Raw genomic sequence first — 72,089 nt, 5'->3', positions numbered from 1 at the left:
TTTCTACCTCAGCACAAATGTAAAACGAGGTGATACCCCCTCCTGATTCCATATATGATGACCAAAAGGAGCACCCTTTGCATTAGGAGAAGTTCTCTGCTTGGCTGGCTTATGGAATTTGAGGGGACACAGGGTGAGATGCATTTGGAAAAGAATAATTTTTTTGCAGTAATGGAACTGTCAAACATTGTATTTAGCTGTCAGCAAACTGTTAAAGTTTGCTTGGATTCCAGGAAATATTCACTACAGCTTTTGCACTGATGCCTGCAGTTTGCTCTTCTGATAATCACAGCTTCCTTTGTGTATTCTTTTGCATTTATGCAATTTACCAGAAAAATGGAAAGATTGTCTTTCACTCCAGTAACTGTAATTTAGTGCAGCCAACACTGAGAATGAAAAATGGAGGGGTAAACCTCAGGCATTGTTTTCTCTGCCAGAATCTGAATGAAATCCTTACAGTTTGTAAAGAAATATGCCTATGGCAACCCAGTTCTGTCTATAAAATGTCCAAGGAGAAGAACTAAGAGATGCAAAAAATTAAGACTGGGGAAAAGGAGAGTGAAACGTCGGGCCTGAATTCTGCAATAGTATCATATGGGTGGACCCAAGCATCCACGTGGGATCCCAATGAAGTCAAAGGCTTCATATGTCAGCAAGTAGAAGATCATAGACTCATAGAATATCAGGGTTGGAAGGGACCTCAGGAGGTCATCTAGTCCAACCCCCTGCTCAAAGCAGGACCAATCCCCAACTAAATCATCCCAGCCAGGGCTTTGTCTAGCCTGACCTTAAAAATATCTAAGGAAGGAGATTCCACCACCTCCCCAGGTAACGCATTCCAGCGTTTTGCCACCCTCCTAGTGATGTTGGATAAGACATGGGTCTGACAACTAAATGAATGCTTTAGTGGAGAGACATCTGGTTAGTTGTTAAGCAGAGAAGTCAGAGAGGCACGGTGTGAATACAGAGCTGGACATAAGCAGCATTGTTCAAAATTTTCAGTTTTGATTTTTAATTTAATTTTTTCATCAATATATTGACCCCTTTTTTTTTTACAAAATATTCACCAACATTTAATGTAATTTTTGATTTTTGTAAAAACGTGAGGGAAAAATCCCTTTTTTGTGTGTGTTTCTGTTTTTGTTTGTTTCGTTTTAAACCAGCTCTAGGCACAAAATTCCTGACTTTAATGCCACTTCTGTTTCCGGTTCCCTCTGTGGCTATGGACAAGGCATTTCATCTCTATAAATCTGTGCAGAAAATCGTATTGAATTCACAGGTGTCTTCAGCTAGTTTTGGGTTATTTATTTTTCTAATACTATTTTAGTGATTTGAAGGTGAATATACAATGCAGAAGATGGTGCATCGTCAGGTGGAACTTTGAAAATAAGAATGGTTATTATTTTGATAGTATCTCACGAAATACTAGGTGTTTCAAAAACATATATATTTTTAAATAGTGGGTATCTGCAACAAAGAGCTTGAACAATGGTTTGAAGCAAAGACTTGTATTCATCCACAGGCTGTTGATCATGAAAGCTTCAGGAGAAGTGTGTATATTTGAAGAAGACAAAACAATGTGAATTGTGCATGTCCAAAACTGAGATTTTATGTGACTGTGGGCAAGTTTCTTTATTAGCATTTCTACAATCAGGGCTGGTGTACACTAGAAACTTACATCAGTACAGCTACATCTCTGAGGGGTGTGAAAAATCCACAACCCGAGAGGCGTAGCTACACCAACCTAAACCCCAGTGTGGACAGTGCTAGGTTGACAGAAGAATTCTTCTGTAAACCTAACTACCGTCTCTCAGGAAGGTGGATTACCTACAACAATGGGAGAAGCCCTCCTGTTGACGTAGGTAGGCCTGCTCTACCTTAGGAAATTTGGTTGGTATAAGTACATTGTTCAGGGGTGTGAAAAGTCAACATCCCTGAGCGACGCAGTTAAACCAACCTAATCACTGGTGTAGACAGCACAAGATTGATAATTGAATTTTAGCTACTGCCTTTCGGGCATATGGAAAAACTAGGCTGATAGGTATTATTAATCTAATAATTTTTCAATACAAACTTTTTCATTGACATAAATGTTTTTTGAAAACTCTTTTTTCCCCAGTTTTTATGTTTATTTGATTGAAGAATGTTGTGGGAAATTTCAGAGAGAATTTCTTCTAAATTTCCTACAAAAAATAGGCATTTTTCAGCCAGCTCTATCGATTTTGACTTTCCCAATACACATTTTTGTTGATTGGTAAAGTAAGAAAAATCTCCTTGTCCTTTCTAAAGACATAGTCTTCCTACCCAGCTCTGTGCACAATCCATTACACAGTTTTCTGTTACTATAACAGTGAAGGTGGTTCTTCATTTGCATGAGGTTTCAGGGTTAATTTTTGCAGCCGAGGCTCGTGACCTCCTTTGAAAGATTACATTGTCTTCAGTGGGCTTTAGATCCATCTTTCTATGTGGTATCTTAATGGTTTTTGCAGTGCTTATCTTTTAAAGGCACTGAAGAGCTATCAAAATAAACACAGTTGCACTCCCTGCCTTTTGGAACTTTATCTAAAGACATTGGAGTCAATGGAATTTATCAGTAGATTGGTCCCATGCCTACTTCAGCGTATCACTAGTTAAAATTTAAGGGCAGGGCTTTACTAACCACTTGGGTAAGTGTGAATGCGGATCCAAGGAAAGGAGGGAGTAGCCAGATAATCCACACTGTGCAGTGTTATTGTCTCCCCATAAAATTTGTCACTGTCAGGAATAAATCTTAGGTTATAGAATGTCCCCGTCTAACCGTGATATCAAACTGGACAAATCCCTGCTGTGGAAATCAGCAACAGAATCATCACATCGGTTTGATAGAGTATGATGAATTAAGATCTGTACTAAAAGCATGATTTACAGCTAGTGGGCAGTAGGGAGCTCTCTCAAGTATCATTCGGAGGTTTCATTTCAGGGCTGTCACTATTGTCGGGTGCATCTGAATTACTATTGCAGATGACTGCCGACAGCAATAGCTGGTGGAGGATACAGAACCTTTACCAAGTTCCATTTTAGAGGAATGCAATTAATTTTTTTTTTCCATCATGAGATGTTGTTTCCTGTTCATTACAAATTTATCAGCAACAAAAATGAAAAACATAACCTACCCTTCTTTAATACAGTTATGGTGAATTATATTATTTTTCTTGTTTAAAGAAGGGTGTATTTTTTGTTCTTCATATGTATTTTTAAACACATTAAAAGGAATTTTGAGATACGAACCAAAGTGACACCAGTTTAAATCAGCAGGAATTTCATTGAAGTCAGCAGAGCTGCAATCTTGATAGCAGTGTATTAGCAAGATCAGAATTAGGTCCACTGTATATTATTTCAAGATTGCACTAATTCAGAGGAAGAGAGATACATTATTTAAACTAGGACAGGTTTAAAACCTTTTGTACTGTTAGAAGTAGATGTACCAGTTACATTTCTACAACTCGGACTGGTTGAAGATTTTCTATCAAAGAGGGGAGAGACTGTGGTGCATTCTGGGAGATGTCTGGCCTGTCAGTCCAACCTGTAGAGGAGAGATGGGACATGAGAACCCAAATGATAACTCTCATGAAGCACCTTGGGAGAATGCTCACATTAAAAAAAAAAAAAAAAAAGGCCACATGTTTTCAGTTTTCTATGAAAAGTCTACATTTATTTTGGGGAAAAACAATTTTCTGTGTAGCTCCACTATAATTCTTCTCAAAGGATCAAATGACACATTACAGATGTTTCACAAGGGGATGCTTCTTCGTCCACTGCTAAAATACAGTTACCTCTGGGGTGAAACACAGCAGCTGTTTAGCAGCTCACAGAAAAATGATGCCCTCAGAGTATTTTTCCAGGTGGAATTACAGGGGAAATTTAGGGAGTGAGAGTAAAAGTACTCAAATAAGAATATGCCTAGGACACCAAGATTCATGCCCCGATCAAAAGACCCTTGAAATCTATGAGAGTCCTTCCAGTGCTCTCAATAGACTTTGGACCAGGCCTCAAATCTCTTACTAGAGCTAGCTGGAGGAGGACAATTGCATTTCATGACTACTTCTGAGGTTTTGAAATTTCTTGTTTTGTTCCTCGTTGGTATTTGGTATTGTCCATTAGATATTTGCTCCTCTCTTGGTGGTCCCCCCTTCAGAAGAGCCTTCCTTTGAAACCAGTGAAAATTCAGATGAAGTGGCAGGCCCCACCCGCATAGGGGTATGGCCCCATCTTCAGCCAGGTGACACAGATGCTGCCAGATGCATCATGTGCTAGCTAAAGACACGGCTGCTCCCTTTCAAAGGAGGAGCAGCAGCAATCGGCACTCCACCCCATGCAGTATGACTGCCTGACCTGCTCATCTGCCCTGTGCTGACAGAATGGCTCTTGGAAGTAATGATGTATGGCTGCTGCCTTTTTACCCTCTCCTCGCACCCCCACTGTGATTTCTACCTTTCCTAGGTATCCTGCATTAGGAGAGTTTGGGTCTTTGTCTCCCCCACTCCCTCTTTCTGGCTGGTCTCTGTAAAAGGATGGGTTTCAGAGTAACAGCCGTGTTAGTCTGTATTCGCAAAAAGAAAAGGAGGACTTGTGGCACCTTAGAGACTAACCAATTTATTTGAGCATGAGCTTTCGTGAGCTACAGCATCCGATGAAGTGAGCTGTAGCTCACAAAAGCTCATGCTCAAATAAATTGGTTAGTCTCTAAGGTGCCACAAGTCCTCCTTTTCTTTTTGTAAAAGGATGAAGAGTCTGCTACAGCTGTCATTGAGGAGATTTAGGTGAAATTTTCCAAAGCACCTAAGGGAGTTAGATGCCCGGTTGCCATTGAAAGTCAATGCCGATGCAGCTTTATTCACAATATATTCTCAAATGCTTTGTCCGGTCTCTGGTCCTGATCCTACAATTGGATCTGCGTGGAGCCCCGGTGGCTTCACGGGTGCTCCACTGGGGTGCACCGATCTGGCTGTGTGGACCTGATTGCAGGCCTCATTTTAAATGCCTCCCAGCAGGAGATTCCCATGGTTTCTCGTGAGAGACTGTGCCGTGGTGTCTCTCTTTGGATACATCTGCACTCGAGCGGGAAGTGTAATTTCCAGCTTAGATAGATGTTCCAATGTAACCCATGTCTGCATTACACATGTGCTAACTTTGGTCGAGCTAGTGTGTTAAAAAAAAGAAATGTGTCCTCGGCGGTGGATACCAAGCTGGAAATTAAACCTTCAACTTAAGTGTAGACTAACCCTTTCTGATAGTCAGCCTTATTTCGACTTCTGTTAATTCCCCAGCCTTGGCTCTGGTTCCTCCTTCTCAATATTAAAGTTTTTTTTCCTCTCTGTTTAAACAACATACCACCTCCTCCCCCTTAAAATTAAATAAATGTGATGTCACAATGTTGGAAGGGGAGAGAGTGGGGAATGGGTTACACTGTGGTTTGGTGCAGTGAGTGTACTGATGTGTTTTGTGGCTTTTCCTACATAAATACTAGCTATGCTTTTCAATTGCCCAACATTCAGCTTTTGCATGGCAATTCTGGACATTTCAAACGATGGACTGAGGTCCCGTCTTGAGATCTTCAAGATTGGGCTGCAGCCCTATCTTAAGGAGTAAATAAGAACACATGGCTACCATGTGTGATGCAGGTTTTTTTATAAAAAATTACCATTATTAATGCACTTTCGCAAACAACCTTTGAGGCACAAAGTGAGTTTGGTCCAACTTATGAATTATTCTTAAAAAAAAATTCAAAAAATCCCCCACTATAATTTGCTGCATCAAACATTTAGACGAGAATTTTACTCCGACTCCTTAAGCATATCTTCTATTATGAAAGGGACTTTTTTTTGCCAGCTGAGTGTAAAAAGTTGGCAGATAAATTTCACATCATTCCACAGGTATGCAAATCCTTTATTTCTATCGGCGTCCCTTCTCCCTCCATCACTGTTCTCTTCAGAATCATTGATGTCTAACTGACGTTAAAGTCTCTTAATATTGGCATGGGTTATGAAATTGATAAATGAGATGCCAGATTATTGAGGGAGCATCGTTGTTTTTAATTAATTCTCTGCTGAGGAGGGTTTAATTTTTCATTAAATGCTGGCACTTTCCCCAGTGGTTTTAATATTGCCAAGCTGGGTTTATGTGAATGAAGAAAGTTCCTTTATAAAGATGGCTTAGAAATTATTTTTAGTGTTTACATGGCAGGAATTGGTGGCTGTCAATCCTTTCCCATCTAGATATGGATCCATATTGCAAACATGACAATAATGGTTGGCATTAGCTGTCCTCTTTGATAACCATATCAGGTGAGACCAAGGACTAGAACTGGCTGAAAAATGGGCTAACATTTAAATTCGTCATTGAAATGGAATATATACATTTTTTTAATTTTCAACTTGTCCTACCAAGCACTGAAAGGTTCGTGGAGCTAGAACAACTCTATAACTTATATAGAATAACCCTATAACCCTATAACTAAGGTGCCACAAGTACTCCTTTTCTTTTTGCGAATACAGACTAACACGGCTGTTACTCTGAAACCTATAACTTCAGTTGTAGAGAATTTGGATATTAAAGAGTTAACTGGAATTGGTCTAAAATTATTAATTTATATATATATTTGTTGTATGAAAAATGTTCCTTTCCCCCTCCCCTGCCACTAGCTGTAGAGTTAAGCATGCTGCTTACATGTAATTTCATCCCTGACTCAGAGACAGGCTTCTTCCATGCTATGAACTAACAACAAAGCACTCACTGGAAGCATGGTGTGTATCCATGTCTCCAATCATTCCAGAGCTATAAACACTATGACTTATTGCTTTATGGTAGCACGTGCAGGCCAGGGTTCCATTATGCTAGGTGCCGTACAAACATACAGTCCCACATGTGAAAAAGGATGATCCAGTGGTTAGCTTGCTAGCCTAGATCTTGGGAGAACTGCATTCAAGTTTCTGCCCTGCCACAGACTTAATGTGTGTCCTTGAACAAGTCTGTCTGTCTTTGGTGTATATGTGGCCCCCACAGTGTCTGAGTGCCACCCAGTTTTTAATGTGTTTATCCTTATGATACCACTCTGAGGGAAGGCAATGCTGTTGTCCCCATTTTACAGATGGGTAAATGAGGCTCAGAGAGAGTAAGGCCCAGTTCCCCCAAGGTAATTGTAATCTGGGGGAGTTAGCTGCCTAAATACTTTCAGTGATCTGGGCCTAAGGACTTGCCCGAGGTCACACAGGACGTTTGTGTCAAAGCAGGAACTGAGCTTGCGTCTCCCACAACACAGGCTTGCGCTCTAACCACTAGGTCGTGCTTCCTCACTTAGTCTCGCTGTGCCTCAGTTCCCCATTTGTATAATGGGGATGACAGCACTGTCCTACCTCACAGGGGTGTTGTGAAGATAACCACATTGAAGATTTAAAGGTGCTCAGAGCTGATAGTAATGGTGGTGATGTAAGTACCTACCTAAGACAGATAGCTAGTTCGTTCCTGCCCAGAAGAGCTTACACTAGAGACCTGATCCAAATCCCTGTGAATAGAGCTGGTTGAAAAGTGCCAACTGCTTTTCACAAGAAACTTCAAAAATATTTCTCTTTCCCCCCCAAATTCCCATAATTCCCCCCCCTTTGTCCTCCCCTCAACCCCCTGTGTCCAAATAGAAAAAGGAAAAGTGTAAGGGTATAAAGAAGAAGAGCAAAGGAGGGTTAGGGGTGGAACTGACTGGAAAAAAGTCTACTTTTTAAATGAAAAACTGTTTGTTTTTTAAATACGGGAAATGGCCCTCCCCTCAATGAAAATTTGTGTGGAAAAGTTTCATTCCTTTAATAAAAAAATGAATGGCTCCACAGAGATCTTGACTCTCCAGTATTGCCAATCTGCCATTTCCAGAAGCATTAAAATCCACTCTGAGAAAAGGTTTTGCCCAGCGCGCAGCTCCCCTGGCATTGTGGCATTAAGAGACAAGTCATTGGATAGCCTGACCTTTTTTAATTTGCTCCACTTAATTAGATTGAAGAAGAACCATGGGATGTCCTGGTAGTTACATCTACACATACCGTTGATTGGTTTAATCTGTGAGTGAGAGAGATTTTGTGATGACTGCCACCCCCCTCCCCCCCAAAAAGGAACAGGTTTTAGTGATTAACTTTATTTTCCTTACAGATTTCTCCACTGATTTGCACTAACCTCTTCCAAGACTTATTGAGCAAAGTGGGTATTTTTTTCCAATAAAGCTAGAGGTTGGGTAGGTTTTTTCCCACTTCCATTTATGAGAAGGAAATCCCTTAACTATGATTAGCATTTATCTTTTGTGTCTGGAAACACAGAAGGAGATCTCAGTTTTAAAATCTTTCAAACTTCTCGCTTCGGAGAAGAAGACGAGTATCAGTCAAACCCAATTCGCTGCTTTAAAAGCTGGCTGTCCATGACGGTGGTTATTACAGATCCCACTGCTTCAGTGATGAAGACATCATTATTATTCCTTATTGCTGTTACCGTCATGTGAAGAGACCTCACCAGAGATCAGGACCCCACTGTGTTTTACAAACACACAGTAAGAGACAGTCCATGTTTCAGGGCACTTGCAATCAAAATCGAAAAAAGCAGTGTCTTCAGGAGCCTAGCTTTGGGATTCCATTTTTGAAAATGTTGGCCAACAGCTTTTGGGTTCTTAGACTATCTGAACTGAACAAACTTTTTTTTGTTAATGATATACGGCCACAATATGCTTGATCTCTGCACAGATATCCAAGAGGGAAAGAGGGCAGACAAGAAGCTCCCCCATAATGCCCCTGTGCAGGAGCCCCTCCCCCATCCACACCACCCAGTAGAAGAGAATGGAACACAGCGCTTTCTTTAAGGACATCTCACCAACAAGATGTGTACAAGAATCAGAATTTCTTTTTCATGGGGGGGAAAAATCAGAATTTTTGTTCGAAATCTGAATGGAGTGGGGAAAAAAAGAATTTTTCTGCAAAATGGAATTTTCTTTAAAAAAACAAAACAACAAAAAATCCCACCATTTTGGATCAATCAGCATGATTCATTTCCATAAAATCCAAATGTTTTTATTCTGACTGTGAAATAAATCAAATAAAATACATTTTGAAATGAGAAACCAGAACATTCCGTTCTGATCACTCTTGACATAGAGTGCATCACCCAAATGTTTCTTTCCAACTTTTTTCTTAAATGGAATTTTGTCAAAATTGACTCATTCTCGTGGAAAGTTTCCCTTTCAATAAAATGGCATTTTCCAATGGAAAAAAACATTCTGTAAATTTCCAATGAGCTCTATCACTGATTTTCGGTGATTTTTCTGCACTTCAGGCACGAGAGACCGAATTTTCAGAAGTGCTTAACATCCACAAGTCCACTTGAAGTCATTGCACCTCTGAGAATCAGGACAGATCTCTTTCAGAGACTATGCAACTGCCACACCATTTCCATTGTAGGCACAGGCCTTAAAAATACACTGTAGTCCATCGTTTATTTCAATGATCTTCCTTACCTGGGCAGATCTCCTGATTACACATGACTCAAGGCTAACTATATAATTTCATGAATGTTGTTTACACTGGTCTTAGAAAGGACTATTCTGTGTTTCAGCAATGAAGAAGTGAACCAATTCTTTATGAACATGGTCACCTGAGATAAAATTGTTTGGGGCCCACACATTCCACGTAAGGGCAGAAATTTTCCTGAGCAAAGTTCATAGATTGCATGATTACCATACTGTAGCTATTGTAAGCAAACAGTTCAGAATAATGTCATCTAGTTGTCTCACATCAACTTTCTATTTTTAAATCATCTGTAGCTGCTACCAGACTCTTCATTAGCTTATAAAGTGAATAAATCCTTTCAAAATAGGAAATTTCCATCCTCCAGCCTTTCTGGCTTTATTTTATGATCTCTGTACTTTGCTGTGTGGAAGTGCCAGCTGAGGAAGAGACAGTCCCTTGCTCAATGATCTTACAATTTGAATTCGCAAAGAGTGGGAGAAGGGAAGTATTATCCATGTTTTACAGAGAGGAAGCTGAGGCACAGAGAGATTAAGTGATTGATTGGCTCCAGGTGGTACATGGAATCTGTGGCAGAGCTAGGAATTGAATCAGTCTCCTGAGTCTCAGTCTAGTGCTTTAACCACTATACCATCTTCCTTCTCAGTATGACTTAAGACACCAACATTAATAAAGCGCTGCGTGGGAGGACAGAAACAACAGAAATCTGAAAACCAGAAAAGTTTCAGTTCTTTAGCACAAGAACTAGACACCCCTCCACACACACAATTTTTCTTTCTTCAGAAAACCAATCTAATTCCATGATAAATTTCAAGTGAAAGAAACACTCTTAGTTTGTTCAAAATCTTCCATCAAAAATAGGTGTTACAAGTATTATTGTTTACTGTTTGTATTACCGTAGAGCCTACAAGCCCTGGTCAGGGACTAGGACCTCATTGTGCAACAAACACAGAACAAAAAGACAATCCCTGTTTCAAAGAGTTTGCAATTTAAGTAGCATTTTTTGACCTGTTCCACCCAACATATACCACTGCAAACAACTCCCCCCTCTCCCTCTTGAATCTGATATTTCCCAAATGATTTTTGGCTCAGCACTGGAATGCAATTCTCCTTTGAGAAAGCAAATAATTTCCAACCACATATGGAGTGGGCTTGGTCGCGGGGACAGTGAAAGGGCAAAACTCATATTCATCGAGCTAAATCAGTGTCAAGCTCCATGCTTGTGAGATCACCAGGACTCTTTGTCCTCTCTCTCTGAAGCACTTGCATGAGAGGAAAGTGATCAGGAACAGCCAGCATGGATTTACCAAGGGAAGGTCATGCCTGACTAATCTAATCGCCTTTTATGATGAGATTACTGGTTCTGTGGATGAAGGGAAAGCAGTGGATGTATTGTTTCTTGACTTTAGCAAAGCTTTTGACACGGTCTCCCACAGTATTCTTGTCAGCAAGTTAAGGAAGTATGGGCTGGATGAATGCACTATAAGGTGGGTAGAAAGCTGGCTAGATTGTCGGGCTCAACGGGTAGTGATCAATGGCTCCATGTCTAGTTGGCAGCCGGTATCAAGTGGAGTACCCCAAGGGTCGGTCCTGGGGCCGGTTTTGTTCAATATGTTCATAAATGATCTGGAGGATGGTGTGGATTGCACTCTCAGCAAATTTGTGGATGATACTAAACTAGGAGGAGTGGTAGATACGCTGGAGGGGAGGGATAGGATACAGAAGGACCTAGATAAATTGGAGGATTGGGCCAAAAGAAATCTGATGAGGTTCAATAAGGATAAGTGCAGGGTCCTGCACTTAGGACGGAAGAACCCAATGCACAGCTACAGACTAGGGACCGAATGCTAGGCAGCAGTTCTGCGGAAAAGGACCTAGGGGTGACAGTGAATGAGAAGCTGGATATAAGTCAGCAGTGTGCCCTTGTTGCCAAGAAGGCCAATGGCATTTTGGGATGTATAAGTAGGGGCATAGCGAGCAGATCGAGGGACGTGATCGTTCCCCTCTATTTGACATTGGTGAGGCCTCATCTGGAGTACTGTGTCCAGTTTTGGGCCCCACACTTCAAGAAGGATGTGGATAAATTGGAGAGAGTCCAGCGAAGGGCAACAAAAATGATTAGGGGACTGGAACACATGAGTTATGAGGAGAGGCTGAGGGAGCTGGGATTGTTTAGCCTGCAGAAGAGAAGAATGAGGGGGGATTTGATAGCTGCTTTCAACTACCTGAAAGGGGGTTCCAAAGAGGATGGCTCTAGACTGTTCTCAATGGTAGCAGATGACAGAACGAGGAGTAATGGTCTCAAGATGCAGTGGGGGAGGTTTAGATTGGATATTAGGAAAAACTTTTTCACTAAGAGGGTGGTGAAACACTGGAATGCGTTACCTAGGGAGGTGGTAGAATCTCCTTCCTTAGAGGTTTTTAAGGTCAGGCTTGACAAAGCCCTGGCTGGGATGATTTAACTGGGAATTGGTCCTGCTTCGAGCAGGGGGTTGGACTAGATGACCTTCTGGGGTCCCTTCCAACTCTGATATTCTATGATTCTATAAAAGGCTTTTAAACAACTTGGTCTTTTTTATTTTGTTTGTTACTGTTGCACACCAAAGAATGGGAGAATCCCAACTATTTTGCTCCTCTTGTAATTCTTATTTGGTAACCCATTTATTCATTTCCAAAGTGTTGATGATACATGTGGTAATATTAACTTACCCTCTCCTTTCTGACAGTTACATTGCTTTAGATAAGACCATGACTGAGAAAAATGGAAAAGACTCATATGATAGCTCAGGATGAAATCCTCCAATAGATGATGTATTTAGGATGGGATTTTCAAAAGAGCCTGGGAGTTGGTGTCTGACTCCTCAGGTTCCTAGAAAATTCCTGTTTTATTTAATAATTGTTAAACAGAGAGAGTGTCTCAGAACTATAGAAAGCAAAGAAGACATGTCCATATTATATGCATGTATGCAGGTCTTTTTCTGACAATGCTGTAAGTTGGTTTGATAAACTCTTTAATGACAAAAAGAAAAGGAGTACTTGTGGCATCTTAGAGACTAACCAATTTATTTGAGCATGAGCTTTCGTGAGCTACAGCTCAGCTCATGCTCAAATAAATTGGTTAGTCTCTAAGGTGCCACAAGTACTCCTTTTCTTTTTGCGAATACAGACTAACACGGCTGTTACTCTGAAACCAATCTTTAATGACACTGATTATAACTGATATAGGATTTCATTCAGACGCCCCACTGTAACTTATCATTACTTAATGAAGACGTATAATAAAGTGTTCAAACTAATGTCATATCCCCTCCAATGCTCTGGATATTTCCTCAGCACCGGAACTGATTTGCATAGCAATTAGAGAACGCCCCTTTGGATAGAGATCAGAACCTTCTGCCTATATTTATCCGTATTCACCAGCTGCCTTCTGGCTCTAGCGGCTGTTTGGTAAAATTAAGCAAAGGATTAATGTGATTCATTCTGTTAAATGCCCAGGAGGAGAACATAAAACATTTGTACATACGGATAGCACGTATCAATAGTCTATTCTATGATTATACAGACGTCTTTAAGCAACACTGCCCAGTCTTCAGATGGATTATCTTATTTTTTTCTTTAAGTGTTTTCTGAGTTTTGAATTGAGAGCACCTGTATCATTTTGCTCCCCGCTTTGGACTGTTGTGAGCCTAACTGGAACCTGCCTGGCTATGCAAATAGCAACAATTATGTTGTTTGTACGGTATGCATTCTGTACTATCTTCTTTAAAAAAAAGGAAGTCACTTATGACTGAAATGATAAAAATGCCATTTTTGAGTATATCATATGGAAGGTACTAATCTGTGCCATGTATATAAAATACAATCACATGCCATAAGCCAGTATATCTCCCATTTGTGTTTGGTCCCAACCAGCTGCTGTATACTCAGCACTGAAAGAAAAGCTCTTTTAGCTCACTCGGTAAAGGCCTATGTCTTTGGTTTGCAGGGTCATAGTTTCAGTCCTTGGTGATAATTCTGGTGTGTGTGTGTGTGTGTGTGTGTGTACTTGTGAAACACCTCGTGGACAACACACTGTAGATTCAGCTGGACCTCTGGAGCTAAAAGCAGAAGCTGGAGCTAGAGAGCCAGGCCTCTGTAGTGGCCAGTTGAAACATCTTATATCCTCTGTGCATCAGCACAAAGTGGGACCTGTAACACACACTCATCAGAGGGTTATACTTGTGTAGAGTTGTAACTCTGGAATTTAGTCCAAAATAGTCCAGATTTGGGAACTTCTGGACGTGCTGCAAATTATACCTGTTTGATAGAGTTTTTGGAGAAGTGAGGTTTTGTTTCCTACATAATGAAGGGACAAAAAGGAGTTTTTGTCAGAGGCTGCCTGAATTACCCCTGAATTGATCATTTCAATGCTGCTGAGACTTGACTTGTATTGTTAATAGTATGTCTGGGTGCCTAGAGCCTGAGGAATCTCTTTAGTTATTTTTAAATCTCAAGAAAGAAATAACATCTCTCTTCTAATAAATTGATTAGGTATATATCTATTGTTTCTGCACATTGTTCATCATGGAGCCAATTTTCAATGGCGCTCTGAAAATATTCTGTATTTTGTATGTGCAGTTTCTCTAACAGTGCACCCAACTATCCAATTTACACATACAAATTTGGAGTCCTGTTGAAAATTGTCTATATATGTCAATGAAAATGAAAAACAAACAAAAACCTCTTTTTCTTTGAAAAAATTGGATGGCTTTGTAAAATGTCATTTTCATCAAAAAAACAAAGTTTCCAATAAAAATATTCAGCCTTCTCTGGAGTTATATCATTGTAAGTGAGAGAAGAAATGGTCCAATTGTTTCCATGGAGAAGTACTCATCTGTGCCTTAAACCAACTCCTTTGGCTCTGTCACTGTGCTCATGGGACGACATTCCAATACAGAGAAGAGAGGGCTCCACATCAGACAGGCTATAAATATTTCATATTAGAAGTTGCAGCTCAGAATGCCTGAGTTATATTGCAGTTTATGAAGATCCTTGCTGTGACAAAGACAGGAGGAAAAAAACAAGTTCCTGCGAGCTTTTTTGCCAATGTCAGCTGGTAAAACTGTGTCACTGGCAAGAGTTAAACCCACAATATATATTCATGGACAGAACTATGACTGAAAATTCATATTCTGGATGCTTTACTACCAGCCAACTAATGAAAAAATGCATTTGAAAGGAAAGTGTGTGTGTGTGAGAAACCGCAGGAAAATAATGGGGCATATGAAGGTTAAATCCAGTTGCTGGTGGGAAACTTGTTTCTATCCATTCGAGAGTCACCTTCAGGAAACACACATGTAAATCAGCAACATTTTTGGCTAAGTGTGACCTTTTAAAAAAAATAAAGAAGAAGAAGAAAAAAGAGAAAATCTGTAGGTGTTTGAACATGGATTTTAACATCTGTTAGGGTAGGTAGGAGAGTTTGTTGTTGGCATTTAGCTCTTTTCGTATTCTGCAGGTACAAAAGGCCACATTCAAATGAAGCTAATGTGAAGAAGAGTTGAATTTGTAGACATGACTCATTGTGTGACCATGAAACGACAAATAGCAAAACAACTTTTTTTTTTTTAAAGTACAAAGCTATCAGCCCGTCCGATTTTTACTCATTATGAACAAGTGCCTAGTTGCTGACAAATTTGGCCATCTTTTGTCATGTAGACTCAGGTCGCATTTATGTGAGTAAAAAACAACAATCCTACTTAGATACTACTTGGAACAGCTTTCTTATAAGTGCAATAGAAAGGAAGGGAAATCTTGTGATTAAGGCACTAGGTTGGGGTAAAGGAAATCTGTATTTCAATTTCTGGCTCTCTCTCTCACTCTGTGTGACCTTGGGCAAGCCACTTAAGGCTGGATTTTTCCAAGGTTTTGATCCCATGTCGTTCCTATTACCGTCATTTAGAAGTGGGACGATTGTTACCTCTGAATGTTAGGGCCTTGGTCGGTCTGCCTCACTTCCTCATCTGTTAAAAAGGGAGCGGGGAGAATAGTCCGTCTTTTCTCCTACAATTTGTCTTTGCTCCACGTTTGAAGCTCTGTGGGGACAGGGCCTGTTCTTTACTATGGGCTTGTACAGTGCCAAACACAATGGAGACCTGTTCGCGGTATGATGGAAAGCCTATTGAAGTGAGGGGAAAGATTCTGGTTGACCTCAAGCAGCTTTGGATCAGGTCCTGGAGGGCTTTATATTCTACTAGTATGTGAATAATAAATGTTCTAAGAGCATATGATCCTGTACCATGAGCCAAACATTGGACTAATATTCCTTAAAAATAAGCTTTGTTCCCTAGTTGTCATACAGTTGTCCATTGACTGCAGATGGTCATCCAACTGGTCAGCCATTTCTTTTGGAAAAGATCTGAATAAATAGCTAAACTTATCTGCCCATGTCGTGGTAGTTAATGTCTACATAATACATTCATCCCATTCTCAGTTTATGGTGGTAAGACCCCTGGAAGGGCCATCTGTTCGGCTGCTATTGCCTGAGTTAAAGGATCAAATCTAAACATTTAAAGCAGTAGCAGACTCAAACCTCTAGAAGGGGACAAAATGGTGTACTGTGTTACTATGGGTTACTTTATATTCTTGAAAAGGCTTTACTCATAGAAGTAGTCCCTTACTCTTGTCAATAGTCCTTTTCCAGAACTCAGTGAACTATTCTCCTGAGTAAGGGCCGGCAGAATTTCCCACCCTTCTCTCCTTTCACCCTTTTAAAATTCCTCCTTTCCTCCAGCGGATTTTCTGCCCTGCGTGATGAAGTCCACTGAATAACACTGGGTTCCTGTACATTAAAAAATTATCCCTGGTGGACAGGAGGAAATGTCCAAGGGCCAGAACTGTTTGTATTTCACATTTTTTTTAAAAGAACTTGCCTTTTGTCCATTGAAACTGTGCAGTCTAGTGGCTAATGCAACAAAGTGGGACTGGGATTCTATTTCCAGCTCTGCCATTAATATGCTATGTGATTTGGAGCAAGTTGCTTTGCCTCGCTGTACCTGAGGTACCTCCACCCTTTCTCAGTTTTGTTTATTTAGATGATAAGCTGTTGGGGGTCAGGGAATGTCTCTTACTGTTTGTAGAACGCCCAGAACAGTGGGGCACATAACTCGGTTGTGGGGGAGGAGGGATGGTCTCTAGGTGTCATCCTAATATAAATAATGAAAACATTATTCAAGAAGCAAATATCCATCAAACATTGTCTCTGCAGCACTCGAAGCCTGTAAAATCTTCAGGAGTGAGATGCTGAGCCTGAGAAAGAAATGAAGCGTCTATTAACTTTGCATTGGATAACAACACTGGCCAAACATTTTATAACTTAATTCAACTTACATGTAACAAATTTAGCCTGATATAAACTATACATGTGCAACTTTTGTCCTTTTCTGTACGTTAAACACAACATTTAGTCACTGACTTGACACCTACAAGTTCTATAATCGGACACAAATTAATTAGCCTCAGCTTGTCAGGTATTAATTAGAATAATTGACTAATGTCTTTCTGGCTGAACACTGCTTTTTGATTATTTTATGTGCTTAGGGAAATGGGAAATGCAACCATAGAGATGCAGAAAGCCCCCTGAGGTCATCTGCATCCTTCTGCCAGTGTATGTTTGTTCTTCCCTTGAGTGTCTTCGCTAGTCTAGTTTAAAGCACGAGGGCAATATGGCTTCCACCACTTCTCTTAGGAGAGACTGGTTCCATGGTCTTATCCGCCTCTATGACTAGAGATCGTCACCTGATGTTTGGATATGAAGTGAAAGGCTTTCCTTTACAGTCTATTGCACTTTTAACGTTTCTGAGAACTTCACCTGAGTGTAGAGTTGGCAGCCCCTTTTATCTCAAACTTGCTGCCGCTTGCAAGAAGACACGGGCTCATACACAGACAAATTCCAGCGGGAGTAAGCCATTCCTTCTGTAAGGTCCTGTGTATAATTAACTCCTAGCTAAGTTCACTCTAAGCTCTTGCTTAGAGTTAACTCTGCCTCCAGCCCAAGGTTGCTGTGTAACTGGAACATGGGACAAAGGTCAGTAGTGTCCCTTCCAGAGGGCACTAAAAGAAAGACCTGAACACCCCACCATGGGTGATTACTGTGCAGTGGTGTGGTAGAACTTGTTTGTCCCATGTCTATGACTATGCCTTCACTGCACAGTTAAGCTGGGGCCTGAGCACTCAGGTTAGCCTGGCCTGGATGTGCGTATTCCCACTGCAGAGCCCTACGTGTGTTCACTGTGTCTTCACGCTTTCTGCGCTCACTTGAGGGTGCCTGGGGTCAGAGCCCATGGTTTTTTGTGCTGAGGATCCCTAGGATTCTTTTCCAGTCAGTCATGTCACTTACGGGAGAACTTTTGTCCGTTGCGGGAAAGGACTGTCAGCACTCTGGTGGTTTAGCTGGTGTCCTCACTGTAGAGTGGGCAGGTTCCAACTCAGGTGAAAGTGGACCATGGATATTGACTCTCAGCCCCAGCCAGGTCAATTAGCTCAGAGTTAATGCACTCTAAACCTATGTCAGAGTGTTTTGTGTGGATAGTAAGAAGTTAAGGCTAAAACCCTGGTAAGATCCTAGGTTAACGCTGCAGTGCAGACATGCCTTTAGACTCTGTAGGAGCCAATTTACAGAAATCCACGTTGCTTCCACAGCAATCCACTCTCTGAATCAAAATCTACAGGCCAGATCCACAGACCTTTAAAGTCAATGGGAATTTTTGGAACAGAGCCCTTTAATTGTGAAGTGTCTCAAAGTGAAAGCAAGAGCGTCATGTCCACAGGGCTGCATTTCAATACAAGAAAATCATCAAACAAAATTTTTTTATCAATAAAAACTCATTAAAACACAAGTTCACATCACATTACATTAAACAGCTTTTTGAAATCTTAAATTGAGTTGCATTGACTCAGCCTAATGAGTGCAATTTAGGTTTGCCAAGGCTTTTTAAATTGTTTTATTACTCTGGATCGCAGATCATTTTACAGAAGAGCAACAATTCCCTGGCATGCTTAGATATGAATCCACTCCTATGATTTATTCATAGAGGGAAGATGTGGGACAATATCCTGCTTTACTACAGAAGCCAGACCTGCAGGGAAGTGATTTCAGAATAACAATGCCAAGAAGGCTGTAAGACTTCCATTCTATACTCCTATATTTATATATTAGCACACACAAACTATGTTAAAAGAACATTATGAAGGTTGCAAAGTTGGGCATTCAAAAGTTAGGAAATACCAGAATGAAAGTTGCCTATGCAAACTAAATTCCGACCCCTTTGTGTGTATGCATAAGGATAGAGAAGGGGTAGGCGCAAAACAGAGACTCGTCAGATGTCACACAGCAGGTCAGTAGTGGAGTCGGGGGTAAAACTCAGGTCTCCTGAGTTCGATTCCGGTTCTCCATCTATTAGATCAGACTGCCTTTCAATTGCCTGCCACAGTTGTATGCAGTTCTGATTCTATGCTATAGAAGGCAGAGGTACACGTATATACTTGCTGATTCATTAGAGTGTATTACAAAGCTGTACCCAGACCCCTCTACCCACATGGTTGATCTTGAATGGTTACACATCATTATCCATGTCAACTTTCTAGATCTGGCAGTTTCCTTCTGTAGCCACAAGGGGAAAAATTTGCCAGGTTTTCTGTTCGGTGGTAGCTGCCTGTGCTCATCTTTGTTTGCAAAGAAAAGAGGTGGCTTGACTGTGGCCAGTAAGAGACAAGGTTGCATTTGCCAGTTTGCTAATCCCTGTGGTCACAAGCAGTCCCCCCCAATAGGGAACAGCTCAGCTTGGAACAGGGATGAATTGCAACAGACGCGCTGTGGCAACAAACCATGAGCTGGATGGCCTGTGAATAGTTTTTATTACTATTATTATTATTATTCCTTTTTCCTACTTTAGGGGACTTCTGAAACAAATCCTGTGTGTGTGTATGTTTCCCTTTGGCTAGCAGCAGGCTGTCAGCTTTGGTTTTGCTCCACAGAAGCAAGATTAATATTTGTTCCATGGATTTAACTCACCAATAAAAAAAAAAATAGGCTTTGGTCTAACATGTAGAAAATCTAGCATTGCAGCTGGTTTTATTTTACTCTTAACGAGGGGAAATGGTAAAGTATTTGGTTGATATTCAGAGTAGTTTAATGCTACGATATTTTTATAAGGTAGATAAAACACATGTAAAATGTATTCACTTGATGGTGGAATCAAACTTAATACCTCCCCACCCCCCAAAAGGAAACCTAAGATTTACCATACTGGGTCAAACCAGTGGTCCATCCAGTAGTACCCAGCTCTTTTTGTCCATAGATCTCAAAGCAGGTTAGCATCATTCTGTACATTTTTTTTACATATAGTAATACTGAGGCACAGGGATGGGGAGTGACTTACCTAATATCACCCAGTAAATTGGTGTAGAGCCAGAACTAGAAGCTAGGTTTCCTGACTAGTACTCTATTCACTAGGCAACACTGCCCACATTTTATCCAGTATTTTATCTCCAACTGTAAAGCAATAGGCAAGTGTGAGATAATCTGTCCTTAGGGGAAGTTTCTTCCTATCCTCCATTCATTAGATGTTTGCTTATGTCCTGAAGCAAGACATGCCTCTTTTAAACATCTTGATAACAGGTTATGAGTGTTTGCCTGAAACACCACACACCAATTCACAAATTGTGGAAGTGGTTCTCTCGGATGTGGTGTTGAGGGAGGAACGCCTCAGATTTCCAAGCCTAGGAACAAGATTTGAGCCTAACTTAGTTTTCTGATTGTCAATTTCTTTATTATTGTTTGGGAGCTTTGCTTTCAGGCGGTGAGTTTGGGCTTCTCATGGTTGTGTAGACTGTATTTTAGAACAGTTTGGGAAAGGCATGGGCTCACACCTGTATTAAGTCTCTCTCTCTTGGACTCAATTCTGTTCTCTAAATACTGAAGAGACTTCATGCAAGGCAAAGTAATCCTATTTATGAGGTAGTGAGTATGGTGAAATAATAGTAAATACTCACAGTTTATGACTGTAATTTCAATCCAAATTCCAGGTATGTTACTCATGCCAGAAATATACATAAAATCACTATTACAATCAAAATTTAAATCAAGGCTCATAAAGCCAACTTGAATCTTTAATGAAGACTTTTCAAGGGTTTGCTGTCAGTGTAACAAATCAGCATAGTCGGCTTCTCTGCATTCTAGCGAACAGCCTGCAGTTCTAAAGAATGCTTGCCAGTCTCTGTTCTAGAAGGGCTTCACTGTAACACAGATACTGTTTCTGCTGGGTTGCTTACTGCAGGTTTTAGATAGTGATGGAAAGTTCAGAGTAAAAATCGGGTCTAGGCACGAATGTAATGACCAGGGTTCCTCCACAGGTCACTGCTTGTAAAGATGCCCCTGACTGAGTTATGTGGGGAAACTGAACTCAAGACCTCACGTTCTATGCACATGAGCCTCTACCGCTTGAGCGAAAAAATTAGCCTTAAAGGTAATAGCAAACTTGATGTGGGTCAGTCACTAGAGTGAGACAAAGAGAAACACTTTTAGAATTGGGTTCCGTTATCCAGGCTATACAGACCTATCGGTTATGTAAAAGGTGAGTGGCATTCTTAGGAGAATAGATTTTTTAAATAAGGTTTCTGATATTTCCTGTATTTAGAGAAGCTGGAAGCTAGCACCAGAAGAGCTTTCTGTGAGTGGTAGGTATTCTGGCAGGTCCAGCCCCGGCAAGAATTCAAAGATGCAGAAGGGCACGTGAAAATGACAATACATGAAAACCATATTGTTAACTTCAGGACAGTTCAGTCACATTCTGGAAACAAACATAGGAACAGGGGTTCTCCAGATCAACGTGGAAAGTCCAGATTTTATTGAATGAAGTGAGTCCTGGGTCCCTGATGTTTGCAACCATTGTGTCTGAGTGGATTAATGAGAACATTGCGAGAGTCTTGGGTGGAGGTAGCAAAGCAAAAAAAAATCTGTGGCCCACACTGGTAAAATGGCCTGTCAGGAGGTCTTCCAGAGTGCTGCGAAAGAAGAATCATGACCCTACCCCTGATACATACACCAGATTTCACAAGAGGAAAATAGAGGGAAAGACTTTGCGGTTGTAAAAGGAAGAAAAAAAATACAAATTATTTGTGGGGAAAGAAGGGGAGAGATGAGAGGATTGGTGGGTAGAAGAGAGTTGGTAAAATATAATAGTAATAATTGTTAAGCTTTGGCACTGTTCTGGGTGCTGTTAAAGATTCAGAGGAGGACAGGACCAGAGTCCTCAGTCGTAAATCTGAGTAGTTCCACTGAGTTCAGTAAAACTAGGCCTATTTACAGCTGCTGAAGACCACGCTCAGTGTCCCTGCTCCAAGGAACTGATTATCTCAGGAATCTTTTGCAAAACTTCCATAAAAAATGGAAAATGTCCTGCCACTTGAAAAGCAGCCTTACAAGTTCTATTCTAGAGCTCTCCAATCAAATGGGAAAACCATATTCCATTTAAATGCCTATTTAACATCTTTGAATGGAACAGAGATTCCAGTATATCTCACTTCTAATAGGAAGCCACAGGGGGAAAAATAATTAAATTCCTTCATTTCCTTTAAACACCTTTCAGGGCAATAGCATGAGTCACCCAAGGCTGAAAATATTATTCTTGGTGAAAAAGTCCTGAGGACATTCAATACAACACTAATATTCCCTGTTCAGGCCTGGTGATGTTGTCACTGTTGTTGGCAAACAGAACAGTCGTTGTTTTCTGTGAAGATCATGTAAAAATCTATTAAATGGCTTGACAGCTGGAACAGAAAATTGCCTGATTTGCATTTTAAGGGAGCAGAAGATGTGCCGAACTGCATGTGCTTCCTCTGCTATATTCTTGAAAGATGAATAAACGCTAGATGTGGCTGGGAGCATCCAGACTTTATTTGTGTACAGTTAGCTCTTCTTAAGAAAATGCAGATAAATCTCAGAGTTTAGCAATTCTTTCTCATCTTATGCACTTATCTTCGCTGCTCCTGTCTGACAGATTTCTTTAGGTGCTTATTTCCTCCCACCCCCTTAAATTTGTCTATGGCCTAAGCTCCAAGACTTTCAAAATGGAAATCGAGCTAACAATTGTTCTTGAGTCATAGTTTTTTCACAGACTAAGGCAGTTACCTTGTTGTTGGGAGGAATAAGGGATGTTTGAAACAGGGAAAATTAATCTGGGATGGAGAGGATGAAAAGAGGACTCTCTTGATCAGCAATGAATATGGGTTTTTACTGAGTTAAGTGGTGGATCCTGCACCCTTTTGATCATTCAGAGTTTATGATTGAAGCATTTTATTCTTTTTAATCTTCACTGAATACAGGTGCTGGGGACACTCTGTTGTTATAACTTTAGAAATGCTCTTTTCTGGGAATGAAGAAACATCAAATGAGACTGGGATGAGACAATAAATTGTCTTCACGTAGATATTACTTACTTGCAGTTATTTTCATTAAATGTTCACAGGCACAATTTCAGTTCTTTAAATCAACATGATGACCTAGTTAAAAAAAAAAATCAGTTTGGTGGTAATGTAGCTTTAGTTATCTTCAGTCATTGCTTTATAAACCTTACAAAGTACATAAATGTAATCCAACATTAATGTAAGGCTGCCACGTCAGCGAAACAAACAACAGAATGGCGGCTTCTTTTATTTAAACCAAAACACACCTAACTTTGACTGAATGGAGAGAGAGAATTCCATGCGTGATTAATGTTACTTTATACAGTGAAAGCCCTTTATAAATGGGAACATGACAGACTTTTAGCCTTCTATACATTTTCAACAGTTTTTTCCTAAATAATTTATATAACTCATATGATGGTAGACATGAACCACTTCCAGCATGACACTATATGTATAATATTCTTATGCTGAAAACTGTTAATGGGTCTGTGATCGAAAGAGAGTCACAAGTCTGAATAAAGGTGAGGGGTGTGCAAGCATTCTTCTTTCAGGGTAAATGGAAGGCGCAATTAAGCACCTTTTATGTAGTAAAACAGAAGGGAATAACAGAAGCCACTGCCCAAGACAATCAGCCACATGGTAAGGCCTGAGCAAAAACAAAACGAGGTGAATTAAGAGGGTTTTCCCTTTGATTGATTGCAAACACAGAGGCTACAATATTGGTTTTGCGTGCATTAGAGCTAAAAAGCCAGGAGAAGGTAACAGATGCAGGTATGAGCATGTCCATGAGGAGAAGGAGAGAGAGAATGCTTCTTGGGCACAGGACTGGGTGGAAAGACAGGCTGGGAGTTTGAAAACCAAGGAACCTACCTCCTGTTGTTGTTGTTGTTTCTGTTGTGTTCAGGGAAACAGGACTATGGGTACATTCTCTGTGAACAAGCATGTTTTTGTGCATGTCACACACAGAGAAATGACTGGAAATTCTCACATTTCGTCTTGGTAAATCAACAGTTTCCTGATATTTTTCTGCTGTATTCTAATGGGGCACAAAACTAGCTCGCGGAAGCTACTAGGTCGCATGCCCTGGTTCTCATGGGTGACTTTAATTTTCCTGATATCTGCTGGGAGAGCAATACAGCAGTGGATAGACAATCCAGGAAGTTTTTGGAAAGCGTAGGGGACAATTTCCTGGTGCAAGTGCAGGAGGAGCCAACTAGGGGGGGAGCTTTTCTTGACCTGCTGCTCACAAACCGGGAAGAACTAGTAGGGGAAGCAAAAGTGGATGGGAATCTGCAAGGCAGTGACCATGAGTTGGTTGAGTTCAGGATCCTGACACAGGGAAGAAAGGTAAGCAGCAGGATACGGACCCTGGACTTCAGGAAAGCAGACTTCGACTCCCTCAGGGAACGGATGGGTAGGATCCCCTGGGGGACTAACATGAAGGGGAAAGGAGTCCAGGAGAGCTGGCTGTATTTCAAGGAATCCCTGTTGAGGTTACAGGGACAAACCATCCCGATGTGTCGAAAGAATAGTAAGTATGGCAGGCGACCAGCTTGGCTTAACGGTGAAATCCTAGCAGATCTTAAGCATAAAAAAGAAGCTTACAAGAAGTGGAAGGTTGGACATATGACCAGGGAAGAGTATAAAAATATTGCTCGGGCATGTAGGAATGAAATTAGGAGGGCCAAATCGCACCTGGAGCTGCAGCTAGCGAGAGATGTTAAGAGTAACAAGAAGGGGTTCTTCAGGTATGTTGGCAACAAGAAGAAAGCCAAGGAAAGTGTGGGCCCCTTAATGAATGAGGGAGGCAACCTAGTGACAGAGGATGTGGAAAAAGCTAATGTACTCAATGCTTTTTTTGCCTCTGTCTTCACGAACAAGGTCAGCTCCCAGACTGCTGTGCTGGGCATCACAACATGGGGAATAGATGGCCAGCCCTCTGTGGAGAAAGAGGTGGTTAGGGACTATTTAGAAAAACTGGACGTGCACAAGTCCATGGGGCCGGATGAGTTGCATCTGAGAGTGCTAAAGGAACTGGCGGCTGTGATTGCAGAGCCATTGGCCATTATCTTTGAAAACTCGTGGCGAACGGGGGAAGTCCCGGATGACTGGAAAAAGGCTAATGTAGTGCCAATCTTTAAAAAAGGGAAGAAGGAGGATCCTGGGAACTACAGGCCAGTAAGCCTCACTTCAGTCCCCGGAAAAATCATGGAGCAGGTCCTCAAAGAATCAATCCTGAAGTACTTACATGAGAGGAAAGTGATCAGGAACAGTCAGCATGGATTCATCAAGGGAAGGTCATGCCTGACTAATCTAATCGCCTTCTATGATGAGATTACTGGTTCTGTGGATGAAGGGAAAGCAGTGGATGTATTGTATCTTGACTTTAGCAAAGCTTTTGACACCGTCTCCCACAGTATTCTTGTCAGCAAGTTAAGGAAGTATGGGCTGGATGAATGTACTATAAGGTGGGTAGAAAGTTGGCTAGATTGTCGGACTCAACGGGTAGTGATCAATGGCTCCATGTCTAGTTGGCAGCCGGTATCAAGTGGAGTGCCCCAGGGGTCGGTCCTGGGGCCGGTTTTGTTCAATATGTTCATAAATGATCTGGAGGATGGTGTGGATTGCACTCTCAGCAAATTTGCGGATGATACTAAACTGGGAGGAGTGGTAGATACGCTGGAGGGCAGGGATGGGATACATAGGGACCTAGACAAATTGGAGGATTGGGCCAAAAGAAATGTGATGAGGTTCAATAAGGATAAGTGCAGGGTCCTGGACTTAGGACGGAAGAACCCACTGCACAGCTACAGACTAGGGACCGAATGGCTAGGCAGCAGTTCTGCGGAAAAGGACCTGTTGTGCTCGGTAAGAGGGATGGAGTGATGTAAAGGGACCCTAAAAGGCCTGGTTTTGACTGGGGGGAATATTTGTGGAGCAGGAACTAAGGAGGACAACCGTAAAGCTGTCTTAAGAGTATCCCTTCACCAGCCAGGATGGAATCTAAGAATGCAGTTCTTGTAACCCTGGGAAGCTGCTGTAACTTAGCCAGGTCCCCAGGGCAGTTACACTGGGGCAGCCCAGGTTTGGGAGGGCCCTAAGATAACTTCAGGTTACCTCTCTGCCCTCCTCCTGGGCTGCAGGTTCCATACTGCACATCTCAGAGGCTCAGCACAGTGTCTCACCCCATGTGTATAAGTGCTTGAGAGATTGAAACCTTTTTCAGTAAAACACTGGAGCATATACTAAGTCCCATTGACTTTAAGACTTAGGCACATGTTTAAGTGTTTTGCTAACTATGGATGGATTTAAATCCACGCTTGTGTGTGTGTGAGATTATATATTCCATTGAAGTTTGACTTTAGGACGGAAAATATTGTCACCAATTGTGTCCACCTACAGTTGTTGTTCACAAAATATTTTTTTTCAGAACTGTTACCTGGCTGCACGTAATTGCTTCTGAGTTGGAATTAACCAAGTTGTCATTTCGGTCTGGAAGTAAAGTTTTATATATACAGATGGGGAAAAATATGGGGAGCCACTTTTTAAGTCAAGAAAACCCAAACAAAACAAACACACAAATTAAAAAAAAAATCAAAATCCACTTAAATAATAGAGGTTTTACAAATCATGGATGGAATTTTCAAAAGTGCTCAGCACGAGTTTAGATCCAGTGTGTGCATAGTCTGGTCAACAATGAGCACTAATGACATTTGTAACGATTCAAGTGTGAAAGTCAGATGGGGTTAACTAGGAATAAGGTGCATGCTTTGGAGCACACACATTTTGGCCCATTTTCAAGCAGATGTGTAGGATTGGTGATGTCGGGTTTCTCAGGGTTCAAAGTGAAACCAGACGAAATTCTAACCTTGAGGGGATGCAAATCCTTTTCCCCCCAGTAGATTGACACTAATGAAATGCCCTTATGGATTTCTGCAAAGATAACCCATCAAAAACTGCACAACTGTGGTGACTAACATGTCCAGCAAGGAAAGAGAGGTGGAAACTCCCCTGACAACGTCTATGGTCTTCGCACTGAACCATACAAGAGGTTTTCTGTTCATAGAATCATAGAATATCAGGGTTGGAAGGGACCCCTGAAGGTCATCTAGTCCAACCCCCTGCTCGAAGCAGGACCAATTCCCAGTTAAATCATCCCAGCCAGGGCTTTGTCAAGCCTGACCTTAAAAACCTCTAAGGAAGGAGATTCTACCACCTCCCTAGGTAACGCATTCCAGTGTTTCACCACCCTCTTAGTGAAAAAGTTTTTCCTAATATCCAATCTAAACCTCCCCCACTGCAACTTGAGACCATTACTCCTCGTTCTGACATCTGCTACCATTGAGAACAGTCTAGAGCCATCCTCTTTGGAACCCCCTTTCAGGTAGTTGAAACCAGCTATCAAATCCCCCCTCATTCTTCTCTTCTGCAGGCTAAACAATCCCAGTTCCCTCAGCCTCTCCTCATAAGTCATGTGTTCGAGACCCCTAATCATTTTTGTTGCCCTTCGCTGGACTCTCTCCAATTTATCCACATCCTTCTTGAAGTGTGGGGCCCAAAACTGGACACAGTACTCCAGATGAGGCCTCACCAATGTCGAATAGAGGGGAACGATCAAGTCCCTCGATCTGCTCGCTATGCCCCTACTTATACATCCCAAAATGCCATTGGCCTTCTTGGCAACAAGGGCACACTGCTGACTCATATCCAGCTTCTCATTCACTGTCACCCCTAGGTCCTTTTCCGCAGAACTGCTGCCTAGCCATTTGGTCCCTAGTCTGTAGCGGTGCATTGGATTCTTCCATCCTAAGTGCAGGACCCTGCACTTATCCTTATTGAACCTCATCACATTTCTTTTGGCCCAATCCTCCAATTTGTCTAGGTCCTTCTGTATCCTATCCCTCCCCTCCAGCATATCTACCACTCCTCCCAGTTTAGTATCATCTGCAAATTTGCTGAGAGTGCAATCCACACCATCCTCCAGATCATTTATGAAGATATTGAACAAAACCGGCCCCAGGACCGACCCTTGGGACACTCCACTTGATACCAGCTGCCAACTAGACATGGAGCCATTGATCACTACTCGTTGAGCCTGACAATCTAGCCAGCTTTCTACCCACCTTATAGTGCATTCATCCAGCCCATATTTCCTTAACTTGCTGACAAGAATACTGTGGGAGACCGTGTCAAAAGCTTTGCTAAAGTCAAGATACAATACATCCACTGCTTTCCCTTCATCCACAGAACCAGTAATCTCATCATAAAAGGCAATTAGATTAGTCAGGCATGACCTTCCTTTGGTGAATCCATGCTGCCTGTTCCTGATCACTTTCCTCTCATGCAAATGCTTCAGGATTGATTCTTTGAGGACCTGCTCCATGATTTTTCCAGGGACTGAGGTGAGGCTGACTGGCCTGTAGTTCCCAGGATCCTCCTTCTTCCCTTTTTTAAAGATTGGCACTACATTAGCCTTTTTCCAGTCATCCGGGACTTCCCCCATTCACCATGAGTTTTCAAAGATAATGGCCAATGGCTCTGCAATCACAGCCGCCAATTCCTTCAGCTCTCTCGGATGCAACTCGTCCGGCCCCATGGACTTGTGCACGTCCAGCTTTTCTAAATAGTCCCTAACCACCTCTATCTCCACAGAGGGCTGGCCATCTCTTCCCCATTTTGTGATGCTCAGCGCAGCAGTCGGGGAGCTGACCTTGTTGTAGGAGAGTGCAGTCATTGGTGGACTTCTTTTTTTTTTTTTTAATGTTTTCACTGTGACTGTATTGCCCCCAAAATAGCTGATCTTGCTGAACTCCACAAAATGAAAAAATTGTCCCTGAGCCTCAGTTGGCATAGCTCCATTGCTGTCAATCAACTTATGCTGATTTACCCTGAGAATCTGTCTGACAGAGTGTTGATTTATGTCTCTAGAGTCAAGGGTCTCTCCTCAACCAGTAGTTAACCCAGGCCACACCAGAGTCATTCCCAGCTGGTTATAGCAGACTGCTCATTGGTTAGTCCATTAGAATATGTACATAGAAGGGCCATGAAGTGACAGCACTCAGAAGAGGGCGATGCTGTTGCAAAATGCTATTGATAAGGTGGAGTTACTGAGGGATGTCCTACAACAGGGGTTCTCAAACTGGGGGTCATGAGTTTATTGCATGGGGGTCGCGAGCTGTCAACCTCTACCCCAAACCTCGCTTTGCATCCAGCTTTTATAATGGCATTAAAATATTAAAAAAGTGTTTTTAATTTATAAGGGAGGTCACACTCAGAGATTTGCTATTTGAAAGGGTCTCCAGTACAAAAGTTTGAGAAGCACTGTCCTACAGAGAATTGGTTCAGGATCCAGATTAATGTATTTTTCAAGACCCTGAACGTCAAACTCTAGCCCCACATCTTCGTGAAAAGCTCCTGTTGCCTTCAACTGAGTCATGTCCGTGCTTCTCAGGAGACCATCCTAATCTACACCCCACACAACCTATGGGGAGCACGGAATGAGATGAGCTTCTCACCTTTTTCTGATAAGCTTGTGCTCCTGCAAAGATTTACACACATCCTTAACTTTATCCATTGGAGTAGTCCTATGGAGTCCAAGATCCACTCGTGTGTCCAACGTTAAACACATCCTTAACTCTTTTGCAGGATTAGGGCTTGAGGCTCCAAGGCCCCCTCATAATAGAGCACTTACACAGATGCTTAACTTTATGGTCATGGCCAGTCCCGTTCACTTCTACTTGGTTTTTCTTTTCGCTGCACTCTGGGTTTCATTATACATGCAGATCCAACAGATATTAATTATTATTAGCATTTATTATTTGTATTGTGGTAGCACCCCGGATCCCAGCCATGGACCAGGACCCAATTGTGCTAGGAACTCAGCAAACACAGAACAAAATGACAATCCCTTCCCCAAAGAGCTTACAATCTAAGCATAAGACAAGAGATAACAAATAGGTGAATATAGACAGAAATGACGAGAGAGAATTAGACAGTATGGATGAATAGACATTCAGCGGTCCAAAAAGAAAGAGTTCTGCCATGTGGAGGAAATAATGACTGCAGAGTATCCATTTACCACAAAGACTTATTTTTAAATAGATATTAGTAACTCAATTTCTCCCCACAATTGAAATAATTAAAGCCATCTGTAAGATTTCTGATCAGACAACAAGCAGTGGTGAGTAACAGGTCATGTTTCTTAATAACAAAATTGAAACCACACAATTAGATCTCTTCTTTAAAAGCATTTGGAAAGGCAATGCTACCTACGAATTAAGACTCTAGATAATTTATTTAAATTAAATTGTATTTCATTAATGCATGCAAAGGAGAAATATGTTAACAGATGGGTGGCCATCCTGCTGTCACTGGATGGGCAGATTCAGTTGATAAAGATGAATATCTTGCCAAGGCTATTGTATCTGTGTCCTACACAACTTTCTTTTTTTAAATGTACTTGGCTTTCATTTTAAAATGTATTTGCCCCCAAATTATATGTATTTTTTTAAAAAATGAATGCCGTTATCTTTGTGATACAGAAATCAAAGTGTGTTAGGCATTGAAAAGAAATAAGCAAAGACATGGGTGAAATCCTGATCCTGTTAAAGTTGATGGCAAAACTCCCATTAATTTCAATGGGGCCAGGATTTCAAATATGGTCCTTGCTCTGGAAGAACGCGTACTACAAAACTCCTGATCCTGTAGGGTCTTCCGAGTGTAAACGGGGGAATAGTCACGCTATTGTGAGGGACTTTCCTGGCTTCTGCACTACCTCAGTGAAGTGGGCTAGCGAAAGGATCTGAGTCCTCGCTCCCACTTCCTTTACCCAGTGGCCTCCCTGCTCTTGAGGACTCCCCTTCCACTCTCCTGTCTGGCAGAGTCCTCGTACGCCAACAAGACTGGACCCAGGATTCCTGGGGAGCTCGACCCCCAACCCTGCTGTGGTCACCTAGGACCGGAGCTAGGGTGTCCCCACTCCGGGGTACACTCTCTGCACTGAGCACTTTTCTGGCCCACTGACCACTACATACAATTTAAAGCAAATGCAAGTTATTTAATCAACAATTAATTTTAAAAAGAATAAAGAATAATGGGAAAGGTTAAAGGAAACACATCAGCCCACTCTGTGGCAGGGAACATCACAAACAGCGTCTCTGGAACGTCCGGGCAGTTCACAGTCTGTTCCTTGTAGGTCCCAGGCCCCTTCTCAGGCCCTGGCTGTGCAGCAGGGATGCTGTGGGTTGGACACTTGCTCTGGTGGTGGCTACACGCTCTCAGGCTCTCAGTGGTAGGACCCTTCTTCCCAGTGCCGCCCCCGCCCTGTCGGGGTTATGATCCAAGCCTGGCCTGCAGAGCCTCTTGGCTGAGGCGTCTCCCTGTGCTGGGCCTGCTGCCCAGGGTCCCCCTCGGTCTCTCCAGGTGCTCACCGCACCCAGCTCGGACTGCTCCAGCCCCAGCTCCACCACTCGGTCTCTACACTGCCGCTGCTGCTCTGCCTCCAGCTCCCTGGGCTGCTTCTTTGGCCCCTCTGGCTCTGGTTGCTGCAGCTTCGCTCCCAGGACAGGTCTGCTCTGCAGGCTGCTTCTGTGACCCTGCTCCCAGCACTGACCTGCTTCCTGGGCTGCTTTTCTGGCCCCTCTGGCTCTGGCACAGCTCTGCTCCACAGCTCTGCTCGGGCCCCTGCTTTCTCCTTAGCTTGGCCCCACTCTGTCTGACCCAGGCAAATCCAGCTTACACGGAGGACAGGACCTCCCTGGCCCCCTGACTCCCTGATTAGCCTGCTTGCCCTGTCATTCAGGCTGACCTGGAGCATTGGCCTTTCCCCATTGTTCCTGGGGGCTCTCAATCTCAGGGTCCTGATTCCCCATCGACCTTTCCCCCTTTTTAGTACTGGGAGCTAGCAACTAAAACACCCCCACTGAATGTTAGTAAGGGGGCAACAGTCCCCTTACACGAGGTTAGCCGGATGAAATACACATGGAGCTTGTCCTTGCAATTCACTGAACAGTCAAACCCCAATCCAGCACAACTTTTAAGTTTATACTTAACTTCAATCTGGAGTAGTCTAATTGACTGAAGTTCTTTACTAGATCAGGGCCTGAGAAGTTCCCATGGGTTCTCCTTAGCACTTCTTGAACTCCTTCCCGGAAGATAGGGAAGTGTCTGCCTATCATGTCTCAAAAAGTCATACTATCTACTTCAGTGAAGACAGGGGAAAAACCCAATATTTTGGGGTCAAGTATCTGATGGGTAGCCGTGTTAGTCTGGATCTGTAAAAGCGGCAGAGAGTCCTGTGATACTAGTCCATTAGTCTATAAGGTGCCACAGGACTCTGCCAATATTTTGGGGGTGAGGTGTTAAAGAGGGAGGTGTGAACAATATAAGCCAAAGTCTGTCACGATTTTATTTATCTGGATTAATGTTCAGGGGGCTGGATAGAAACCAAACTCACCCTTATTGTGCATGGGTTCTGACTTCCAGCTGAGATGATCTTCCTAACTAATATCATCCAAATGTTTCAAACAGTCCTGTCTTACTTTGCGCCAACCTTTCTCCCCACTGCACCCCCAATTGATCCAGTAATAAACATCATACCAACAGTTAGTGACAGTTCTGCTTTCAGCACTCAGTGACTCACATTCCAGCAATGAGGCATTCAATGAACCTTCCTTCCATTTCTAATGTCGTGTGAGGACGGGGTGTTTACTTCCAGTGTATCATAGAATCTGGCAGAAGCAACATGGGATTATTGCATGCAAGTGTTCTTTGCTTAGGTCTACTCAGATTCTTGGCAAACACTAAATCTTGGTTTCCTAATGCCCAATCATACCCTGCTGTAATGAATGTTAAAACAAATGAAAAATAAAGATTAAAGTATACTATAGTTGAATTCCTACAGCACTTTAGCTTACACTTCAGTTTCCACAAATAGCTTTTTGTCTTAGGTACCATGCATTGGGGGGAAAATAGTAAAATAAAATAAAATAAATAGTTCCACTTAGATTGAAGATTCAAGAGTAGCAATATGCCGCTAAATTACGTACTGTCATCTATTTTTTATATTGCAAGCTCTGTTGTTGGTAATCCATGTCAGTTACAAATTAAGTTGCATGGAGGTATAGACCTGGATAGAAATCAATTTTTCAGCACAAAATGCCTTATTTGCAGTTTTATGGCTGAAAACTACTGAAAATAAATGATTTACTGTTTGCATGGGGAAAAAAGGTATTAAGGGGGTTACTGTTTGAGTTTGACTTTTTCCGTCTTTATTGGCAGTCTTTGCCTTCAAATTCTTAATGTACAGTAATAGGCCATTTCATTTAAAATCACTCTCAGTCAATAAAGTGTGCACATTGTCATAGAGGAGTCTGTGTCATATGCAGGATTTTGTCCAGTGAATGGTATGATCTTTCCCAAATTATACCAGCAATATTTCAGACTGCCGAAACTAGGAGAGGTAAAGAGCAGAAGTCATTAGGGGTAACGCAGTGTGAATCTTCATTACTGTATTTATTTTAACTTGGTGACAGCTTCAGTGTCTAAGAAATACCATAGCTAAATAGTTGGATGTTTATGTTGGGTAGACCCTCAGCGGTTATAAAATGGTTTCTGGAGAGCGACGTCATTTGGCTTCAGTGGACTTGGCTGGAGCTATGTCAATTTATAGCATCCAAGAATGTGGCCCATGAAGTGTGTCTACAGTCAGAAGTTGAATTTGATAAAGACAAGGTCCCAGATATATTGCATTTTAACATGATGTTTTTTGTTATTAATCCAAATTTCATTTTGCAGAGTAAGAGCTAGGTAGCTCTTTGGTGGTGTTTAATATAGAAAGACCCATGAACAGTTATAAATTCAGTTCTTTTATAGCACTATTTTCTCCACAAATTCATAAATGTAATCATGTGTACTAAACGATTTAATGGCTGGTTTTCTACTCACTCCCTTCAGTATAAATCTGGAGTGAAGTCTTTGGAATTACATCTCCTAGTGTGAAAAGAGAACAAGACTCACAGTATCACAAATCTGTATTTGTATCTAATAGGAACGATAGGAACTAGGGGATGGATTCGAGCTAGGACATTGGTGTATATTTCTGCTGATTTTGTAGCATTATACATGCCCTTGTTTGGCAAGTGGTTATGCCAGTTTGCTTGCATCGGCCAGAGTTTGACCCTCTCACTGTTCTGCTGAGGGGTTTTGGCTTAAAGGAGGCTTTTGCATTTAATGCTTGGCTTCTCAGCAACTTTCTAATCCATTTTTTCCTGTTTTAGAGTTTGTAAGACAATGTGTGATTGCATTACACCTTGTCAGAATATGAGATGTGGCAAAAGCAACGTGCAGCAGAATATAATGGGGAAAAATGTACCGGATGAAATATTTGTTAGCCTATCATGATTGCTTATTCTCACATAATGTAGCACACTGAGGGAAAAGTAACAGCTGCCCGCAGGTCTCACAATTTCACAACACTGTATTTGGAGTGTTCAGAACTTCCTTCTGTTCCACAGTCGAATACTATATAACATGTCCAGCTGTTTTTTTTTTTTTTAAAGACTCTTGTTCTCATCATAACTGATACAGAATACACAACCGATACAACAGAAAAACTTTCTACCTTTAACAGTTCTACTTTTAACAGTCTTATTCAAGGGCTATTCCTCTGTGTTTTCTAACGCTGGGTCCTATCCTTCCATCTATCTATCCCCCACCTCTGAGTGATATTCTTGAAAGATAGAGATGGTTTTGACTTGCTTCTTCCACCCCTGCGCATCTTCTCTCAGATCCACTGAATCACACTGCATCACACTGAAGTCCTGTAGTAGAGATCTTCCCTTTTGTGCAGGACAGAAGAAATATTAATGCTCTGTGGGCCAGATTCTCAGCTGGTGCAAATTGGCATAGTTCAATTTGAGCCAATGGGAACTATGCTGTTTTACACCAGATCAGGGGCTGGCCCCAAATCTGTCGCTATGCATGACCCAACTGTATTTCCCCGTTTCACACAATTCACATTACATGTTGACTAAACTTAGAAATTCTTTAAAAAATAAATAAATAAATACATAGTTTTTAATAAATAAATAAATACATAGTTGGGTACAAAAGTTTACCCAACAAGATGCTATATTGTCAGCCTCATGGGAGGTCTGTCAGGGAAGGGAACAAAGTGGGAAGGAGAGATTTAAGAGCATTCGAGGACAAGTGCAATCAGATACTTCCTCTGTTACTTTGCAAGGTGTCTCTCTCCTTTACTTTATGGTGGAGGCATGGGAATGACTGCATTGAAGAGAGAGTGCTGAACCCCATGGTGCCATACAAAACTGACAGGCACTCAACTTTTTCTTCTACTTTGGTTACATTTGTCAGCCTCTGAGATTTGCTTTCTGTTTACCAGATCTGTCTTTTCCTCATTCATTACATACATTTTATTTTCTGCAAAGATAATGTGTTTCAAAGCCAAAAACAAAAGGAAGCTGGTGACAGGCAAGCTTGTTTTTATCATCATTGGGGAATAACTGTCCTTTTCTAAATATGTTGCTCTCTCTCTTGTGCTGTCTTTGCACCTTTGAGACGAACTGGGACTGCAACTGGGGAACTAAAATAGTTGCCCCACAAAAGAGGAATCTCCTGCAGTGGCCCCAACTCTGATTGTCCAACTTCTCCCGCCTCAAAACAATCACTGCTCCTGCCTTTATGGCTCATGCAGTATGTGGCTAGTGCATCTGATGTAGCAGCAGATCCTCAGTTAGTATATTTGTTCTGGGCTTCAGTGGAGTTATGCTGATTTACACCACCTGAGGATCTATCCCTTAGTTTGTCTTTTCCAGACCCTTATCCCTGAAGTATTAGAAATAATTTCATGAAGGAAGCACGAGCCCCATCTCACTAACCATCTGCAGGCAAAAATCCCACAGCATTCAATGGCAAGTCTTGCTACGAGGACTTGCAAAATGGGTGGTTAAAATCATAAGATTTTCTCTATACAAAAGGTGAATCAGTTTGTTCCTGTTCATAGGTCAGAGGGATCAATAATCCCTATAACAGCTTGAATCAATGGAGGATTACAAACAAAAAATCAAGCCAAGCAAATGGAACATGGAACGTACCAAACAGTATGACCTTCTCAATATATACTAAAACTAATCAACAGGTCACAAAAGGCGTAGGGGCAGATGTACAAGGTACCTAAATTATTGTTATGAATTATTTTGTATTGCTGTAGTGCCTTAAGAGCCCCAGTCATGGACTTGGACCCCATTGTGTGAGGTGCTGTACAAAAAGATGATCTCTACACCAAAACGCTTGCAATCTAAGTATGAAATGGGAGACAACAGATGGACACAGACAGAGAGATGGAGTACATGGAATCAGTGAGACCATATTGGTCGCTATTTTAGACAGTGGTCTCAGCACGCCAGCAGCCTAGCCATTGTCAAGTGTTTTGTAGGCACTGTGGGAAAAAGTTTTGAGGAGGCTTTAGAAGGTTCACAATGAGGTGGTTTTGCCGATGTTTACAGGGGACTCCTCTGAAGTATGAAGATCCTTCTTTGGAAATGGCACGAGTGGGCAATATAGGCTGGCATCATGAGCCAGTCGGAGGTTGGAGATGAGCGCTCAGTAGAGAATGAGAGATTATAGGTAGCATGGGGCCTGGCTGTGAAGGGCCTTGGAAGTTAAGATAAAGTAGACTCCTACATGGATTTACAGAAGCACGCAAACAAGTTAGTCCCCTAACTCCCATTAAAAGTCAATGGGAGTTTGGCACCGAGCATGCTAAGCAGCTTTTCTAAATCTCACTAGATATGTATATGCATCTTTAGGAGACACAATATCTTTGTAAATTTGGCCTTTGATCCTAAAAACCCTTCCTTGGTCACGCTGAAGTTGATAGGAGAAGTCATGTGATTAAGGGTTTCCAGAATCAAACCCCATTTCTATCTAATATTCCCAGATTAGGGATCTACAAAACCTTTACGCATTCTGATCATAATTAGGGGTAGAATGGCTGGGCAGGACCTGAACATGGCATCTAAAATAGACCAAAGTATTAAATTGGTAGAGTAGAAGGGACAGTGGAGAAGCTGGTGGGGGAAAGAGGAAGACTTCAAGCAGAACTAATGGAGACTCATTCATTCTCACTGTGTTTCCACTACGTCTTGCAGCGTACCCATTGGCAAGTTGCCTAATGTCACTTTGTCCATCTGTAAAATGGGAATAGTGGAACTTGCCATCTCCCTTACTTAACCCCTTTAGTCTCTTTTGAAAATCCAAGCCTTAAGGTTTAATGCCAGAAATAGGCATGGATCGTGCTTATCTATGCCACTCTTGTGTAATCTGTGGATGATCCTTGTACTTTTGCAAGCATGATTCAAAGGGGTCCTGACAGATTAAATTTTTGAATGAAAAGCCCCATGATGGGTAATATTAATAGTTGTAATAATAAAGAAATAGAGAGCATATGTCAGAGTGAGAAGAAAGCCACTGTTCTATTGCCAAACTATAATCGCTTTCTACAAATTGATGCTGTACAAGTCCCAAAAACAATGCCAGGCAGTAAAAGAGAAATGTTCAGACAGTGTCGCTCTCCACCAGAATTGCCTGATGCCTCCAAGCATGGTGCAGTGAGACTCCACATTCGCTGTGAATAAAGTTTTGACATTAACTACAATGGCACCTGCTATTTGACATGGACTTTCTGTTGCTGGAGTTTTAGCTGACCGAAAGAACTGAGAGATTTTCTTTTTAAACTGCTTAAACAAAAAGGCCTGGTCATCTCGTGTAGCTTTTATCCAGAGGGGAAGAAAAGGCAACCTAGGTAAAGATAGTGGGTGGTATGTATTCACCACGAGATGCTAGGAGGCATGTTGTGTGACTCATTTAGGTTGCCAACAGCTGCAACCGATCCGGCTCTCCTCAGGGCATCCAGGGCCGTAATTCCTCCCCCGCTTTTTGCTATTAGTTCAATATATAACATGCTCAGTCATGTCTGTTTCCCTTTCTCTCAGTGTGTTAAAAACTGGATCCTGGTTTGCTACATTCTCAAAAACGCCCCTGGTCGGCAAAGCTGACTGCAGAGCATGAGCTGAATTCAAACTCAACATGCTGTCAGGAGATTTCTGCATCAGGAGATGGAATGCAGGTGCTGCTATGCAGCCTACCTATGGATTTTGCCATGGTGCTGGTCACGTGTGCCTTCAGTTTAAATCATTTAGTTATGCCAAGTCCCGAGCATTCCTGAGAACCCTCAGCTCCAGTTGAAACTCATGCTCAGCTCTGCTCAGGACTGAGCCCCAAGTCGCTTGTGCTAGAAGCAGGGCCGGCTCCAGGCTCCAGCGTTCCAAGCAGGTGCTTCGGGGAGGGGTTAGAAAGGGGCGGCAGTTCCTCCGGCCGCAGTGGCAATTCGGCAGCAGGTTCTTCCTTTTGCCGTACGCGGCGGCAGTGTTTTTCACTGCTTGGGGCGGCAAAAACCGTAGAGCTGGCCCTGGCTAGAAGCAATGCTAATCAGGTCAATAACCAATTGATAATGCTTCTGACATTGAATATGCATCTCCACATGGAAAAAATAATCACAGTTTCTATTCATGCCACAACAGCGCCTCCCTGGCCTGGAAATGAGATGAGCATGGATTTCACTGGGTGCTGAGCATATACTTAGTGAGAGACAGCCCCGGCCCTGAAGAGCTTACAATCAAAAGATGAAACAGACAGTGGAATTATTATCCTCATTTTACAGAGCGATCCAGTGACTTTTCCAAAGTTACACAGGAAGACTGTGGCAGAGCAAGGAATGGAATCCAGCTCTCTTGAATCAGAGTTCCATGCCATAGACACAAGACCATGTTTCCTTCCTATTATATCAGTTCCTCTTAACAACTCTCACACCTTCAGTATTATACTGGATGAACATCTCAAGCTGGCTCTGTCAAAAGAGAGGATATGTTTTCGCCCCTTCCATCTCATTGCATACCCAGACTTACTCATGGGGGTTAAGTGTGTTGTTGTTTGTTCTGATAAATGACTGCATCCCTTGAACTGGCAGACTGTAAAGCCCATTGCAAAGAGAATGGAACACCAAGGGTATCCAATTATATTTTCCTCCAAACTTGCCCTTTAAAATCTATTTACATTTGATATTTTTGTGGCTCACTTGTGGGAATTTAGGAGGTCATCAGTGACAGAAGGTGTAAAGAAGAACTTAAATCATCTTGTGCTCTGGAGGGAATTCCTCTGGACTTTGAAGCTCAGAAACTTTGGACCCTGTGACTTTATTAAACAAGTGAATCTAAGATGCTTTATCCACAAGCTTGCCCTCTTACTAACTCAATGCACTTCTTGTTGTACGGTACTAAAGAGAGCACTAGTTGGACCCTGGCTTTGAAATGTGTTTCCACTTTGTCTCTCTAAGAATTTTCAGACCTAGTATGTATTAGCAGCTGTTACTGTCTTCTAACACCACAGACTCTTTTAGGTTTTTCACTCTTTACTTCTATTTAGTGGTCTTGAAGTTGAGTTTGATGTTGGCCAAGAGCCATGTCTCCTGTGGAAGTTCCCTGTATTTCCACCCCCTCTGCTTAATAACTTGGATAAACATCAGAAAATGCAGTTTGTTCCCATGACAGTCCAAAGGAAGAAGAAAAGATATATTGACCATTTCACTTTTGGAGATGCTATCTCCTTTTGCCCGGCTCATGCTAACGTTCTAACCAATAGGACGGCTACATTTAAAAAAACAACACTACCGCAACCTGCTTTGGTAAAGTAGCAAAGGGATTAGATTCTTTTGGCCTGATTGTCTTTTACATGGTGGTCCCTTTACATCACTCTGGAAGTATAAAGGGGCACAAATTACATTTACATTGACCTAATTCCCCTTTACGCTGCCAGAGCGGTGTTAATTAGTCTTAGTGCAAATGAGATTCAGGCCTGTAGAAATGCATGCGTCTTGCTATGGTTTCTGTGGTAAAGCTAATTCCTTTAACCTGCCCTAGTAATAGGTCACTCATACAGTTAAATTCATGGAGGATAGATCCATCAATGGCTATTAGCTAGGATGGACAGGGATGATGATTCCCTAGCCTCTATTTGCCAGAAGCTGGGAATGAGCGACAGGGGATGGATCACTTGATGATGACCTGTTCTGTTCATTCCCTCTGGAGCACCTGGCATTGGCCGCTGTCGGAAGACAGGATACGGGGCTATATGGACACTTGGTCTGACCCCGTGTGGCCGTTCTTTTGTTCTTCTATTACTTGCACAATTTACATGCTACCTGAAACCGTGGTTTTTCACACCCAATCCTGCAGCTGGATACAAGAAGTGGCAACCCCAGAGGAGTTCAGGTGAGATGCAATCTAAACAAATCAGTGTACTTGACATACATTAAACCTCCTTCAAGGTCTAATCCAAATTCCCATCAACTTAGATGGGGCAGATTCAGGCCCTCTAACATTAGCAATATATTCTTGAAGTACTTGAGTAAGCTACTACCTGTTTCCCATGGGGGAAATCCACTCCTGTGCAGAAAGCCCGCAAAGTGTCCATACAACACTTACATCCCATTTCATCCTTATGAAGTGGAGCCGAGACTTTTCAGTAGGTTGCCCATGTTTCCCAAAGGGAAAACGGGACACCCCAAGCCGCTCGGCCAAGCCTCCCACCCCCGACACATGGCTGTTGCCAGTTGCTGGAACCCTGTTAGCCCCCTGCATGCTGAAATGCTGTCTCCCCATCCCCCAAGCCATGGGGCTGGCATCTTTGCTCGCCCTCCTCCCCCCCATGTTCCTCCACACCGCCCCCCACTTTTTGGAAAAAAATTGACATTTTCCCCATTTGCTCTTGCCCACTGATCAAGTCGACAAGAGAAAACAGAACAAATGTCCACTTTTTTGTGGGGTGGGGGGAAGGCGGTATGGCTGCGACAGGGCTTAAAAAAGAGCCTGTCCTGGCCAAAAATCACCCTATGTTACATGTACTCTTTGTAAAGGGGAGAATTCCACCCCTTATAATTTGGCTAAGAGTGGCTGGTTTGTCTCTGTTTGCTGTCTCACAGCTTTGGCTGCACTGATCCAGTAACAGAACCACTAAGCCTGTGGGGTAGGGCCAAGAGTGAAAGCTTACCAATGAGTGGAGTGGTGATTTTTATCATAAGGATGCCCACCCACGGGGAACTGGGGTGAGACCATCAACCATCTTTGCCTAAGCCACTGAACACAACTAGTTAAAGCCTGAAGTCTTTAATTGGCCAAAATCCTCACTGGAAAAAAATGTGCCTCAATTTATCTGAGGACAAACTGAATAAAACTTAAGGATTTGTCCAAATTATCTCCTGCAAAGTTAACAGGAGTCGGTGACAGACACATCATCTGTAAAAATCACTGGCACCTGGAGGATAGTGCTGTGGTGGAATACTATGACAACGTTTACTCTTGGATCTGTGATTCCCAGCTTGCATAAGCACACTCGCACTTGTGATCATTGAGCTAGTGTGCTAAAAATAACAGTGTAGCCATGGTAGCTCAGACAGTGGCAAGTGGCTGCATGGGCTAGCCACCCCAAGTATGTAACCATGTTCTCATGGCGGGTTTGTATTCGGGGTGGCTAGTTGTGTATCCTGCTTATTCATTTTTGAAAATCCCACTAGGTGCCAAAATACATTTTTAGATGCCTAAAAATATCTTTGAAAATCTGGCCCTGTCATAAATATAAAGGGAAGGGTAAACACCTTTAAAATCCCTCCTGGCCAGAGGAAAAACCCTTTCACCTGTAAAGGGTTAAGAAGCTAGGATAACCTCGCTGGCACCTGAACAAAATGACCAATGAGGAAACAAGATATTTTCAAAGCTGGAAGGGGGAGAAACAAACACTCACTCTGTCTGTGTGATGCTTTTGCCAGGAACAGAACAAGAATGGAGTCTTAGAACTTAGTAAGTAATCTAGCTAGATATGCGTGAGATTCTGTTTTGTTTAAATGATTGATAAAATAGCTGTGCTGAATGGAATGGATATTCCTGTTTTTGTGTCTTTTTGTAACTTAAGGTTTTGCCTAGAGGGATTCTCTATGTTTTGAATCTGATTACCCTGTAAGGTATTTACCATCCTGATTTTACAGAGGTGATTCTTTTACTTTTTCTTCAATTAAAATTCTTCTTTTGAGAACCTGATTGTTTTTTTCATTGTTCTTAAGATCCAAGGGTTTGGGTCTGTGTTCACCTATGCAAGTTGGTGAGGATTTTTATCAAGCCTTCCCCAGGGGTGTAGGGTTTGGGGAGGATTTTGGGGGGAAAGACATTTCCAAGCGGGCTCTTTCCCTGTTATATATCTGTTAGATGCGTGGTGGGGCAGCAATAAAGTACAAGGGAAAAAGGTAAAATAGTTTGTACCTTGGGGAAGTTTTAACCTACGCTGGTAAAAATAAGCTTAGGGGGTTTTCATGCAGGTCCCCACATCTGTACCCGAGAGTTCAGAGTCGGGAAGAAACCTTGACAGGCCCTAAGTATCATGTTAAATATGTGGAGACAAAATAGATACATTAGTAACGTCATCCTATCTTAGAGAATCCAAATAACCCCACTATATGGACACAGCATTGCCATCAAATTACATCTGAATGTAAGTACACAAAGGACAAGGTAAAAGAAAGGAGACAGAAGAAAAGAAAAGAGGTGTTGTCGCTGATCATGTGGTTTTTATGTCGTACCCTTTTATATATATTAATTCTTAAAAAGCAAGGGATCATTAACTACCTTTTCTCTCCATACCTTGTACTGTTTGTCATTCTTTTAATAATATGCACAGTCTTATTAAGCAAACTATCCAATTATTAATCCATTAGCAATTATAATGCACAAAATTAATTTGTGATGTCTCGTCAGTAGGCACGTATTTGACAGACTGTTTTTTTATTGTCTAATTATGATTTAAAAGGTTGTCTTCCCAAACATAATGAGGAATTAATGAATTGTATTATCCCATAGTTTGCTCGGAGAACCTACTCACAAATGAACTGTAATTCCTGTTTTCTGCTTTGAAAACTCATCATAGCCTGTTTAAGTTTACTAGGTGTTGCTGCCCTTTTACTGAGATGAGCTGAAAGGTTATGTAATAAATGGCAGCAATTATGGTGTTACCATAAATAGAACAATTAGTACAGTGAAACCCAAGTTGTAGTTGAGATGTACTCAGATGTCATTTAAGAAGGTCTTTGTGAATCTTGCATTCACCTTCTGATTGTTATAATATTCTCCTTTCTGCTAGTGGAGGTGTGTACTATCTGACAGCATTCAACCACGAAAGTCTCTAAAGTGACTGTGTGGGAAAATAGCTTTGTGGTTAAGGCACCTGGATAGGTCTCAGGAATCGGGCTAGTCAAAAATTTTCCATTGAAACTTGGTTCAGATGGAAAATTGGGGTTGGATTAAACAAAAATCTTCATAGAAAGTGTATGGTCTCTTCAAAAACTTTTGATTATTTAATTGGAAAAATCCCAAAACCTGAAAAAGTTTGGCTGAACATTTTTTTGGAAAAAAAGAATTGTCAAAAACTTCTGAAAATTCATTTTTTTAGTTTACAGTTTTTTGATGAAAAGTTGAAAATGTCAGTGTTGAGGGCATGGGGGAAAAATACATTTTCTGTCTAGCTTCACTGAGAATCTGGAGACAGTCCCCAGTTCTACCACTTAATTTCTGTGTGACCTTGGACAAGACAGAAAAAAAAATTGTCTCCCAGTTTCCAGTCTGAAAATGGGGATCATAACACTTCCTTCCTCAACAGGGTGTTGTGAGAATAAATTACTTGTCAGGTGCTCAGGTAGTGTGGTGATGGGAGTCACATAAGGTTTGAATCCAAAAGAGGATTGAAGTGTGCGTTCATGAACCTGAATAGTTAGACTGATGTGAAGTGCTTTGCGAGGTAGATGAGGCAATGGAGAATGCTTTCAAAGAAAACCTCTATTTTTTGATGCCCCGTCCCCTTTCTTTCCTGGAAAGAAGTCCTCGTAGATGCTTATTATTTTCCTTTTCCCTGCTTTCAGTGTAGTCATCATTCCTTTCATGAATGCTTAATTGCAGGCCAAAAGTCAGGGAGAATCTTTGTGTGTGGTGACACAAAGCAAAAGACTTTTTTATGGCTCCACAGAACGGTGCAGGGGGAGGGGCAGTGTCCAAAACTTTGTCTTATTGCAACACAGGGTCACACTATGGATAAGATTGAGAACCTCTAGTGCAATGGCCCAGGAGTATTAATTCTTACGGGAGACTGTGTTGTCCAGTGGCTAGGGTACTGCCCTTAGGAATCAGAAGACCCGGGCTCTATTCTTGGCTCTGCTGTTTGACCTTGGGCAAGTCTCTTTTTTTTAATGGGTTCTGTTTCTGCCCCTGACTCATTCTGTGGAACTTGGGTATGTTATACTTCACAAGGGTGGTGTGAGGCTTCAGTTATGTTTAAGGTTCTTTGAAATCCTTGAATGAAAGTATAGAGTGCATTAATTATTTGGATTTTTCACTATCAGAGCTTAAACACTTATGGAGATGTCAGCAATGTTTTCATTGAAATAACTTACACCCAGACTGAGTGGCATGCATTTCGTATAGAGCTTCAGATGGTGATTAGCCATTTGGACTCTGAGGATTGTATGTTTTACTGTTTCACTGTCTGAGCTGTGAAGATTAATAGATTGTTCTCCACTTTAAATGACATTCTATAACTCACTTAGGATATTAAAGGCACTGTGTTATGTCTTCTGCTTTACCGTCTGAAGTGGTTTGTTAAGGAAACCTAATGGTTTGCTAGGAATTTCATTTCCTAGTCTTATTAGTCACAGGTAAATGAAATGAATACCCATGTCATTTTTAACAATGTATTCTCATCACCACTATCCAGCAGACACTCCAGTTTGTAGTGCTGCCCACTTAGAGTGTTATATTTGGTCCCAGCAGAGAAGGAGATGGACACAGGAGCAGCTGATAGAAACCCAGCTGTTTGTTGCTGTGTCTTTATAGTTCAGGCAGCAAAACAGAAATCAAGGCCAGGTTTTGCACTGAGGAGGGGGATCACAGAGCAACCAAACATTTAAAGGGACAGGACATAACGGAGAGCTGTTCCTTTTCAAACATGTGTTGCTTGTGCATTAAAAACTTCCGAGTACAAATGGTCACACTCAGAGAAACCAAGAATTAATATTTCATCTGATCGCAGTCACTAGACTATTGGTAGCTTCTTACTGGATTTTTTTTTTAAATCCCCCGAACTGGAGAAATGGTACAAAAGATATGGGGTGATCACTGTTATGGGAAAATGAACACATCCAGTACATGGACAAGGAAATAGAGGAGAATTAAATACCTGGATATCTCTGCTCTGTATCAATACTCATAGAATACACTCACTTGAAAAGAAACCATCACGTGAAAATGTTTGAATATTAATAGCTCTAGTAGGGTTATTAAGGGAGTAAAGACAGAATTATTTTTCACTTAAAGAAAATCCCCAGGTCAGAATACCACAGCTGATGTAAGGAAGTTCCTCCTCTGACATGGTAAAAGCCTGCCCAATTCTTCTTAGTGTAAGCACAACGTGCCTCAGGTGGCATGTCACCAGGATTCATCACCAAATTTGGTCCACTGGTTTGATCGTTACGTTTCCGAGCTTGGTCCAGGTACTGATGAGGAGTGCAACATAGATGCTGATCCATGCCCCCGACCCTGTCCAATAGATAAACAGGACCGTATCATTGCATAATAGAGAGACAAAGCGGGAGAGGTAATATCTTTTATTGGACCAGGAGACCTGAAGAAGAGCTCTGTGTGAATTGAAATCTTGTCTTTCACCAACAGAAGTTGGTCCAGTAACAGATATTACCTCACCCACTTTGTCTAATATCCTGGGACCGACATGGCTACCACGACACTGCATCATTGCATAATGTCATTCTTAAAAAACAATCAGTCAATTATAATATTTGTTACTATTGCGTTGTCGGTGGAGGTATGAATGATGATGTGTAGCACTGCATATTCTTTCCTAAACACCCAATAAAATTAATCCCATCACTAAGCCCTAAACCCTTCTGTAGATGTAGAATACAATTCATTTGAGGTTGGATCATGCCCTAAAGCCAGGCTGGGCACTACTGGAGGAGGAAGGGAAGTAGAAAGGGGGACATTTGCCCCAAAATGATCTTCAAGGGTCCCCAAATTATTGTCAGAAAGGCCAAAATATGTACAAAGTTGTCCAGCTAAGCAGTGTAATAGCAATACATCGGAGAGTCCTCATCTTTTATGTAAACTATAAATCACAGCAAAATATTGATACAGTAGCCAAATTTTACTCCTTTAAACTCTAAATATCCAAGATTTTTCCATGGGTCTAATCTTGGAAGGTTATTTGTTTTAAAATAGCAACACTAGTGCTCTAAAAATAACTACTTGCACTCCCCATAATGGGACCCGAGAGCCAGCCCTGCCCAAAGCATTAAGGTTTCCTAACCTTTCCAAAACTTGGCACTTTTGAAAATCCTGCTAGGGGTCAATCTGAATCTTTAGGAGCCTAAATACATTTTAAAATTGAGACCTTTGCAATTTCCTGTGACAATGAGTTCCGCAGGCTAATAATAAGACGTATGGGGGGGGAGAGTATTTTCTGGAAAAAAATGAATTTGACACCTTTTGGTCTTGCAGAATTCCAGTTGTGTGTCAGGGGTGCTGTCATAAATATAAATATAGCACCTTTCTGTATACAGTGCTATAAAATCCCTCCTGGCCAGAGGCAAAACCCTTTCACCTGTAAAGGGTTAAGAAGCTAAGGTAACCTAGCTGGCACCTGACCCAAATGACCAATGAGCGAACAAGATACTTTCAAATCTGGAGGGGGGGGGCAGAACAAAGGGTCTGTCTATCTGTGTGATGCTTCTTGCTGGGAACAGATCAGGAATGCAGCCTCACAACCCCTGTTAGTAAGTAATCTAGCTAGAAATGCGTTAGATTTCCTTTTGTTTAATGGCTGGTAAAATAAGCTGTGCTGAATGGAATGTATATTCCTGCTTTTGTGTCTTTTAGTAACTTAAGGTTTTGCCTAGAGGGATTCTCTGTGTTTTGAATCTGATTACCCTGTAAGGTATTTACCGTCCTGATTTTACAGAGGTGATTCTTTTACCCTTTCTTTAATTAAAATTCTTCTTTTGAGAACCTGATTGCTTTTTCCTTGTGCTTAAGATCCAAGGGTTTGGGTCTGTCTTCACCTATGCAAGTTGGTGAGGATTTTTATCAAGCCTTCCCCAGGAAAGGGGGTGTAGGGCTTGGGGGGATATTTTGGGGGAGGACGTCTCCAATTGGGCTCTTTCCCTGGTCTTCATTTAACACGCTTGGTGGTAGCAGCATAGGGTTCAAGGACAAGGCAAAGTGTGTACCTTGAGGAAGTTTTTAACCGAAGCTGGTAAGAATAAGCTTAGGGGGTTTTCGTGCAGGTCCCCACATCTGTACCCTAGAGTTCAGAGTGGGGAAGGAACCTTGACAGATGCCATGAGGTGGGCTTTATTGTGAACTGGTATGTTTAATTGATCATTGAGCACATTTTGCACATAAGCCATTATGTTGCATGCAAACAAATGGTCACACTAATATGCTATTTGAATGCTGGCATATTTGCCTCCTTGAATTTTAAAGATCTAATCTTGTGTACTGGAGTTAGAAACTGATGCCAGTTGTCAGAAATATGATTCATCAGCTGCCATCTCCAAACATTTAATTAGAAGTCAGGGCATAACAGTAATAATTTATCAGCATTATAGGGTGATTTGTCATATATTTACAAGCACCTGGGGGCAGGAATGGGAGGGGTCAAAGAACTTCACCTTGCTGAACAAAAGAAGGTTTGGTTTAGTGATCACTGATTCAATGTTGTTTAAATGTTCAGCTGAAAAAAAAAATGGAATGTAACGGTACATAAATTCTCCAAGGAGAAAATAAAGTGTGTATATACATCTATATTTTATGTCCTGAATGTTCTGCACTTTGACAAGGACATGGATGAAGTTATCTTATGCCAATGGCAGTGGAACATTGATTAAGAGACTGGTAGCAATTGTGAATTGGCTGTTGCCAGCAAACTGTTATAGTTTACCCACGTCATGTGGATGTGTTATCTACACCTGAAAATAACTCATTTGCTTCAGAAAATGATTTCCCTCCCTTCAGTCCAGCATTGCAGCTCTTCTTTTTAATTGCTTTTTGAGGGTGTGTTTTACTTTTTTATATCACAGAATTTTATATGCAATATATTTTCTGTATTTAAAAGTTAGTTGAGTTAAAGAAGCAATTACTCCGAATGGTTGGAATTAGAGAGAGAGCGCTCCTGGGTTCCTCGTTCTGCCAGTATTTACTGTGGACCTTAGGCAAGTCATAGAATCGTAGAATATCAGGGTTGGAAGAAACCTCAGGAGGTCATCTAGTCCCACCCCCTGCTCAAAGCAGGACCGATCCCCAATTTTTGCCCCAGATCCCAAATGGCTCCCTCAAGGATTCCTCTCCCTGCGCCTCAGTTTATCTGTTGCCACCTCTGCTATTTTGTCATGAGTCTCATGATATTTGATGTAATCAGGTGACTCCTGGACAAAAAGCCAAAATCTCAGCATTTTCTCAGAATGAAATATTCTGAAAATATTTCATTCCAATATTACTATAAAGTTTCATTTGTCGGTTTTATAGTCAAATGATAAAGTTGAAATGAAACATTCTGATGATTGCCTGAAAAAGTTTCAATTCATAGAACCGTAGGGTTAGAAGTGACCACAGGGGTCATCTAGTCTATCCCCTTGCCAAGAATCAGGATGTGCTGAGTCTAAAAATCAATATGTTAAATCAGTGGGTACCCAAAAATATTTCAATTTTGCCCAATCTTTTTCTGGTTCTGTTCAATATCTTCATCAATGATTTAGATAATGGCATAGAGAGTACACTTATAAAATTTGAAGATGATACCAAGCTGGGAGGGATACAGCGTGAGTTAGGTGACCAGTCACCGAGCATGCACATCAAATTACAAGCAGAGAGTGCTCAAAGTAATACTTGCAGCAAATCGGTTGTGAGCAATCCATAGGTTGAGGTATGTTAATATCAAATATGTTGAAACAGGGTGGACTGCCCCTTTTGGGGCAGGAGGCTCGGGGTCAGCTAGCCCTATCATTGATCAGATGTAACTGAGGAGGGGGGCCTTTTGTCAGTAAGGAAGGGGGAGCAGGAGGGAATTGCCTGAGAGAGGCTACCAAAGTTGCCATTGAAGGTAGGCAGTGGGAACCTGCTGGGGAGAAAAGGACCTCCCAGTAGAAAGCCAAAAAGCTTGCCAAAAGAGCAAAGAAAAATTCTGCAGAGCCAGGGCATAGCAGCAAAGAGCTCATAGAAGGGGTGCTCACAAAAGGGGGCAAATGTATGTTTTCTTTTGTTTAGTAAGGACATGGTGGGACCACTGCTGAAGGTCATAACTGGAGGAGCCTTGACGGGGCAGACAATCCTCTGTTTATGATTTTAGTCCTTTGGGCATTGTCAGATTTGGACTCTGAGGACATCATCAGAGATTCTAAGGCCAGAAGCGGTCATTGTGATAATCTTCTCTGACCTACGGTATATCACAGGCCATAGAACTCCCCCTCCCTCCCCCCGCCCCAAATCCTAGTGCATATTGTTTAGAAAAACATCCAATGTTGATTTTAATATGGTCAGTGATGGAGAGTCCACCACAACCCTTGGGAAATTGTTCCAATGGTTAATTACTCTCATTGTTAAAAATGTATGTCTTATTTCCAGTCTGAATTTGTCTAGCTTCATCTTTCAGCCATAGGATTGTGCTACACCCTTCTCTACTAGGTTGAAGAGTCCATTATGAAATATTTATTAAATATATATAAGTAGGTACTTTATAGACTATAATCCAGTCACCCCTTAACCTTCTCTTTCAGCTCAAATAAAGTAAGTCTATCCATATAAGGCATGTTTTCTAATCCTTTAATCATTCCTGCAGCTCTTCCCGGAACCCTCTCCAATGTATCAACATCCTCCTTGAATTATGGGCACCAGAACTAGACACAGTATTCCAGCAGTGGTCACACCAGTGCCAAATACAGAGCTAAAATAACTTCTCTACTCCAACTCAAGATAGCTCAGTGGTTTGAGCATTGGCCTGCTAAACCCAGGGTTGTGGGTTCAATCCTTGAGGGGGCCATTTGGGTCAAAAATTGGGGATTGGTCCTGCTTTGAGCAGGGGGTTGGACTAGATGACCTCCTGAGGTCCCTTCCAACCCTGATATTCTTTGATTCTGTGATTTCCCTGTTTATGCATCCCACGATCACATTAGCTTTTTTGCTCTTAGCATCACACTGGGCGCTCACGTTCAGCTGATTAACCACCGCAACCCCCAAATCTTTTTCAGTCACTGCTTCCCACGATAGAGTACCCCATTCTGCAAGTATGGCCGGCATTCTTTGTTTCTAGATGTACACATGTACATTTAGCCATATTAAAATGCATATTCTTTCTTTGTGCCCAGTTTACCGATTGCTCGGAATCAGTGACCTGACTTCTCCATTATTTATTACTCCTGCAATTTTTGTGTCCTCTTCAAATTTCATCTGTGATTATTTTGTTTTCTTCTAGGTCATGGATAAAAATGTTTAATAGCATAGGGTCAAGAACTGATCCCTTGCAGGACCCCACTGGAAACAGACTGTTATCAAAATGAGGAGTTTGTGATGTCCCTGTTCAAGAGTCTAATGGGGGAAACTGAGGCACTGCAATGTTGGGTCTTGCCATCAGGTGGTGCTATGGGATGGGACATTGTGTGACATGTCTAATTGTGTGGAATCAGGAACAAATTCTTCAGAAAATAAACCTGTAGGCAAATAACTTGTTAAAAGAGAAAGGACTCAATTTGTTACAGAAGGCTCAGATTTTCAAAGGAGCCTAAGTTAGGCACTCAAACCCGGCTGAAATTCAGTGTGAGTTGGGCATTTCACTCTCTCAGGGTTTCCTGAAAATCTCACTCTAGATGATTTCCTGTTCATGGTCTATCTGGTTCTATTCTCAAACAATTCATGGACTGAAATATGTTTCCAAAAAAAGAAAAAGGAATAAATACATTTGCACAAAACATAAATCAAGTATTTCACCAGATTCGTGGAAATAGTGATCAGTATTCAAATGGAATTTTTCACTACTGTCACCCAGCTCTGCCCACAGGGGCATTGTGAAGCTTACTGACGAATGTTTCTTAAAGCACATTGAGATCTGCAGGAGAAAGATCCTTGGATGTAAGAGCAAAGCACTATTTTTAATTTCAGGGATATCTCTGTTACTTAAGTATTAAGTCTGCCTGCAGGCACCCCATGCCAATTAGAAGTGTTCTTTCCTTTAGTTACTGCATTTAGTTAAGTTCACGCCATCTGTTCCCATGGTCAATAGTCTTCTATTGATTCTTCTTCAGTATGAGAAATTCACAGGCTGAGCCGTAAAACAACTCTGAGACTGCTCGTAGAATCTTTCCTCGCTGTAGCTCAGCTAATCACTTGGCACTTAGATCGGTACTGCAGAGAACTTTTCGTTGGTGGGAGTTTTGCCATTCACTCCAATGGGAGCAGGATTTGGGGCCTGGAACTGCTTGAGTTCTTGAAGTTAAGTGTGTGCTTAAATGCTTTGTTGGTTCAGGGCCTTAATCTATTGGTGCTTTCAGTGTAGTTTGCAAGAAGGCTTCCTTCCTACCCCTTCATTGGGTACATCTATAATGCAGTCTAGCTATCTCGCGTCCCAGAGCAGTGAAGCTGGAGCAGTGAGCACTGCAGCTTGGGCTGGTCCCAGGGTTCCAGGCAGGCTTGTCCATCCTGACCTGAAGCCCATGTTGCTGTAGTTTAACTGCTCCAGGACCCAAGCAAATGAGGTTAAATCGAGCTTGGGTATGTCTACTTGAGCTGTAATTACATGACAGACCTACCCCGGGTCACCACAGGAGGCATTACGTTTTCATGGACAAGCCTCCTACTTTTGAGCTGGTGCATCATCATCATCGCCTGTCTAATTGCTCTGTGTTTTGAAGCTTATCTCATATCAAGGACGTGTCTGGTGTGAGGAGGAATCAAACACCTTGGGAAAGTTGTCTGTGATGGTTAACAACTCATAAGAACGGCCATAATGGGACAGACCAATGGTCCATCTCGCTCAGGATCCTGTCTTCTGACAGAGGCCAATGGCAGGTGCTTCAGAGGGAATGAACAGAACAGGTGATCATCAAGTGATCCATCCCCTGTTGCCCATTCCCAGCTTCTGGCAAACAGAAGCTGGGGAATGGCTAACTCAGGTAGCGAAGAAAAAGTGAAGATAGGGCATCTTTCTTAAAACATCCATCCTTCTCCCCCATATCATCTTTTGCATGAATCAGAGCATGGCCTTTTATCAGGAAACTACGGCGAACACAGCCACGTGGTAATTAAGCTAAGTTTTGTCAGCTTGATTTCTCAAAGGGTTGTGGTGTTTTGTTTTTTAATTTAACTTTAATTTACACTGGTTATAAATAGGAAAGACATTCAGAGAAACCTCTTGCAAGAGGACAGCATTGGTGATGAATCACTCCAAACTGCCTAGTGGGGTCCTAAGTCTGATGATGACAATGATAAGGACACACTGCTATGGATGTGAATCTAGTCCAGGATGTGGGATTTCCTAAATTGCTGACGAGGGTAGTCATGTAGCTAACTGTGATTGCGTTCTCTTGCCAATACGGTAAATTCAGTCCATCTCTTCAAGCCTCAGGACTGTCAGAACACCCTACACAGACGAATCTTTCATAGATAGTCTGAGATTTTGGTGCTGCTCCACTTTAAGGAGACACAAAAGTCAGGGCACAATTCACTGTTGCTTCACACCTTGTGCAGTTGTGACAGCTGCCATCTGTGCATACTAGTAGGTTACCCACTTCCGCTGCTCAAAGGAAGCTCGTCTCAACCATCCGAGACTCTCAGTGGTTCAAATGCTGGATGAGCTGCACTTTTGGCCAACAGGCCAGGGATTGAACCGGGGATCGCCAGAGCTAAATCATAGAATCACAGAATATCAGGGTTGGAAGGGACCTCAGGAGGTCATCTAGTCCAACTCCCTGCTCAAAGCAGGACCAATCCCCAACTAAATCATCCCAGCCAGGGCTTTGTCAAGCCTGACCTTAAAAATATCTAAGGAAGGAGATTCCACCACCTCCCTAGGTAACGCATTCCAGTGTTTCACCACCCTCCTAGTGAAAAAGTTTTTCCTAATATCCAACCTAAACCTCCCCCACTGCAACTTGAGACCATTGCTTCTTGTTCTGTCATCAGCTATCACTGAGAACAGTCTAGATCCATCCTCTTTGGAACCCCCTTTCCTTTTTCTGGCCCTTGGATCAGCAATAAAATAGCTAACGAGGCTGGCATTGAAAGGATCAGAGTTATTAACAAGCCCTTTTAGTAAGCTGGACAGTTTGCATCGCTCATAGATAATGTGTCACGGTGTCTGTAGACTTAGGCAGAAATCAGCACCTTGGTTTACCCTTCGTTAATGTTTTGGAGGTTCCTGTTGCATCTATAAGGGCTACATACTCATGCATGAGCTGCTACAGCTTGAGCTACAATAACAAGGCTTTGTAACTCATATTCTCTGTGGATCAATGCAGTGGGGGACTTGTAACACTAAGTGAATTACGTGGTCACTTACAACAGTGCAAAAAGGATATAAAACCCTGGAATGCTCACTTTGCACTGGTGCAAATCACTGCCCATGTACTGGCTGCTGTCATGTAACCCCCCCCCCCCCCCCGTCTGCTCTAATGTGCGCCAGGGCTGGGCAGGCTGGGCAGAACACAGGGGCCCCTGAAAGTTGATGGCAAAACTCCCCCTGAGTCCAGTAGGACCAAGATTGCACCCAAGGAGTGGAATAGTGGTTTAAATCTCAGGGCAGGAGCAGGGTAACTGAGAGTCTGGTGCACAGTTCCAATTAAGTGGAGAAGAATTAATCTTTGACTTATAAATATAAATGTACCTCTTCTTAGCAAAAACTCAATTGGAAGCATTCTCATTACTAAATAAAAGTGTAATCAATTATCCCGGCAGAGTGGTATTTTCAGGTGTTCTGCATCCAGCACAACAGCTAGAAGAGAGGAAAGAGGTTTGGTTCTATTCTATTCTGAATCTTATACCAAGCTCATCACTGTAGTATCTGAGCGCCTTCCAGTAATAGCATTAAGCAATGTGACTGTCACGTGTGGATTGTTCTTTCATCCTCTCCCCAAGGACATTGTGTGTACAGTGGAGGGTTTTGTTTTGGAAGGAGTTTTGTTGTTCTTTTTATCTACATGTATTTATGTTAGAGAAGGGGTTCAGAGAAGTGAGCCTTGCACTTGAAGCAGAAGGGATGAACTCTGATAGTCCTTTGGTCCCATGGGAGTTTATTCCACAGGCACAAACTGGCCCCAGGGAAAGCTCTGTCTCTGGCACAGATGAGCTGTAAACCGTAGTTGAGAGACAGGTGCAGAAAGAGAGATCTTCAGCTTAAAACACAATACGGCCCAGCTTGAATGCAAACGGTGACTGTATGATGGATATTCATGTCTTCTCCCCTCCCCTGCACAGAGATTTCTTGCACTAAATGACACCAGTCACAGCTATGAAGGAGGAAGGGGACAAAAATAATCTGCTGTTCATGAACATGTAACTTCCGAATATAGCAATTTAAGAGCAGAGTGATTAAAACTTTCTGTTTCATATAGATGTACTGTGGTGTGGGGCTTAATTTCAGGACTCACTGTGCTTTTTGAATATTTCACAGTGGTACCTGCCAAGCAAGGACTGGAAAATGAGATCTGTGCAAACAAAAGCAAGTCTCCTAAAAATAAAATTGGGGAATGAAATGGAGTGGGCGTTAGGTTTACTGGAATGCAAAGAAAATGCTGCTGGATGAAGCAATTTTAGCTTTGGTTTAGAGATTCAGGAACCTATATGAGTAACCTATTACCTTCTACTGCCACTGCTGTGTCAGCCAATCTTCTGCTTGCTGTGCTTGAGTATAGGTTTCTCATTCAAACAAATAAAACTTGGAAGTGGAAATATATTCCCAACCTTTCCATGCTGTTTCTTGAAATTAATAATCAACTTGGTAAAGCTATTGTGAGGGGCACAGTGAGGGCAGGCCAGTTTAAGATAGACCATTATTGGGTCTTTTTTAATGGAAAGAATGCAGGTCTCCAATGAAAAAGGGCCTCCTCCTGACCTGTGATTTTATGGGCTCAATTTCATTCTTGAAGTCTTGAACCCACAATTAATTGTTGTGTGGCATGTTGGATTGAATCCACTGATCAGGTAGACAAGCATGTAAATGGAGTAAGTATGTCACTAGGAATGTATGGAATTAGACCCACAGATCAAGTATTTAGACATGTAAATGGATGTTGTACTACACTAGAAGTTAGGGGACTGGGTTCTATTCCCTGCTATACCAGTGACTTGTTGTGTGGTCTCGGGTAATGGCTAGTCAACACTTAAAGTGACCGAGCTACGTCGCTCAAGGGTATGAAAAATTCACACCCTTCAGAGACTTAGCCCTGATCTGCACTACAACCTATGCCAGTATAACTATGTCACTCCAAGGTGTGGAAAATCCACAGCCCTGTGTGACGCAGTTCTACTAATTCTTACTTATTGTCGGACAGTGGGCAGCTAAACAGATGGGCCCAACAAGTTAATTTAACCCCCACCCTCTTTGAAAGAGGAGGGGACATTCCAGTCCCGGCCGTGGTTGAGTTTCCTGGTAAAAATAAGGGTAATCTTTTGTTCACTTCCTTTGCTCTATGCTTTGATTTCTCTCTCTCTCTCAGGTACTTATGATTCCTGTTACCAAAACATTTGTATACCTAACAATCTGTAATGTATTTATCCTCACAAACACCTCTGTGAGGTAGGAAAGTGCTATTATTTTGACTGTTCAGATGGAGATATGACACAAAAAGACTAAGTGACTTGGCCAAGGTAATATAGGGAGTATGTAGCTTGAATGGAGATCTCCTGAGTTGTAGGCTAAGGCTGTAATCAGAGCCGTCTCTTGGGTACAGCGAGTCAGGGCAACCGCTCCAGGCCCTGCGCTTTGCGGGGATCCCACGGGCCACCAGTTTGATTGACCAGCGCTGGGCGCAGTTGGTCCCGGAAGTGACAGATTCGTCACTTCTGCCCCGGGCCCCACACCACCTTAGGGATGGCCCTGGCTGTAACCATTGGACCAACTTTCCTCCGTGACTTATTGGGGATTTTTTGCAGATTTGCATGCCGTATTTCTTGACTTGCACAGTATGCAAGGTTTTGCATATGAGGGAAAATGCCTGATTTTTGTCATTGTTATTGTTCATTGATGAAATGCTAATTATTTCCAGAGTAATAGAGCTGCTGCCATCTCAAAAGCCATCTCATTCTTTCATTACACTTAAATGTTTGGCTGAGATTTTCAGAGCTGCCTAGGTGATTTTGATGCAGTTACTTTTAATTTTAACTGGAATTGGGTGTTGAAATCACTTCCCCTGTCTTGAAAATCTCAGCCTTCAAGACTTGAGGCTGAGCTTTGTGAAGCTACCCATACCCCAGCAATTCTTAGAGCTGCCCAAAGGTGTTCCATAGGAAATGTATCAAAAGGAGCAGAAAAACACAATTGAAATGGTAGAGGAGAACATACCAATCAAACATAAGTTACTGGGCTCCCCAGATGTAACTGGGTGAAATCTCTTGACAGGTGTTATACAAGAGGTCTGACTAGATGACCTAATGGTCCCTTCTGATCCCTTCAGATGTGTGAATCAGAACAGGCCACTTCACTGTCTGTGGCATTGACCAATATCTGATGTTGCAGGTGAAGGCAAACAAACCCAAACACCTTAAAGAGAATATCACTCACCTAGCTAATTGTGCAGTGTTGTAAATTCTCTGTCCCTCGGATTCTTTAAATTCAGATTGGGGGGGGGGGAGGGGGAAATCCTGGTCCCAATGAAGTCAATGTCTTTCTGAGGCTATGTCTACTCTTTGAGCTGGGGATGCAATTTCCAGCTTGAGGAGACATACCAGCACTAGCTCGGATTGAGCTAGTTTACTAAAAATAGAGGGTAGCCGTAGTGATAAGGTATGAGGGTGCAGAAGGGGTTAGCCACCCATGCACATGCCTAATGTCTTGGATGGATTTAGACATGGCTTGGCTAGACCCTCCTGCTGCTCTTGCTCCAAGGCTACCCTCAATGTTGAGCGTTCTAGCTTATTCACAGCTGCTTCGGGTATGTCTCCTCAAGCTGTGGGTCAGACCTGCAGCTTGAGGTGCAGACATGCCCGTAAGGAAATGCTCGAGCTTGACCACAAGTTGTTGAATAGCTGCACGAATCACTGGGTGAAATCCTATGGCCTGCGTTATGCAGCAGGAAGTCAGACCAAATGATCCATACAGTCTCTTAAAAGTTTATGAATCTATATGGAGAAAAAATAAACCTCTCTCGACCCTGTGTTCACCAGTTTATGCCTCGTTGAATGAGATTTGATCGCTCCGTATTTAGAATCCATTAACACGAATATTATTTCTGGTTGCAGTAGGAGATGTCTGTGGTGTAAATGTATCTTTAAGCAACCCTGCAATTCCTGCAGGATGGAGTAGGTACTCAGCGAGTGTACATTGGTGTCGCTCCATTGACTTCAATGCTGAAAATCCTGGACCTAGGAAACCAGTAAGCAGAAGTACATTTTTTGACAGCTCATAAACGGAAGGGATTGCAGGGCTCCAAGGACTGATAATGGGCTATGGCCCTGATCACTCTCAGTTCACCGGTTGGAATTCAGCCCAGTCGTGGATGAGGTACAGTACCCTGGTGGGAACAGTGTGAGGGGCTTGGGAACTGCTGCTGCCCAGGCTATACTTGCTCTGAAAATAAACAACTCATTTATTTCCCACGGCTGCCAGCTCAACCCCTTTCAGGAGCATCATAGGGGATAATCATCATAAACTGGAAATTCCCTTTTACATGATTTGAGCATAAAAGCTGTAGCAATGATGGAAGGGGCTGAGCCACCTGGTTCAGACCCTGATCGAGATTTTGAACAATCCAAAATTCAATAAGCGTGAAATTGTGACCGTCTTTACATGCTCCATATTCCCCTGCTTGGGCTGTATGTGCTGTTACAGCACAGGCTGGGAGAGGAAAGAAGCCTCCATGGGGTCTACTGCTCCCCATTGCACACATATGGGAAGGGAGCGGGTAAAATCCGGACTCCCCATTGCACCTGCCAGGACAGCTGAGCCAACGTTGAAGGGGGAATAATCTCTGCAGGTTATTTCCACCCTGGAGGAAGGACAGAGCCAGTGACCAGCCCGTGGCTTGGAGTCACCATTCTGCCCCTACCCTACTCCTGATACAGGACGGGCTTTCCCTTACTTAGGGCTCAACTGCAAAGTTACCATAAACCCTAAGGACTCAATTCTGCAAGGCATGGAGTGCCTCTTACAAGGTGATGAGCAACACATAACTTCCCTGAAGTCAAAAGGAGTTAAGGGCATTCAGTCCATCACAAGATAAAATCGTGAGGATCCCATTCTGCCTTGCCCAACCTTGTAGAGCACAAAGCGGGTATGAAGCACTACCAAGCACCGACTTTGGTACAAATGACTCCATGTTGTGCAGAGCAAGGGTGAATCAGAACCTTATTGGCCAGTACTTTTTCCCTGTGTCTTGCTGAAAACCAAGGTGGCAGTTGCAGCTAAACACTCATTCTCTCGCTGATAAAGGTTGGGATTCCCGCCCCCCACAGAACTTCCAACCAACCATAAAACATTCAGGGGTGTCAGTAAAAAGATCTGTGTCCTAATGAAGAGGGATCTCTCCTCTGAGCTCTATTGGTTGCCAAGAAACTATTTTTGCAAGTGTGGAAATCTCCAACCACTCCTAAAATAATTGACTGGATGGACACTGGGTAACCTAGCTGCTCTCCAAATGATTTTCTGGAACGGGTGCTCAGGCACCAGGGTAATGCGTGCAATATAAATGCCTCGAGAGAGAGAGAGAGAGACTGCCAGCAAAATGGATGCCTTTAACTAAATGGATTCAAATCCTGTTTGTGCCGGGGAAGCAACGTAGTTTAGCGGATAGCATACTGGACTGGAGACCTACCTGCTTACACTGGCTTTGCCAATGGACCTGCTGAGTGATCTTGGGCAAGTCCACTTCACCGCTCATTCCCTTCTCACCCTGTGACTCTCTCTCTGCGTTGTAAATTCTTCAGGGGATTGTCTCTCACTAGGGGTATGTCTGCACCAGCGGTTCTCAAACGTATTCAGGCCCCCCTTCTTTGTATCTGAAGTAGTTTTAGGCCCTTCCCCCCACAAGTACATACACCAATTTAAAAAAATGAACATGCAGCTCTCACTAAATATTAAAAACAGCAAGGCATTGATTCAAATAGAGCCAACAATCCTCTGTAATAAGAACAAAAGCAAAACTGCAGTTGTGGTCGATGCTTACAATTAAATATGCACACCACACTGTAGAAAACAGATTCATGTACAGATGGCAACGACTTTGTATAACACTGTGCAAGCTTAACAGAAATCCATCAAAATGCACAGCGCCATTTGAGGACCTGATATATCCGGGGGAGTCAGCTTTGCTCGTTAGTCATTGCTGAGGGGTAAAAAGTATGCAGCTTCCCCCTAACGCTTCTCACACCCCACCCCGAATACATTCCATGCCTCCCCAAGGGGACCCCCTCCCAGTTTGAGAACCTCTGGTCGACATTACAACAACAGTGCTGTGGCTATATCACCGGAGTGCTGCATGGCAGGAATTCTGGGCAACCTGACAAGCACAGCTGGCCTGCAGCAGGCTGCTTGACTGGCTACCATGCCTGTTCAGTTGGAAGAGTCAGCAGACCGGCCCTTAAGTCCAGCAGCAGCCACAGCCGTTCAGTGGTTACTCAAAGCATTTGTCCATTGCTGTGATAGGACCTGATTGTATCCCACTGTGCTCCTGTCTTGGCCCCAGACTTACTCCTGCCTCACTCCAGGTAATTCAGCTCTGGCACCAGGTCACTGATTCCAGTTCTGACCCTGGGCTCTAATCCCTGGCTACCAACTCCTGGTCCTAACCACTCGGCCTGACTCCTGCTATGATCATTGAGCCCAAGTCCTGCTCCAACTCCTAGCCATGCCCCAGCCACAGGATACGGTAGCACTGAAGCTTTCTACATTGACTGAAGGGGTTTTCCTTTCATGTAGTTGATCCACCCCTCCGAGAGGCAGGAGTTAGGTTGACAGACAGAATTCTTCCAGCGACTTAGCTGCATCTACACTGGGGGTCAGGTTGACCTAACCCTTGGCAATTTTTTTCACAGCCCTGAGCAACGTAGCTAGGTGGATCTAGTTTTTAAGGGTAGACCAGGCCTATGGGTTTTCACAGCGCTTAGCGCAATGGGGGCTCTGAATTCAGTTGGGGCCTCGAGGCACTAATACAAATAACAACAATAGTTGAGTTCCTGGATCAAAAGTAAACCTTGCAGATCATTTATCCCTGTGCAAAGTCAATCAGAACTGGTAGCATTTTACGCTCACTTGGTGTTTACTCCACCCAGGTCTCAATAGCACAAGGTGCAAGGCAATGGGGAGTCAGTATTGTGTATGTATTGTCTTGTAGCCAGCAAAGCAAGGAGCGATCAGAGTGCTGCATTCATCTATTATAGTCCAATATTTTTCCCATTTATAGAAAATACTTGGGCCAGATCTCCATCTGGCATTACTCCATCAAAGTCAATGGGGAGTTACACTGAATTACACAGGCTTGAGATCTGATCTCTCGTGATATTTTTGTTATAAGCTGTGCAGTCTGAACCTCAGGTATAAAACCCTTGGGAGAAAACTCTCTGGGTGAAAGATTTTTTTGTAAGATTTGTTGTTGGACCAGACAATCCATTTCTCCAGCTAACAGCTAATTTACACGGGTCTATACAGCTCATACAAAGGTTTTGTTTACTTCTAAAGAGAAAACCTGTTGGCCAGTGGTTCTGTGTGTTTCCTTTCATTGATTCTCATAAAACTAAAGTTGTGAACTGTGGCTTTTGAAAAGCTCTCCTGGTTTCTCATACATAACTTACTTTTTTTTTTTTTCTGTATTTACAGGACACAGTTGCCAACTTTTACACAGTAAATAAGCACCTTGACTTTCACAATAAGCTAAAAATCAAGCCAATCCCATTTCAAAACTAGGCTAAAACAAGCTAATCCCTAAGAACCCCAACACTCTATGTGACTAGATCCCTCCAGTGTGCAGTCTGGGACTGTGGTGGGCCCGCTGTGCACTCCTGACTCTCTCCCCCACTTCCTCCTGCTTGCCGGGAGATGATCAAAACACAGAAGCAACAAGCTACAAGCCAAAAACTAGCCAACTAGCAACTCACAAGCCAATTAAGCCCAAAACAAGCCCAATTTCAGCGTTTTTTTCATGGGTTTGGCATGTCTGTTACAGAAGATGAAAATCCAACGTAACGGCTATTTAACAAAACAGAAAACCAGATCAAGGAATATTTTTGCAGTCCTTTCTTTTCAAGCCTCTGATATTCAGGAATCAGGAGTTTGGCGGGTTAACAGATTTCATGGTCTCCACAGTCTAGTCATCTTGCAAGCACTACCGCTGCCGTGTTGATCCCCTGCCCTCAACTCTGTGGTGTATGAGGCCCCATTTTTTAGAAAGCAAAAGCAATTTTACTGTAGTCTCTGTGATTTAAAGCTTTGTTCCCTGGTAAAACACAAAAAAACCTCTGAAGATTTAAAAGCTGTACCACCAGGTTTTACAACACCGGCTTGTAGTTGTACTATACTTTTGTTGTTGTTGTTGGCCAAAGTTGTGTGAGAAGTTTTCGTAGTTGAGGAGAGATTCTTGAGCTGAGCATGGGTAAAAGGAGTTCTACCCAGATCTGACAGCAGGGCATAAAGTTAAGCACATGCATAAGTCTTTGCAGGATGGGGGTCAAAATAGGCAAGTGACTAAGGAGGAGGAGGCTTATCCAAGGTCACGTGGCTGGTCAGTTTCAGAGCTGGGAATAAATGCAGGTCTCTTGGATCCCGGTCTGCTTTTTGTATCAAATCTGCGACCGTGGTGTCACTCAGTGTCATGATAGTAATTATTCAAGATGTAGCATTTCAAATATCCACCCGAATTACCTAACGCTACTGTTATACGTTTTTGTGATAACAAAAAGTAGCTTAATGAGTATCATAAAGTAGCTGTTGTGAATAAAATCTGTCGTTACTCCTCTGCTTCGGCCCAGTTTCTGCAGGAATGAGTTATCGGCATTAGTTATCACTCTTTTTTATAGTTATAGCCTGTAATTTCAGACTTTAAATACTCTAAAGCATAAACAATGCTAATTTAATTATGAAGCTCAAGTTGCTGGAATTTGCATGCAGAGGAAGAAATCATTAATAAAGTTTATACAGAGAGAAACTTAGAATAAGAATTAACATTTTCTGCATTCCTAGTATAGTGGAGTTTAGCGGTCTCTTCTTAGCCAAGGCCAGGACTTAGAAAGATGCCAGGCAGCTCAAGCTGTGTTAATCGTTGTGAGCCACAGCAAGCCAGAGAGAACCACAGAATCTATCCGCACCAGCCGTTAAAGAATCTCCTTTTTGTATTCATTAAAGCCAAGTCCTGTCTCCTCTTTACCTTGAGGGACTTTACACATGAAAATGTAGAGATGGATTTGAACATCTCCAAGCATTGGGGAAGTCTAGCTCTTGAGCCTAGTCCTGTGGCTCATATAAAGCTGCCCTCAACATCACACAAAACCTGTCCCCACCACACAGTCTCCCAGCTAAATCTTCACATCTCCCTCTTTGTTGTTCATACCATTGTTTTACTTTAATCTTGTACATTTCACCCGCTGTGGAGTCTTTTAGGTAAGTCTTGCACTAAAGGCTTATTTCCTTCCTTAAGCAATGAACTTTTCTATGGAGGAGTAAAGAAGTTTTGGCAACAACAGGCTGAATCATAGACTATCAGGGTTGGAAGGGACCTCAGGAGGTCATCTAGTCCAACCCCCTGCTCAAAGCAGGACCAATCCCCAATTTTTGCCCTAGATCCCTAAATGGCCCCCTCAAGGATTGAACTCACAACCCTGGGTTTAGCAGGCCAATGCTCAAACCACTGGGCTATCCCTCCCCCCAAGGAATTATTTCGTTTGGTTCATTTTTGCTCGGAACTTGCCAAAACCAGTAACTTCCCAGTACAAGCTACTTGGTAACATAGACTTAAGCACATGCTTCCATCCCTGTTCAGCAAAAGCACTTCAGCACATGCTTAATTTTAAGCATGTATTTAAGTCCCATTGAAGTCAAAATGTCAAAACCAGAAACACCCAGTCCTGGCTACTTGACTTCTCGACACTGAGGCCCCAGTTCAGCAGAGCACTTAAATATGTATTAACTTTAAGCACATGCGTAAGTCTTGTTGGAATCTTTGGAGCAGGGACTCTTATGCTGTGTCTGTACAGTACCTAGTACAGGGGACCTGATCTTGGTTGGCAGGGGGCCTCTGTGCACTGTTGTAATACAACCAATAGTAACAATAAATGTATTGAACGTGATTAAGGATGTTGAATTGTGATAAGAGGCACATTAATATACCCCATGCCTCACTTCCCAATCTGTAAAATGGGGATAATGCTTCCTTACCTCACCAGCTGTTGTACTACAGATTGTGAGGTGATGGGATTCTTTGGTGATTCGTGCCATGTAAGCAGATGGATAGATACATAGATTGCTGGCCAATATTGTCTTATTGTTTCCTTGGGCTCCCCACATCTGTCTGAATCTGCCAGTTGTCTCTTGTCATATACTTAGATTGTAACCTCATTGGGGAGGGACTATCTTTTTGTTTTGTGTTTGTAAAGTGCATTGCACAGCAAGGTTCTGGTCCATGACTGGGGTTCCTAAACACTATGATAATATACATTTGTCAAGGTTCCTTCCCCACTCTGAACTCTAGGGTACAGATGTGGGGACCTGCATGAAAGACACCCTAAGCTTATTCTTACCAGCTTAGGTTAAAAACTTCCTCAAGGTACACACTTTGCCTTGTCCTTGAACCCTATGCTGCCACCACCAAGCGTTTGAAACGAAGACCAGGGAAAGAGCTCACTGGGAGATGTCCTCCCCCAAAATATCCCCCCAAGCCCTACACCCCCTTTCCTAAGGAAGGCTTGATAAAAATCCTCACCAATTTGTACAGGTGAACACAGACCCACACCCTTGGATCTTAAGAATGAGGAAAAAGCAATCAGGATCTTAAAAGAAGAATTTTAATAGAAGAAAAAGTAAAAGAATCACCTCTGGAAAAATTAGGATGGTAAATACCTTACAGGGTAATCAGATTCAAAACACAGAGAATCCCTCTAGGCAAAACCTTAAGTTACAAAAAGACACAAAACGAGGAATATACATTCCATTCAGCACAGCTATTTTACCAGCCATTAAACAAAGGGAAATCTAATGCATTTCTAGCTAGATTACTTACTAACTTTTTACAGGAGATCTGACCTGCATTCCTGATCTGTTTCTGGCAAAAGCATCACACGGACAGACCGATCCTTTGTTCCCCCACCTCCAGCTTTGAAAGTATCTTGTCTCCTCATTGGTCATTTTGGTCAGGTACCTGCAAGGTTATCTTAGCTTCTTAACCCTTTACAGGTGAAAGGGTTTTGCCTCTGGCCAGGAGGGATTTTATAGCACTGTGGACAGAAAGGTGGTTACCCTTCCCTTTATATTTATGACATTTTATTATATTATTATTTGCGGCACCTCTCTCTTCTTCAAGATATTCAATATGTATCTAAGTAGCAGAGAAAGATCTCCTCACGAAGAGAACAGAAAAAACTAAAAAAAAAACAGAAAAAACTCCTTCCCTAACTCAGCTGGTTTCTCTAATGCAGCAACCTTTTGGGAAAACAGAGGGACATTGATGATTTGCTGCTAAATGCTCTCTCCAATTCACTTTATTTTTTATTTATTTTGGCTTGTCCCAGGCAGATTCTAAGACAGGTTTAGACATTCCCATAAACCATTCACACTCTCCCAGAATGAAACAAAGGAGTTCACTTCTATATTTTGATAATTCAGCTTGCCCGGGATTAGCTGTTTCTTTAATACATAAATCTCTTTATAAATACAGTTGTTTCTGACACAATAAAATGCTTTTATGAATCTGAGAGGAGGCAGAGCGCTAGCTGCAGGCATACAGTTAGCTGAATAAACATAGCACAAGCAAGACCTCTCACAGCTTTATTCCATGCAGTGCTGGGAAGGTACCATATAGACCTAGCTCGCTGTTTTATAGCACTTCTCTGCTGTAGATCTCTAAGCACTTTACAAAGGAGGTGAGAATCCTCATCCCCATTTTACAAATGGAGAAAGTGAGGAACAGAGAGCTGAAGTGACTTGCCCAAGGTCACCCAAAAGGCCAGTGGCAATGCCAGAAATGGAATCCAGGGTTCCTGAGTCCAAGGCCAGCACTCAGTCGACTAGGCCATGTTACTTTCCCATTTGTATTTCCAATCGCAAACATTCAAAAGTTCCCAAATCATGAGCTTGGCTTTAAAATTATGAGATTTTTTTTTTTCAATAAATCATCAATTTTTATTTGCTCTTCTGGCTTTTGAGACTTCAGGGTTCATTTTCAAGCTTTTCTCTGCAAGCATGAAACCTAAAAGCTTTTTTTTAAATGAAAGTGTAAATACCTACCTAATCAGAGGACTCCAGGAGCTGGGGCTTTGAGAAAAACACCAAATATCACAAGAGCTGTCAATGCTTCACCACACAGCAAGGCCAAATGGAAATCTTCCCCATCTGGGGAGTGACCCAAAGATGAGCGCTCAACCCAGGTGCTCAATTTGTCCTCCTTGCTTGACCTACTTTTTTCCCCTCTTTGCCACTAACCAAATGTATTAAAAATGATATAATACGCTGCATGCAGCTATGCTCCTATTGAAAGCTGAGGTGGTTTTGAGATCACTGGTCTCATCTTCCCTTCAGCCCTTTTGTGCCAGCTAGGCTGGTACAAAGAATCCTTAGGGTAGGCGCTAGGGAAGAGCATCAGCAAAGTGGGGCACAGAGTGGGCTCTGCCACCTTTGCAAATGCTGCCCCTGTCTCCCAGCATGAGGGTAATTTTTGGGTGGGCTCAAAGACAGAAGGACAGACAGTCGGGGGCCCAGCTAGGATGGACCTGCACCCTGATGATTCTGCGCCACTCCACCCGCTCATAGGAGTTAACTGAACACCGCTACATCTTAGGGCCGTGAGTAGGAATGGTGCAAGCCACTTTCTCTGTCTCTGCACTGGTGGATCTGGCCCTGAGATTACAATGTGTTGAGGGTAAGTGCCAAGGGCCCTGATCCAGCAGAGCACTGAAGCAAAGACTGAACTTTGAACACGTGACTCGTTCCCCTGAAATCAAGGGGACTGCTGTATCCCATGTTTAAGCACTTTGCTGGGCTGGGGCCTGAATAATTACATTGCCATCGGGATAGCCTGGGCCTGAATGTCTACACAGCTGGTTTCAGTGCTGTAGTGTGAGCCCTGCAAGCCCGAATCTGTAGACCCAGGCTCTGAGACTGGTTGCTGTGGGCTGCCGTTTGTCGTGTAGCTGTACCCTGAAAGTCCCAGCACTGGGTTATCGGGAAGCAGCAGGCAACCATGTAGGAGACAGTGTTCCTACCCATTGTTAAATCTGTGAAGTTTTATTTTTTTTTAAAGAAACCCAACAAATCAGAGTTTCTCTAACAAGTATGGATCCTGGAAATTATCAGTGTCTCAGCTCTTTCTTCAGCACCTCTTTGGCTTCTCCAGAGGAGAGAATTTCTCTCATGCCAATTTTTGCAGTGGTTTAAGTAGGGTGGAAAGATAAATTATGAAATATGTATCAGGATTCCTCCATACTGAAAACAGGTCCCCCTCCAAACAGATCACAGCATAAATTTTGGATTACTGTCAGTTTCAGCTATGCTTGAATCGGAAAGAAGTACATGCTGCTCATGAATGTTTTCAGACAGACTTTCAGCCCTAATAGTGTTTATGTGTTTCGCTTTTGCAGATATTTCATGTAAGCATGAGATGACATCTTCCACTCAATTTCAAAACCGATTGGTATTGCCAGAAGAGACAGGCACATTAATGCTTGCTTGATACTGTTTAATGATCTAGTCAATAAATAATAATGCTTAGCACTTAGAATAATCCTTAGCATCCCCAGAGCATTTTCCATCTTCCAAAGATTAGCTAATCATATTACTTTATAGAGAACTCTTTATCTGAAACTAAGATTTTTATTACAGGAGAGCCCTAGAGGCCCACATAAAGATTGGGGCCTCATTGTGTTAGGTGTGGTACAAACAGTCCCTCCCCTGAAGAGTTTACAGATGAAACAAACAAGGCAGACAAAGATGGGAGGGGGAACAAGAAGTACAGGGTGACTTGCTCAAGGTCAGCTGTTGAGCAGTAGAGCTGGGAATAGAACCCAGATCTTTGAGGTACCAGTGCAGTGCTATAACCACTGGGCAGCCTGCTTACTGCCAAAGGGTTTGGGAAAGGCTGCTCTTGAATGTGACAGGCAGGTTTTTTTCACTTGAAAATTGGAGCAACATGACCAAGGACATAGAGCGAGTCTGTGTCAGAGACCCAGGAAGAAAATCCAAGAATACCCCATCTCTTGATCATTTTATTTGTATGGGAGTAATAAGTAGGAGCTCCAATGATCAACCAGCACTCCATTGTGCTCGGCACTGTACAAACAGAGAACAAAAAGCCTATAATCTATTGTCTGTGGGAATACTTAAAATTTGATCTTGTATTGCAGGAACTTTCCCATCCTTGTCCTTCTCCCCAGTCCCCAGTTCAAGAATAGTAGTATATCACACTTTTCATTACTATGATTAAATATACACATGAGCATAGTTCCCAGAGGCCACCCACCCAGTGTGGTAGGTGCTGCACATCCACATATTAAGAAACTGTCAGTATTTGGAGGCAGGGTGTCTTTGGGAGACGAAGTAAGTGTTCTCATTTGCCCCTATTTACCAATAGAGAGCTAAGGCACGGAGAGATTAAATGACTTTTGCAAGGTCCCACAAAGTCTGAGTCAGAGCTGCAGTTTGGTTCCAGATCTCCCAACTCAGTGTCTTAGCCACAAACCCATCCTTTCCCTTGTCTCTGCACCCATTCGCTTCTGGGAGTGAGGCTCGCTCTCAACTGTATGATAAAAGCCAAAGTGCTTCTGACCCATTATATTTTCCCAACTCTTTTGAGGCGATGGATAGTTTGAGGGCATCCCGAGTGGATTAAAAGGGAAAGCTTTTATTCCTGAGTGATCGGGGGAGATGCTATTATTGATGGCGGTTGAACAGCCTCTGACTTGGGTATATGTTTCTTGTGGAAGACGTGTGCACCTCCCCACAGTGTGCAACAGGCACATTTTAGATCTCCAGAAATATAAGCCAATCTTGAGATGACCACACTAGAAATGCAGAAGCATCACCAGATTGAATTTCTGTCAGCCTCTCTGGTGAGACGCAGAGTGCTTCCTACTCCAGTCAGCTTCAGTGAGTGGGGAGGAGTAGACCTGGACCCCTGGTGAATATTGGGCTTGCAGTATAAGAATGTCTCAGTGCTGAGGCTGATTTTGAGGTGATCTTAGTTGTTACCTTTTCTTTGCTTTTTTCTCTTAGTAGCTCCTCTGTGAGTTTAAAAAAACACAACAACAACAACAAAAAAACCCAACCCAAACAAAACAAAAACAGAATTTCATGCTGGGCACAGGAGTCAACTTGACAGAACTCCACTCTCACAGCTGACATCTTGCCACAGAAAAGATGCAGATAGTGTGAGAAGTGGCAGAACTCCAGCAGTGTGTGGTGATACCTCTAGGGCTTCTAGTTTCTTCATGTTTAATTTGGGCCCGATGCAGCTTCCAGCAAAGTGAATGAGAATCTTTTCATTGACTCCAGTAGGGGAACTGGATTGGCTTCTTATCACTGGGCCCCTCAGTCGGCATGATTAGTGTTTGCATTACAGTAGTAGCTAGAGATGACATCCAAGATTAGGGCCCAATTGAACTAGAACTGGTGCAAACAGGTAGTAAGATACAGTCTCTGCCCCCAAGAGCTTACAATGTAAATACAGAAGATGCACCAAGGATGGAAGGGGAAACAGAGGAATGGACAGGGAAACTGAATTGCTCAGGGTCACACAATGATGGTCAGTGGAATACATCTCATGTCCCCTGAGTTCCAGTCCATTACCTTAACCAGGAGCCCATGCTACATCTTGGATTATATGCTAATGTACTATTTAGAGTCAATTCTGTTTATCTTCGGTATTTCCAAGGTGCCTCTCACCTTAGTATCTAATTTTGATGTGGAAACCTGTCCACACTCAAGATGCGTAACCACTGTAAGATAGTACTGACTTTCAGCTGCTATCGACATGTGCTGGCTTTGAAATGGTAGCTCACAGATGAAAGGCCCCCTTTGCTGTCTGGGCCCTGCATGCCTAGTCCTTTGCTCTGAATACAGAGACAGGAAGAAATGTACTTTTGAGGGGGGGAAATCCATTGGGACTCTTTCTTGTTTATCCTTATGCATTCCTCCTGTCTCCAAAGTCCCTGCAATGGACTGAGCTATCTTCTAAATCAAAGGATGGCTGGTGTGAATCCATTCAGCAGTGCGGACAGGCCACAGGCCGTCAGGTCCTCACTTTAATTTTCAGCTGCAGCAATGCAGTACATACGATAGAACAGATTTTTCCATGGAGGGGCAAGCTTTACCCCTTTGGGACGATGAACACGTAAGGACACAATTTGAATCAGTGGTCCAAGGTCTGTATTGGAGCTTCTACTAACTGGGCACTGGATGGTGCTCTGAAGTCCAGTGAGGTTTGTGAGGCTGAGTTTCATCCCTGTGCATTGAGCAAGGCCTATGAATCCCCTGAGCCTGATTTTGAGAAAGCAGGCAGTGCTTGGCCTTGGCCTGACCCTCTGCACTGGGGTGAACTTCAGCCAGGGACAGTCAGCTGCAACATTATAACCATCTCCTACTGGAGAACCCTGGAGTGGGAGGAAAAATGAATATCCACATTCAGTCCCCCATTTGTCCGTTGAGTATTTCCATACGGGGACAGCCTTAATTTGGGTCTGTGTATCCTACCTTGAGAATGGCAATTAAAGGGTTGACGCCACCCAGTGCTGAGCACTCCAGCCTGATCCAGCAAAGCACATACGCACCCGCCTAACTTCAAGAAATGTTGAGTATCTACGGTCTAAAGCTTGCAAGAGTGCTAAGCATGGGGAAGGATAGAGTCCTGGGAGCCTGTTTCCACTGAAGCCAATGTCCCTAGCCTCCGTTTGCCAGAAGCTGGGAATGGGTGACAAGGGATGGATCAGTCAGTAATTCTCTGTTCTGTTCATTCCCTCTGGGGCACCTGGCATTGGCCACTGTCGGCAGACAGGATCCCGGGCTAGATGGACCTTTGGTCTGACCCAGTGTGGCCATTCTTATGTTCCCATTGACTTGAATGGTGCAGGATCAAACTCTATAGGTGAAATTCACCCCATGCAAAGGGTCAATATAAAGCCCATCCACTTCAGTGGCCTCGTGAATAGAGTACTGGACTGGTACACAAAAGACCTGGCTTCTAGTGCTGGCTCTGCCCATGGCCTGTTGGGTGACAAGTCACTACACTTCTCAGGACCTATATTTTCCCCTCTGTAAAATGGGTATAATGATGCTGACCTCCTTTGTAAATCCCTTTTTGCTCTACAGATGAACAGTGCTGTATTAAAAAAGCTGAGCATTATGATTTAGTCCTAATTTGACAGAGAACTGGCACATAAGCCTTTGGGCCAGGCCTTTTGCACAGGGTGGGAATTTGATGCTGTGTCAATGGATTAATTCCTAAAAATAGATATACATCTCAAGCATCTGTTTATAAATATGCCACAAGGCTGAATTTGAAAACAAAAGGGCATCTGGGTGCTTGTCAGCTTCTGGCAATACTTAACTGGCTATGAGAATGCCAGGACTGCGAGACGGGGAATGCAGCTGCAAAGCTTGCTGTTCTCTGAGCTTATTGAGACAGGCAATCAGGTCTGGTTACGAAGCACAAGCTCAAATTCTTCTGCTTTTTTTACACAGAGCTTTCTGTCCTTTCCCCTGTGAAAAATGCACAGCTTCTTAATTCCACTTGGCTGAAAGGGGACCTGTAGGTGGCTTCCTTTATAAAGCAAGGGTAATATTGATCTCCACTAATCACATGTTGCTACATCATCTTTCTGTTAGCTACAGCAGAGAGACAGGAATTGCTGACACCCGTTTCTTGCTGAGCTGCAGGGTTGACAAATGAGGGAAGGTGGCTGGTGTCACGCCAGCTGACAAGATCAAGCATTGTTCTGTTGCTGAGGGGGTTTTTTTTGAGGGAGGCAGAAGGATCACAACGAGAGATCCAGGAGCTGGTGGTGGTTGTTGATATTCAGCTGCAATGAAAATTGAGCCACAGGGTTCAAGCAGGGACAAGAATTGCCGCCACAAATGAACTCAGGAATTGCCAAACCAGATCAGACTAGGGCTCTGTTTAGTCCACAGTCCTGTTTCCGTTATTGGTCAGCATCAGATGCTTCAGAGACAGCCACAAGAAACAGATGTGGGAAATTATGGAATAACTTGCCCCCAAGGAAAACTTAGACCCTCATTTTATTATTAATTTGTATTCCGATATCACGAGACGCACCAGTCATGTACGAGGATCCCATGGTGCTAGGTGCTGTACACACCCAGTCAATCCCTGCCCCAAAGAGCTCACACTGTATTAACATTACAGTAGCACCTACAGGCCCCGTTTTGCTGTACAAACAGCCCCTGCCTCAAAGAGTCGACAATCTAAATAGACAGAGGGTCCTGTAAATCAGCCTGCCCCTCTGGTAGAATTGAATTAGAGGAAGTGATTCTCTCTCTCCCTAAACCAGAGTAGATTACTACCAACTTTGTACTGGAGTAAACAACTAC

Source organism: Lepidochelys kempii, chromosome 26, assembly GCF_965140265.1.
Source record: "Lepidochelys kempii isolate rLepKem1 chromosome 26, rLepKem1.hap2, whole genome shotgun sequence".
Lineage (NCBI taxonomy): Eukaryota > Metazoa > Chordata > Testudines > Cheloniidae > Lepidochelys > Lepidochelys kempii.
Note: the sequence above shows the minus strand (reverse complement) of the source record.